The sequence below is a fragment of the Vipera berus genome, assembly GCF_964194415.1.
Source record: "Vipera berus genome assembly, chromosome: 2".
NCBI classification, from domain to species: Eukaryota; Metazoa; Chordata; class Lepidosauria; order Squamata; family Viperidae; genus Vipera; species Vipera berus.
Genome location: NC_138203.1, coordinates 29,308,741 through 29,369,688, shown reverse-complemented (window position 1 = coordinate 29,369,688; position 60,948 = coordinate 29,308,741). Strand labels below are relative to the sequence as shown.

Below are 60,948 nucleotides of genomic sequence, written 5' to 3'. Positions count from 1 at the left end.
GCAGGGGTCAGGAGAAACCATCACAAAAATCCTCCAAGTTTGTCTTTGTTCCATCTTTTATCAAACAAATCAAGACAGGATTATTTTGAATTTCTTTCTCATGCAACTCCTCATTCTTAGGACTATATAAACATTTCTGAAACTCCTATTTGTGGATCTTTCATCCCTTTCCCTCTTAACAGCTTGTTTATAGTTTCCCTATACCCAAGGTCAGCTCTAAATTTCTTTACATAGAGTTGATGTAAGTTATAGCATTCTCAAAGATATTGATAAAAGTCTACAAATATTAAGAGTTGTAGCAAGATTACTACTGTTCAAGGGACTTGAAACAATCACTTGAATATTTCTTTTGTCTCCCTGAATATTATCTTCTTAAGACTTACTTGCTTTGCCCTACTTTTTACCTTGAAAATTTATGCACTCCAAACTAATATAAAAGGTACACAATGTGATACAATTGTTTTCTTGTTGAATTGACTGTCAGCTAACATTGGGCTGAGCAAATGTTTTATAGAAGTTCTTCATCATTACCACACTAATAAATTATGGACTACTAATTCTCTGATTACTATGTTTTCTGATACTGTGGTTTATAAATGTATATTTATATTTTGATTATTGCCAATGGGCTCTTTTTCATCAAAGATTAAATCTCCTTTGAAAAATTAACACATTCAAAAGTATCCATTGCATATTATATGTATGGTTACAATTTCCAGTCTGCAAAAATCTAGATGAAGGAGCAGAGAGATACAAAAGCTCTAGATTTTTTCTGTCATCTGGGACAGAAATCATGCGAGATAGGAACACCTATATAATTTGGCTATATTAAACTAGGTTAATCTGGTTAAACTAAACACAGTATTATTGAAAATCAATTCATACCAATCTTGCTGTGCTCAGCTGAGTATCAATTCAACTATACATCATACATTGTCAGCAATACTATTTTTGTTTCTAATAAAACTTTTAATTTTGTTTCTAATAAAGCCAGGTTGGTGAAATGGTTAAGGCACCAGATTAGAAACCAAGAAATCAGGAGTTTTAATCCCATTTTAGGCATGAAGTCATCTGGGTGTCATTGGATCAGCTACTGTCTGTCTACCCTAGAAAGAAGGCAATGGCAAACCTCTTCAAAAAAACTGCATAAAAGTGCTGTATTTTCAATCCTTTCTGATAATGATCAGATTATTGTGCAGAAACTAACTTGTTGGTTTTCTCAGGATAACAATTATCTTAATTATGCTTGCAAGCTTTATATATTTGATATATTTGACTTTATAATGTAGTTACCCCCTCCCCAAAATCTTCTAACGAGAGCACAATCTGATCATACAACTCTTTATGACTGCTTTTGAACAAGCCAGATACGATTCTTCTACATTTGTTCTTCTTTCATCTAGTTTATCTGTATTCTCTGATTTGACCAGTTCTGCCATTTTGCTACATTTCCACAAGCATTCAGGTGTTTCCTGGCCTACTTTTCAAATCTGATGTTTTTGTGGTAACATGTTCCACATCATATTTGGATATTTAGGTAATTTCTCCTTTTTATAAATATTTTTAGGTTAGCATATTGAAAACTAGTGAGTTAGTTTTCACATGCTAGAGGGCAAGTATCCCAACAAGCTATTTTCTCTTCATAAAATGAATAATCGCCTTTCTGTTTTAGCTTGAATTAATAATTTCTCAGTGTTTGCCACTGTGAGGCTTGCCAAGCTAATGATGTTCTATTGTTTGTAAATCTGAATACAAGATCTGAGATGATAAACCCCACTTGGGAATCAAAGATTGTCATTTCCTAAATTGCGAAAAAACAACAGTGTATATTGTGTTACTTCATACATGCCATTTTATTATTTTTTATTATATGAACTGTTCAACTGTTTCACTATTAGCCATACATTTATGCACATGTAAGTTTGTATATATGTGATGAGAACTTGTTTAAAAATTATGTTTGTTCAATAATTATAATCTAATAATGGAAGATCAACATTGGATGCAGCTCAAAGTTGTAGCCAACCATCACCAGGACACAGTATGAACTGTAACTCTCAAATACAGTCTTAATGAAAGCATAGACATACACACAAACATACACACATCCCTACACACTTATAGATGCATTGGCAGTCTCTTGAGAATCAGACATGGTTGAACAGAAAAAAATGTTAAAGAGTATTGGACTATAATCATTGCTATGTATTGATGTTATTGGATTAGTGCTGCAAAGCAGATATGGAATGGGAAATTTACAATTACATTTGTTGAACTCCTTAATTTTTCACGTAGAGCTTGCATATCAGTAAAAGCTTTTTACTTTATATGAACAGCACCTCTTTCTTAGTTCTCTATGCATAAAAATGAAAGTTAAAACTATGTTTACAAAAAAATCTTAGTTTAATTGCTCCAAACATACAATAACACTCTTAATGAGGATTAAAATTTAAAAGTTACTATGAGCACCATAACATTATAGATAAAAATATACAACCAAGATAAAAATTATTCAAAAAATTAAAGTCTCAGAAGGCTCACTAGTATATCAAACGGCATATTCATGATAGTTTACTTAACAGACTTAAGCCTCAATATTTCAGAATTGTATTTACAAAAAAAATCACAGTTTTAAAAATATATCAATACTATATCCATTTCTACTGCTAAAATTTCTGGCTCTCCTCAAATTGAAAGTAACATTCCCAATTGTTCAGTAACATACATCTGAATCCAAAAGTCAATTCTTGCCATTATAATTTAAGAACCTTTTATACTGATTATGATTACAGTATATATCCAACTCTCAGGATTCAGACATTTGAGAAAGTCACTGTATTTATTGGAGTCTAGAAACAAGTATTTTAGAGATGGGAATTTATAGATAAAACTTCATTTACTTAAAATCATGACTATTCAGATGGAAAGGTTACACTGTATCTTTGAAAATAAATTAGGCCAGGAATTTTAGAGAATTGTTACTTATATATGAAGAACAGCAATCAAGAACGTGATCCCAACATCTACATATAATCAACTGCAGGTACAATGTTCAATTATTAATACTTTCAAGGCTAACACTTGTCATCTCCAACTCCTAGAGCCAATTCAGGATATTCAGAACTATTAAGAGTATGTCCACAATTTGCTTTAATCTTCTAAAGATTTTTTAAAAATGAAATACACTGCATAATTATACATTAATTAATTAAACTTCATATTTTACTCAAGGCAAGGAAATGGTACCACTCTGTAGCATTTTGGGGGGATGGAAACTGTTCCAGAAGTGAAAGAAATTGATGACTATTAGAAAATGTGTTCCATAACCCTAAACTCAGGTTTTCCCCAGAATTGCAGTCCGAGTATACCAGGCAAAGCAGACACCCACTGATTTTCACTAACTTCTGGTTTCAACTTTTGAATCAGACTGTAATCTTGCACCTTGCTTTACATTTCAAACATGCACACACACACTTAAACGTCATTGCTATGGAGATTAGCAATTTTACTTCGAGAGACAAACATCAAACAAAGAATGTAACAAAACAGAAGCTTACTTGAAGAGTTAGTTTTCAATAGGAGCACGCAGAATAGTCCAAATCCAAGGCAGAGTTCCAACAGCCAGGTCAAGGTTGCTAGTTAACATGTCAGATGTTCAAGGTTTCTTACAAACAGAATTTATAGGACAATCATGTAAGAGTCAGGAATCAGACGTTTTCAACATGGATCAGAGGAGCTTCTGACTTTCTCTTTCTGACCATCTCTTTTCTCTCTTCTCTTTTCCCTTCATCTTCCCACATTTGGGGAAAATGGGTTGGTGATCACAAAACATTAGAAACAGCAAAATATACAGACCTAAAGGTCTTCATCTCTGCACTAGATAAAATTAGAATAAAGTGCTGCTTCCTTCCTTCCCCTTTGTACAAGAATCAATTATTCTTGATTCTATATACATAGGTAGAAAATTTAAAATCTGATTTTTGTTTATTTAATATCTTAGCATAGACACTGTTGATCAGTAAGGCAAACCAATGAGTCTTTTGAGTAATTTCACAGACATCCACAAATAAAAAGACATCTCAATTGTCCCTGCTGAAATACTAACCACCATAGGTACTGTACACATTTCTCTAACAAATTTCTCCCAAGTCATATCCCATATATCTTAAAGTACATAATACATTTTACTACAAAAAAAATCTCTCATGAAAGTCATGAATTGATTTCAAGAGGTGGAAAACTGAGACTCAACATGACCATTATATACAATAAGTACTGGATATAAAGAAAAAATATCACACTGAATTCCAAAGCTGAAGAGAAAAATATTTCAAATGAACGTAAGCATTTAATATGTGAAACAGAAACCATTAAGTGTGAGGTGATAGTTTGTATATGTATTTTATACATATCAGGTAGAAGTTGAAGGTAGTCAGTGAGGATTCACTGCTATATGAATACTCATTCATGAAGCTACCCACGTTTACGTACAGATTGCAAATACAGACTCAAAGCACCAGGCCATCTTAACAGGTATTAGGAAAAGCAATCTAACATGTTTAATATGCAAATGTTTTTTTCATTTCAAAATATAATAAAAATTAGAAAACCAAAAAAACAAAGTGAATTATTGTTGTGCAGCTTTATCACTGTTATACAGGAGACCTAAGATTGTACATCATCTTCATTCTTTAATCCAGAATTGTCTATATTTTGTTTCACCACTCACATACAAAATAGGGAACAGAAATCCTTAAAAAGGAAAGAAAAAATAGCAAAGAAAACAAAACACGATAAATCCCAAAACCCAGTTGATGGCATAAATGTAGATTATCACCATGTCCATGTCAAATCGCCAACCTCGGCTATCGTCCTCAAAGTCCATATAATCCATTCTGTGGGCAGCATGTGGAAAATGCCTTCGTGTAAAGGAGTCTGTACTCTGAAAACCTGCTGGATGAATATAAAACAATTTAATGAAACAGCTTTTGGAAAATAATTTGGTTTTATAACCTTTACAACTATTTTGTATATATGCACAATACATAGAAATGAAAATGCACAAAGAAGGAAAGGACATTTTATTGCTTATTTTGTGTTTGTTCTAGTTCAGGGGTAGGCAACCTTGGCTCTTTTATGACTCATGGACTTAAATTCCCAGAATTCCTGAGCCAGCACAGCCGACTCAGGAATTCTGGGAGTTGAAGTTCACGAGTCATAAAAGAGCCAAGGTTGCCTACCCCTGTTCTAGTTGTCATAACTAGTTGTCAGTTATGATACATAAGATGGGTGACTATATATGTCTCATTAACAAAGAAACAGGTTCAGACTCAACCATACAAGACAGAATGACCTTTTCTTTAGAAGACTGTTGACTCTGGGGTTGTACCACCTTAATGTAATAATGGAGAACAGGCTGGCAATTTGGAAGTACTTCTGAATTCTCCTGCTAAAAACGAAGATGGAGACCATGATCAAGAGTGACTTCATCTGGCTCCACTAGTGCAAAATGAGGCACTGGGTATGGTCACTCACAGGCTTGTTCCCTCCAGCTGGATTACAGTAATTTGCTTTATGTGGAGCTGCCTATGCAGAGCACTTGGAAACTCAGTTGATGCAAAATGCAGCAGCCCGTATGCTTGCTGAGAAGCCTCATTATGTAATGTAATATTTCTGCTGAAGGCACTGAATTGGCTTCCATGTATAATTCAAGATTTAAAATTCACATCCCAACCAAATTCCACTATCCTGCTCAGTCTACATTCCAAGAAATAAAATAGGAGGGTGCTCAAAAGAAGGCATTCTCTGTAGTAGCTTGCCACAGCAAGTATGTCCTATGTTCTCCTAGTTTTTCAGAAGCTTGAAAAAAATTGACTGTTCAGAAAAGCTTTTGAGATTGGATGATCTGGCACCAGTGTGAATATTATTATTGCTATTATTATATAAGGGCATGTTTAATTTAGTTGCATTTATTAAATTGCCATTTTTCCATTTCTTACATAAATAAAAATATCATTATGCAGTGCCATTTCTTTGTCACCTTCTTAATTCAACGTGGAAAGTGGTCTTTCCACCTCTACACAAAAAAAAGGAAAACAGGTCATTCCATTTGCTTGGCTGAGAAACTTCATTTGGTCCTCTAAAATGTTTTCATTCAAGATGGTTTGAATTTACTAACAAATGAACTCTTAAGATAGAAACACAGAAAACCGATGGCAGAAAAAGATATAAATGCCTAACCCAATTTTTTTCACCTGAGAACATGCAGCGTTCCTCAAATGAAGAAAACAAACACAATCACAAATCTGAAGTATAAATTATAGGCTCACATTTTTAAAAGCTTCAAAATTCTAACACACGCTCTGGCTTTAAATCTGTGTCATGTAAGCACATTAAGGATATTCTGGATTCTCCAGAGGATTTACATTTAAATGGGCAAACGATAGACCTGAATATTGGTGAGTGGTTAGATCCACCTATGCCAAATAGTTTGTGGTTCAAACAATCACGATGTGGTCTTGAATAAGCAGAACTTTTTTCGGATGGCAGATTTTTCTTATGTTTATTTTTCATAATGATTTTAATATATTTTTTTCTAAATTGGTTTCTTTTACCCTGAACCTTAAAGTTAGGTAATATAATGATTCAATTCAAATTAAGACTATTATGTTTTCAGATTCTAAAATCTACTTGCTTATGTGTAATGTTGGAATAAAGAATTCCAAAGTGAGCTGCTTTTACTGAACTGGAAAGAGTTGGGCTTTTCTCCAAGGTTGGAACTGAGATTCAATTAACAGTCTGCTTACATCTTCTTTCCTTCAGCTCCTTTCATTTCCTTGCATTGATTTTTGTAGCATTTAAGAAAGAACAATTCTACTCTATGCACTCCCAGTAAAGAAAATGATAGTCAAAAATCCATGGCATTAAAGAAGATGACACAAAATGATGACAATAACAACATACCATTCTCATTTTATTAAGAACTGAAGAATAGCACACAGTGAAGTGATGGAAAATATAGTGGATATTATTTATTCTAAGTTGCTTGTCAAAATGAGCCAACATTTTAGAACATTCTCAGCAACATCTGCATTTTTCAGTTAAAAAGGATTTTTATAAAGTGAGATTTATCGTATGGTAATTGGGCAAAGGAATTTATATTTAGATGAGAGTATGGTGTGATGTTGAGAAAATCACGTGGAAGACAGTCACTCAAATTCCTTTTAGGTTTCACATAGCCACAGTTGTTAATGAACATAACTAATATGAGTGAAGCTTTATAGAAGAAGACAAAAGAAAAAAATAGATACCACCTGAAAGTTCTATAGAGATGAAAATATTAATCAAGCAATTGATCAATTTTTAAAAGATGAGTACCATAAGTATGAAATGCAATATTAGCATTAAGAATAGAGGAAGCAGCCATATAATTGTGCATCTGCTCCACTGTTCTCTATTATTATTGGTAACTCTCTAGATTCCCAACATAGGACTTTTCCATTATTTACTATCTAATCATTTTTTCTTTAGTTGCCAGAGATTAAAATTAATAGTATCTACGTGTAAATCATCCTGAATTGCTTTTACTGACCAAGCATTGGTCATACTGCATCTTGGGAAAAGCAGTCTTCTTTTGAGAAGGAGAATCATTCCACTTGGACGAATGAATGAACCTTTATTGTCAAGTACAACCTTGGAGCCAAGATAGTCAAGAGACAGGATCCACATTAAGGCTATCCCTCTATGTTTGTGTGTGTGTGTGAGAGAGAGAGAGATTTTTTTTTTCATTTTAGGAATTGCTACCTGGATGGAAGCTGTTTAGACTTGCTTAAGAGCAGATCAGACTATACCAAGGAGCAGCATACCAGAGGACAGCAGCATTTGTGGTTTTGTTCTATTTGTTTTTCTGGCCTTGTTTGACTTGTTGCATTTGTAATTTCCCAACATCTTGTTAGCTGTGCCTGCAGAGCCAGTTTTGGTTGGTTGCATTGTGCCATGCTGTTGCGGCTGGACAATGGCTTTTTGGTTTAGGAGGCTAATTTTGAGGACTTGTTTTGGGGAAGATGACTATTGCTGTTGCTGAGGACTGGATTGCTGCTGGATGCTAAGGAAGGGCTGATATGGATTGCTGTGGAATGTTTCTGCCAGACACTCTTGGGCTTCTGTTGGCATTTTTGCTGGGGACTCTGCTGGTGGATGCCGTTGACACTGCCTGGTTTCTTCTAAATTTCTGACTTTCTTCCTTTGAAAAATGGTGAGATGGCCCCATGAAGGCAGGAAGTAAGAAGAAATTCCATCTAGCTTCATCTGTTTTTAAGCTCCTTGTCTTTAAGTATTTTGCGAATGGACAGTTGCCTCCACTGGGTAAGAGCCAGGAAGGAATTGGTGGTGAATGAAGGTGGGAAGGGAGCCTTGCGTGTTGGAATGTAATGAACATGCTGTAATGTGTGTATATATTTTGTAGTGGATGGGGAGGTAAGGCTGAGTATTCTGTTGATGCTGAGAGCTGGTGATGCTACAGTGTCTTGGGGCTCTGGCTTCTCTGGATGGTGGAGGATGACATTGAGAAGTTCCTGATCCTGGGTCTTAGAGAGCCTGGTGTGGGGGAATGGGCTTCCATGGATAGGAAAGGGAGACAGGCCACAACATCATACTGGTGTCAGGCATGGGAAGGTATGGCAGGAGATTGGAAATTATAATAGACTTTAAGAACTTCAGTTTAGGAATGTAATGGATCTCAAAAAGGGAAATTCTTTGACTATTGCCAATAGTAGCTATTAGGGTAAATATTACAAATACTAGATGAATAAGTGTATCTTTCAGTGCTTTGGTCAATATGTATAGTATCCATATATCCATTTCCCAAGTATTTACATTTAGATTACAAATGACATTAAAACAGAAATGTGATGTGTAATCAACATGGAGATATAGTATGTTTCTTTGTTCCCTACATTTAACTATAGGTAGTCCTTGACTTATTACCATAATGGAACCTGCTCATCATGGCTGTAAATTGAAAACAGTCATAAATTGGGTCAGAAAAAGGTACTACGTCACAAATTTTGCTGTCAATTTATATTGAGACATCAATTTATATTGGAAAATAATGCTAATTTTGTACCACAGATGATTTTTTTTTCAACACTGATTTTAAGAAATAGCTACTACCTAGAAAGGAAATTTAATAATGAGAATATAGGTTATTAGGAAAAAAAATCACAATGTGTAGCAATAAAACGTATGTACTCTGAATGTTTTGAAAGTCTAGAAAGATGAGAAAAGAATTATAATCCATTATGTTTAAAATATAATCTACAGAGCCTCTGGGAGGAATGACCTAAAAGACTTTAGAGACACTATAAATATTTTATCAGTTGTAAGAGATACAATTTAGAAAGAATAGATGCCAAGTAATTTCCCAATAAGTATACAGCATTAGAGATACTCTTTGAAGATTTTGCTTTTTGATGAACACTAATTTTCATTAATCCTGCAGATTCGTATTGGCGCTGCTAAAATGTGTAATATTGTTCAGAAAGAATTGGCAGTAGTTTGAAGGATGGATTTAAATTCAAATACATATAATTTATATTTAAGAAATGTTTAATAAGGAGGAAAATAAGTGTTGAACACAGAAGGGGATCACAGGGAGCAAGTTGAATGTATTAAAGAAAACATAGTACGTATCACTTTCAATTGGCTACGAAAAAAGGTAGCCAAAGACCTCTAAACTGTATTTGGCACAAGTTCAACTTTATTTAATTTTTCTTCCAATTTTCATAAAGGTGTTTAGAAGCTGGAAAGATTCCCCAAACAAACAATTAAAAATATTGAATCTGAATGAGGAAAGTGTAAAAAGTTAGGATTATTATTATAATATTTGTTGAAGTAGACATTCTAGAATAGTGGGCCGTAGGCTGTTGACCACTAGGCTGTCTGAGTGGCTGGCTAGGGCACGCGCATGTGCGTGTTCACCCCTCACACTAGCATTGTGGCGTTGCCCGGACGCTAGCAATGCTGTGAGCGTAGTACAGGCGTTAGCATCGCCACAAGTGCATCCCCCCACTCGCTCTAGAATGCTGGTGCTAGCGTTGCTGCTAGCACAACATCCCCACTAATGCTAGCATCGCGACATCGTAAGGGCGCTAACTTCACCCAAGCATCGTGCAGGTGCTTGTGGCCCTGTTTGCGTCACATGCTCAATCACAGCCCTGTTCATGTGCACGTGGCCTTGTTTGTGCATGCGCATGCTTGCACGCATAAAGGCGCCTTGGACCGCCAACCCAGAAAGGTTGGTGACCCCTGTTCTAATGCTTATCTTGGTCTTATTAATAAACAGCTACCAGCACATTGGTTGGTATATAATATTTTTTTTACTTTTGATTGGAGCTTCAAAAATGATCATTCATTCATAAGGATTTCTAAAAGGATGAGATCTTTTTATTACAAAGATTTTCTAAAATCTGAGTACCTCAGTTAAGTTAGGTTTGGGTTAGTTTTCCCTGAAGATAAAGTAATAAATGTACCATAGAACACAGAAAGTGCTTCCTACTTTCGGTCTCAAAACACCAGTCATGACTGCCCTAGTTAATGTTCTGTTCTGGGGAACAATTTTATATACAGTGGCTGGATTTGAATGTTTTAGCAAAAAGTTTGGATGTTTTAGAATGGAGTGTCAAATAATGCTAAACCAGTACCTGACTTAGATTTGAATATTCAGTTACAAATTCACATTGTGACAGTACCAACAAAAAATCTGGAAGGTTCTTGTTAGGCATATGGTGTTAGCCTACAATGTTGGGTTGAAAATATATTAACCATGATGTTATGTCTTTAAGATGTTAATTGGCCAATGGGTGTGTAAGTGTTCTCATGGCCATAAGAGGGAGCTAGTAACGTAGCTTCTTTCTCTCTCTGAATTCACTGATCTCTACTATTACTGTTTTTGCTCTGCTGTTGGTTTACTACTGTTGTAAACCTGAACTGTGTTTTGACCTCTGGACCGGTAAGAAGACTTTGTATTTTGGATTGCTACTTGGGCTGTTTATTTTTGAATGTGCATTTTTTTTGTTCTTACACCACCTCAAAAGTAAACTACTTTTTGCTTTTACAACTCAGTGTACTCTTGTGGTATCTGTGAGACTCTTGCTGCTCTCAGTACCCTTCCTTGTCTGTGCAACTCTTTGGTAGCACAAGGAGACCTCTGCACAACAAAGTACTTAACACTGATTATGGGCCCAGGCCTGTACTGAGAGTTAGTACACACAGTATTCCTAGCTGAGTTTGTGTTAGCTATTTGGTGTAAAATAGCACAAGACCTGTTGTCAGGCATCTCCTGGATAACCCGGTTGGATGGGACAAACTATGTTTCCTGGTACACAAAATGTTGCTTGCTTTTACACAAGGAAGGACTATGGACTGTTGTAAATAACCCACCAGATACTACTGCTTGGGATGCAAATGACGAAGAGGATGCAAAGAAGATAGACGACTTTAAACGAAACAATGAGAAAGCTCTTTGCATTATTGGACTAACACTGAATGACCAGCAGCTTGTCCATATTCGTGGTGAGGAGTCTGCTGCTAGGTGTTGGGGCATTTTGCGAAGGCTTTATGTTCGAGACAGTGTGGGTGCACATATACACCTTACACGTAAGCTGTTTAGGGCTCGTCTGCAGAAGAATGGAGATATGCTGACCCATTTAAACTACATGAAGACAACTTTTCAAGAGCTTCATGAAAAGGAGCTGATTTTTTCAGAGTTGCATCAGGTCTACATTAGTCTGTCATCTTTGGATGAGAGTTATGATGGGTATATTTCTTCTTTGGAAGTCCTGACCAGAGAGGAACTGACATTGACTAACATTACTGGGAGACTGCTGGAAGAGTCCAGAAGGAGGCGTGACAGAGACCAGCTGAGAGAGACACAGCCACGAGAGGAGCAGCAATTTACCACTGCTTACACTGTCAAGAAATGCTATTCTTGTGGGGCTAGAGGGCATATAGCCAAATTCTATAGAAAGGGTAGTAAACAGAATGTAAATAGCAGTGGGAAGGCTAAGAAGGGCATTGGTTTGGCTGTTTCTGGTGAACCAACATCCAGAAATAATGAATTGTGGGTTGTTGATAGTGGGGCTTCACAATGCATTACTAAAGAGAAAAAGAGGTTTATTAATATGAAATACAGCAACCAATATGTTTCACTGGCAAACGGTTGGAGGATGAAGGCCTCTGGTGAAGGTAATTCCTATTGTTCATGCATTAATGAACAGTTACCTATGTTATATATACCTAAACTAAGATTCAACCTGTTATCTGTAAGGGAATTGGTTAAAGTTGGGTTTGTGGTAACATTCAGAGGGGAGCAATGCACTATTGAAAGGAATGGAACCTGTGTAACTGCTAATTTGAATAATGGTTTATTCGTTCTCACAAGTAACCAGGTTAGTACAGTAAAAGCCAATTCGATATGTGAGAACAAGAAGCCACATGATGAATGTATACATTTATTGCATAGGCGGTTAGGGCATATAAACTTTAACTCACTACGTAAAACAGTTGAGTTAGTAGACGGAATTAAACTGAAGCCATGTAGTAAGTATTTGAATTGCAATGCCTGTAATCAGGAAAAGAGTAAGGCAATTCCTGCAAACAGGTTAAATGGCTTCAAAACAACTGTTCCTTTGGAAGTTGTGTTTGCAGATTTAATTGGACCCATGAAACCAAGTTTAGGAGGGTCGTGTTATATTTTAAGTATCCCTGACCACTACTCTCGTTATGGTTTTTGTTATCTGCTTAAGTCAAAGGCAGACACTTGCCAACAGTTTGCAAACTGGCTCAAATTCGTGGAGAGGAAAACAAAAGAGAAAGGTTCAGTGCATAATTACTGATAATGGCACTGAATTTACAAACAAACGCTTTGTTGATATGCTAGAATCAGCTGGCATTGAGCATAAACGTTCAGCCCCTTATAGGCCTCAACATAATGCATTTGTTGAGAGATGTGGGCAAACATTACAAGCCATGATAAGAACCATGTTAAAAGATTCTGGTTTAACAGATAGACTGTGGGGGGAGGCAGCAAAATGTGCAAACCATGTTTTGAATATAGTTGTAAATACTTCTACTGGTAAAATACCATATACAATATGGCATGGTAGAAAACCAAATCTTGATTATCTGCACACGTTTGGCACCCTAGCTTGGGTCCACATTCCTGCACAACTCAGGAGTAAAGGCCAACATAGGGCTAGGCAATTATACTTCGTAGGTTACGAAGCTAATCACAGATCCTATCGTTTCTGGGAACGAGGCACAACTAATGTATATAATAGTGCAAGTGCCAAATTCCTTGAGCACGTTGGTTGGGATAGGTTAGAGCAAGAAACTGTTAATACTGATCCTCTAGTGTTTGAGGACTCCTCTGATAACATAACTAGTAATGATAATACATCTCCTGTAAATATAAAAGATGAAGAGGAGATAGGGGAGATAAAAGATGAATCAGAGGAAGGAGAGGAGTCAGAAATTCAAAGCCCTGTAATTCCTTGGCACGCATCAGACGTCCACCTGATCGCTATGAAGCCAGTGTAATATGTCAAGTTAGTTTAGAGCCTTCTAACTATGATGAGATCAGGATGTATCCTGAAAAGGAACAGGCATCATGGAAAGCTGCAATGAACAGGGAGTTGAAGTCTTTGCAGGATCTTAAGGTCTATGAGAAAGCAAAACTGCCACCTGGTGAGCAAGCTATAGGTTGCAAGTGGATATATAAGATTAAAAAGGGTGTAGATGGGACCGTAACCCATAAGGCACGTTTGGTTGCACAAGGTTTTGCCCAAACTACTGAGGATTATGATGAGGTGTTTGCACCCAGTCTGAGGGCAACTACTTTAAGAGCAGCTTTAGTATGGGCAGCTAAAAACCAATATATGGTTAACCATGTAGATGTTGAAACTGCATACCTACATGCTCCATTGCAACATACTATTTATTTAAGAATACCACCAGGATTGACCACTGATAGAGACCATGATTGTTGGGAATTAAGGAAAAGCCTCTATGGATTGAAACAATCAGGCTATGAGTGGAATACATGTTTAGTTAATGAGTTGAGTGCATTAGGTTTTATAGCCAGTAATGCTGATCCTTGTTTGTTTAGAAGAGAACACAATGGAGCATTATCTTTTCTTTTATTATTCACAGATGATATTGCAATAATAACAAAAACTGAGTTAGAAGCACGAACTATCATTTCAAGATTGCAAAATAAATTCACAATTAGGAATCTTGGGAAAATTAGCCACTATTTGGGGTTAGATATTGTGAAAACGAATAGGGGTTTTAAGGTGTCGCAAGCCAGTAAAATATCTCATTTATTAAAGAGATACAATATGGAAAATGTGTAAACCAGCAAAAACTCCGATGGCTATGGATTTTAAGGACCCTAATGTTGAGAGTCCTGTATTTGATAAGACTATGTACCAATCTTTGATAGGAAGTCTTATGTATCTGAGTAATTGGACTAGACCTGATATTTCTTACTGTGTAAACCAATTAGCTATGTACAACAATAATCCAACTGTTAGACACTGGCAATCAGCTAAACGAGTATTAAGGTATTTGAAACAGACTATTCACTACTCGTTATATTTAGAGCCAAATAGTGAGTTAATCCTCACTGCATATGCAGATGCTAGTTTTGCCTCTGTTACAAGCACTCGTAAATCTACTTCAGGGTTGGCTGTTATGTTGGGTGATTCTTTGATTGGATGGAAGTCCATTAGACAAAAACACATAAGCTTATCTACAATGGAGGCTGAATTTTCATGTCTATCAGTGTTATGTACAGAACTGCTAATGTACAAACAATTATTGTTGTATATGGGTTTAAATGTAAATGATCCATTCATTGTATATGAGGACAATCAAGCTGCGATAAAGATGGCAAATAATGCTGCAGTAAGAACAAGATCCAAACATACTGATCTTCGTTATTTGAATGTCAGACAATGTGTCAAAGATAAATTAATACAACTAGAGTATTGTTCATCTGATGTAAATGTTGCAGATCATTTTACGAAGGTACAAAGTGCTGTAAAACACAATACTAATTGTGAAAGAATGTGCATAAGATTATAGGGGTTATATATTATTCTACCCAAAGGGGAGAATGTTAGGCATATAGTGTTAGCCTACAATGTTGGGTTGAAAATATATTAACCATGATGTTATGTCTTTAAGATGTTAATTGGCCAATGGGTGTGTAAGTGTTCTCATGGCCATAAGAGGGAGCTAGTAACGTAGCTTCTTTCTCTCTCTGAATTCACTGATCTCTACTATTACTGTTTTTGCTCTGCTGTTGGTTTACTACTGTTGTAAACCTGAACTGTGTTTTGACCTCTGGACCGGTAAGAAGACTTTGTATTTTGGATTGCTACTTCGGCTGTTTATTTTTGAATGTGCATTTTTTTTGTTCTTACACCACCTCAAAAGTAAACTACTTTTTGCTTTTACAACTCAGTGTACTCTTGTGGTTTCTGTGAGACTCTTGCTGCTCTCAGTACCCTTCCTTGTCTGTGCAACTCTTTGGTAGCACAAGGAGACCTCTGCACAACAAATTACTTAACAGTTCTAAACCATGGTTAGCACTTGCTTTTATATGTCATCAGTCAAGAAATAATATATTTTAAGCTAATAAACCCAAGATATCTGATAACCGCAAAGATGTACAGATCAAACAGATTAGGAATATGGCTACAGTTAAAATTGTAGCTTTTATATTACACTCTTTAGTACTATAAAGTTATGTTAATTATGTTATTAACTGTGGTGCTGGAAGCAACTATTACACATCCAATGAACTGCAAAAATAACAAACAAAGAAGATCTAGGCCGAAACTCGCTTTGCTAAACAAAGGCTGTCATATTTTGGTCATCATGAAAGCTGATTCACTCAAAAAGTCAATCATGCTGGGAGCGATCAGTGGAAAAATGAGAAGGGAACCCCACTAGTACCAGCTGGCTGGACATTATAAAGGATGACGGGATGACCATGGTGGAGCTGAAGAAGGCAGTACGAGACAGAGGGGCGTGAGAATGCTGATCCATAGAGTGGCCAAGGGTCAGACATAACTGGATGGCTGACAATGGCAACAATAAAGTTAGACAACTCTTTATAGAAGGCAGTAGGAGGGGAAAAAATTAATGTGATTCCCAGAGATAGACTATAGAGGTAACTGACAGCTCTACCCACAGATCATTGCCTACTTCTACAACTGTAATAGGAGAAGTGAGCGGACAAATGTTTTTTTTTTAATTGTATTTGTATACCGCCCTTCTCCCGAAGGACTCAGGGCGGTGAACAGGGCACATATAAAAATACAGAGTACAAAAATTAAAAAAAGAATTAAATAGGAGCCCGAGCTAAAACAATAGAATAATATAAAAATCCACAATAAAACCCCAACACATCCCCCATCAGGCCAGGCCGGCTTGTTCAAATAGATAGGTCTTCAGACCACGTCGGAAGGAGCGAAGGTCAGGTGCCATACGGAGCTCAACCGGCAGCTGATTCCATAAAGCCGGGGCACCCACAGAAAAGGCCCTCCCCCTGGGGGCCAACAGTCAACATTCTCTGACCGGTGGCACCCTAAGGAGGCCCTCTCTGTGGGAACGCACAGGGCGGAGGGAAGTTGATGCCGGCAGCAGGTGATCCCCGAGGTACTCCGGACCCATGCCATGTAGGGCCTTGAAAACCATTACCAAAACCTTGAATCTCACCCGGAAGACAACTGGTAGCCAATGCAGCTCGCGGAGCAAAGGTGTAACATGGGAGTACCGGGAAACTCCCAAGACAACTCTCGCGGCTGCATTCTGTACCAGCTGGAGCCTCTGAGTGGTCTTCAAGGGAAGCCCCATGTAGAGAGCGTTGCAGTAGTCCAGACGAGAGGTCACGAGCGCATGAGTGACCGTACACAGGGCATCCCGGTCTAGATAGGGCCGCAACTGGCGCACCAGGCGAACCTGGGCGAAAGCCCCCCTAGTCACAGCCACTATATGATTTTCCAAAGTAAGCCGCAAATCTAGGAGGACTCCCAAGTTGCGAGCCCTATCTACGGGGGGTAAAAGCTCACCCCCCATGGAAAGAGGTGGAATATTCTGAATATCCCGGTATGCCGGTATGCACAGCCACTCAGTCTTGTCGGGGTTGAGTTGAAGTCTGTTCCTCCCCATCCAGACCCGAACCGCCTCCAGGCAACGGGACATCACGTCGAGGGCATCACTGGGGTGGTTTGGGGTCAAAATGAAAAGCTGGGTATCATCAGCATACTGATGATACCCAACTCCAAAACCACGAATGATCTCACCCAGCGGTTTCATGTAGATGTTGAACAGGAGAGGCGAGAGGACCGACCCCTGAGGAACTCCACAAACGAGAGACCTCGGGGTCGACCTCTGCCCCCCTGCAGAGGTCCATTTCTTAAAAACTTCTAATATTGGAGCATACACAGCTTCTGGAGGCAAGTTGTTCCACTGATTAATTTTTCTAATTGTGAGGAAATTTCTCCTTAGTTCTAGGTTGCTTCTCTGATTAGTTTCCATCTGTTGCTTCTTGTCCTGCCTTCAGGTGCTTTGGAGAATACCTTGACTCCGTCTTCTTTGCGGCAACTCCTGAGATATTGGAATATGCTATCATGTCACCCCTAGTCCTTCTCTTCATTAAACTAGACATACCCAATTCCAGCAACCGTTCTTTATGTTTTAGCCTCCAGTCCCCTAATCATCTTTGTTGCTCTTCTCTGTACTCTTTCTAGAGTAGCAACATCTTTTTGTCATCGTTGTGACCAAAACTGGATGCATTATTCCAAGTGTGGCCTTACCAAGGCATTATAATGTAGAAGGCTATTCATTTTTTTGCATTATGAATAATTACTCTTTACTCTATTAACTTATTGTGCTTATTATTTAGCATTTCATGATCTGGTTTGGAATTTTCTTCTATTTTTGTAGCCTGTTGTGCAACCTGCATATTCTTGTTTAAAGTGATGCTTCACTACTATGTCATTCAGAGCATTGTTTTACCTATATTTGTTTGTTTCTACATTGTTAGAAGTTTCCTTTCATCTCCTCGATGTTCATGGAGCCTTATTTTTACCTGTACTTATTTTTCTGTATTGTATCTCAGCTCTCGATCTGTCTCTTATCCCTTATCCCAATTTCATCACAATATCTTGCTGGCTGGGGAACAACTATTATATACCTGGTGTACTAGCTAGCAGTAAGCTTACCTCTCTTTTTAGTGGAGCTACCATGCTTTTTACTGCCTTCTTTTAATAAATTTAGCTATCAGATATTTCTTGATCTATACTCTGTTTGCAATTCTTAATTTTTACTCAATTTTATACACAAGATTTAATGCAGGTCAGTAATACTATCTTCTAACTTCCTATTGAGATCCTGTAAGCATACCTTGTTACTCACTGCCTTTATGATGCAGTGTTGCATATTTGCAACTGTTGGCCTTTGAATAGTTATCCATTCAACAATTTACCATTCTTACTACATAGGCAATAACTGTCTTAAGGTTTTGCATCAATTCAAGGAAATAAGAAAATTCATGAGTTTCCCTTTTCGATATTGGCACATGTGTTGAAATGGGATATCTTCCTGCCTAAACAACTCAGCTAGAATTTTCTGAGAGTGCCTACTCAAGCATGCAAATGTATAGTGTAAATTCAAACAAAAACTCAACTTGTATTGTCTCTGTTGCAATTCTATATAGGTTATGGTATTACCTTCAGAATAGGCATAGATGAAAATTCATTAAAAAACAAATCCTCATAGAGAATAAAGTCTAATTAGGTCATGCATGTCCTTGAACATTTAACTTTTAAATTAATAAATTTCTAACGTAAAATATCATTAACAATTCACTTACCATCAATAACTCTGAATACTTTCTTGCAACTAGGGAGAGGCCAATTTGCTAAATTTGATTTTTGAAAATTTTCCTTTAATTTTGAATATTCCATTGGAAAGAAAGTTTCTGTGGAGTTGTTCAGTTCTACAATATATAGGAAGAAAAAAAATATAGAACATGTTAGCTATCTTTATTTAGTAATAAAAATATTGGTATCAATTTTCCATTGTTTTTCACATTATGAAAACAAGAGAGTGTTCTTGAAGATAAGTCTGTTACTTTCCAGAAGCATTTACTATATCCATCAAGATGAATGAGACAATCTAGAGATCCATGCAGTGAACTCTTAAGATATCCTTTTTTATCTTTTTGAATAGCTGCCAAATGTGCTACCTGGCAAATGAGATTTAAAACAATTTTCTGTTTCAAAAGCATTTTTAAAGCAATTATAAGAGAAGTTGTGGGTTTCTCACCAAATTCAGAGTATACGAAGACTATACAGAGCAGAAATGATATTGGTTGGACATAAAAGCAATAGATGTTTTTTAAATTACACAGATCAAAAAGAAGAGCCAGTTGGACAGAATAAGGACTTCTGGTCTGGGTCTAAAGTCCAGTAGGTCTCCATCTTTGCCCTATGGAATACTAACAAGACACCCATTTCTTCTACTGAATATAGTTTGAAGAAAGATACAGAATATAATTTGTTCTAGGACCTTCTATTATGCAAAGTCATCCAAAATGTAAAAACACATAAATAATATCACTTCTCATTTTCATTAACTTTGCAATAAATGAGAAATCTTTTATCTCTACCACAATCATAATGTAATTATCGATTCAGTCAGTTTTATTAAAACTTGTTATTAATGTGTTTTTCCTCTTATCCAGAAAAAAATTATTATGAATAAGAAAAAATTCTTGTTGCTTGATAAAAGTTCCCAAAAGATAATCTATGATTTTTGTGTATAGTGGACAATGCAATAAATAATTAGCTAGATGTTCAGTTGCTATTTATTGCCATGTACCCTTTCCTCTGTTACTGCCTTAGAGGCTTATAGTTCGATTTGAAATACTGCATTTTAAGATTATATTCTACTTCTATACAATTTAATGCTACTAAAGGGGAATACTTTGGTGGCAACTTCATTAGCTCTTGGAGAAAGGTAGATTATTATGTACTGAAGACATAATATGAATGTCTGGATTTGTTCAAACTGAAAGAGTTGAAGACTCCATATTGCTATGTCTTTAATGATTATGAGGCTATTGCACTTGAGAATCTGTGGTTAATTTTAATTTACCACAAACTGTATGCATGTCAAGGAGGTAACGAAGAAAAGCAGTAAATATTAAAACTAAGCTAATTTGGTTGGAAATGGATTCACATACTAAAACTTACTTCAACCCAGTTATATAAATGGTAGGGGGTCCCTGAGAAATGCTTGCCTCATCATAGTTTAACTGCACAAATGTTTTCTTTTCATTTCTCACTACTCAGAAATCCTCACATATAAGCCTAGTTAAAAATTAAGCTGACTACAGACACTTGATAGTGAGATGGGCAGCATGTACATTTAATAAATAAAATAAAAATATTTAAAAGGGCAGACTATGCATACAAATGATAAATGGGGAGAATGTAATACACCTGCTACATGCATTCTGGATTTTGTCATAAAGATGTGCTAGTAGTTGAACAATTTTGACTGAAATACATTCAGATCTTTACATATTAACTCTATATGACATTGCCACTGACGCCACTGAGACAGATACACTTAGAAACACTTATCAGCTTGCATCACATCTAACTTAGTCCTATTTTTGTTGGCTGTATGTTATTAGTATACATTCTGTTATTTGGAATACAATTAATACTGGACATTTTCTTGAGAAGGATAGATAGTTGGAATATTAGTACTAATTGGAAATATAGGCAATAGTTACTGAAATGTATTTTAACAAAGCTTTTCACCTGATTGAAAAAAAACGTGGGTAATTGCAGTACGGCAGAGAGGGCATGGAGTGCTAGTTGGATTATCCTTGGCAAGCATACGTAGGCAAGGTTCGCAGAAAATATGATGGCATGGGTAGCACTTGTAAGGATTGAAGTAGATATCCAAGCAAACTGCACATAAGTAACTTTCCTTATCTTTTATGTGTTCATATTCTTCTTTTGTATTCATTGTCTACAATGGAACAAAACATGAGGCAATGTCACAAACTATTTTAATCATTCAAATTAAAGATGCAATATATGCTATAATATCATTTATGAGAATGGAATACCTATTCTATGTTTATTTTGCAATATATTCTTTGGTTTAAAATAATATTACTAAAATAATATGAAAAAGTATAGTGTGGCTCAAATAACCAAAATGAACCCATCTAATAACAACTGAAACAATAACAAAATCAACCTACTTGATAAATCACTGTTAACTCTCATGGTGGAGACACTTTATGATTATTAGATTATATATAAATTATATACTTTGATATGGGTATATCAACAGGACTAGAAATCACTAGAGCTTTGTCAATATGAGTGGATCACTCATTAAATTAAGTAGTTGGTCACTGATGGAGACAAAAAGCTGGAATAAGACTGAACATATCCTGATTCACCATATCTATTCTTATGTTCTTAAGGTTTATGATTCTGTAAACTATTTCTAATACTTCCAGAATGCTCCTCTGCCAGATTTATTTATTTATTTATTAAAATGAATATTGGCTTATTTGCTACATGATAATAATGAATAGAAGATCAGATTTTGAGAAGCTTTAGCTTGTTAAAAGTGGACCCAGAACTTATTATGTTTAGTTCTGGTCTACAATTTATATGACACAGTGTTATTAGTGATATACATACATACATATACGTACACACACATTCACACACACACACACAAACACAAACATTTTTGAAAATGCAAAGTTAAAACATAAAGAGAAAAAAGATCTGGAAAAAAGCTCAGGAAAGAAAAAAGTGAACACGGAAGAAAGAAAGATAAAAAAAAATAGTGAGTGACTTTTGATTTCCCTTGGTACAAATATAAGTAAAAAAAACAACTGAACACTTACTCTAAGTTTAACATTTGTATTATTTCCATAATTCGATATAATTATAATCATCAAATCCTAAAATCAACATTTCATTTCTTTTAGTTTCTCATAAAAAGTCCAAAAATGGTTTCCAAATAGAAATAAAATTTGTCAAAGTCTTTTTTCCCCTCATAAAGGTTTTCAATTTCATCATCCTGAGTTGCAAGAGCTAAGTCTTCTTCTCCTGACTCTGTTTCAGTGTGGGAAAGATAATAGCTCATTGGGGAAAAAGAATGAAGACATGTTGCTTTTACTTATAACATCAAGAAACAATGATTCATGTACCGCAGATAAAAGGATGGAATATTCCAGCAGCATTCATTGAACACTGATGGACTCTGGACAATAAAGAAGATCAAACTGAAGAAGTTCTGAGTTAAAATGTATCTCTATTTGAATTGAAAATATGGTCTTTAGGAAGTTCTTTTGGTTTCCTGTTTCGCCTATATGACCTAGCAGATAATGGCTTAACTTAAATGGCTGTTATAAAGTATGCCAAGGAATTGTATATAAATCATTATACAGAATAAATTCCCTAAAGCACTAAAGCTATAAGCATTAAACTTGCACATGACCGAGTATTCCCGTAGGTTCCTTGTTAATAGCTAATAGGACTGCTTCAGTCAATCCACACATAATGCATTGACTGGAAGCATGTCAAGTGGATATGCACTTCATCAAATAATTGTGATAGTAGTTGAAGGAGCAAGAACTTGATAGAAATAGAGCCAAAGAATATCTATTGATCTTGAATGAATCTACATCTCCAGAGCCAGATGAAATGCACTCTATTCCATTCCAAACCGGTATCCATTATTACTGAGAAGTTCAGGAAAATAAACTTTACAAAGCATCCAATGATTGGAAGGAGGCAAAGATTTTCCTTAGCTTCAAAATGGAAAAAAAAGTTGTTTTTCAAGGAATTAGAAACCAGTACTTTAAAAACAGACAATTGACCAAACTTTGTTATAAATTATTTACTTGTAATACCTTAGAAGCATGCACAAGGTATTAGTCAGTAGAGTTTTGATAAAAACTTGTGTCAGATGATTTTTCCCCCCAAACAGGTGACTTTCTTAGTAGACTGTAAAAATACTAAAGCATTTTACAAAATATCCCATGACATTCAACATTGATTCTTAGTGACCAGATAGATAAACTTTCTCCAGAATGAGACATTCAGATAACATGAACTAATAAACATAAGATTCCAATGGTATAGTTATTAGGATGATTTGCAGATATAAAAAATGATAGTGTTCATCAACATTCCTCAAGAAACGGTAATAAGATTATCATGTCAGATGTCATAATATTCAGTCAAGGGCTAAGTACTTCTCAACATTTACATTAAATGTTGGATAAAGAGGTAAACAGAATATTTTCAAACTTGCAGACAACGTAACATTCTGCAGGATAGCTAATATTCTAAAAACAAAAACAACATTCAAAATGATTGGTTACTGGAATGGTTGAAAATACCAGAATGAAATTTAAATCATGATAAATGGAATTTTTTCACAAAACCAAAAGAATTCAAATGACACTGGTTTGATAAGAGCATATATGAAAAAGATCTTAAAATTGCGATTTATCACAACCTAACAAAGAGTTAGCAATGCAACAATTGCTAAAAAGCAAATGCAATTTTATGTTGGATCAATAAAGAGAAATTAAATGTTTTACTTCATTCTGCTTCGATAAGAACCCACCTTTAGTTCTAGATACATTTTAAAAAATGAGACAAACTGGAACAGAGCAGAAATGCTTAAAGATGACTAGAAGATTGGAAAGAAATGCTATGGAGAAAGACTGAAATAATTGGGAATGTTTAGCCTCACAAAAAGAAGAAAAAATCAAGTTCCTTGTAACCTGTCATATAAAAAATGCTTTTTATCATTCCAGAGTGCCCGATTCAGTATAAATATCTTAAGTTACAGGAATACAATTTCTGGTTGAATGTGATGAAGAATCCGCTAGTAAGAGCAGTTTAATAGTAGTACAAATTACCAAAGGAGATGATGCTCTCTTTTGACGTGCTAAAGCAGTGTAGAAAGTGATCTTTTGAGGATGCTTTAATTAATGTCTTGGAGGGAAGGTATGTTGGACTAAATAACCTAAATGTCCTCTTTAAAATAGGTGATTTATTTAGTTTTAAAAAAAATTCTAAAATTTTTTCACTGAGATTTCAGAATCAAGTCATTCTAAGCTAGTCGTATGATAGGAGAATTTTTAATGGGATTGTGACCTAGGAAGGGAAGGTTAATTTCTCTGTTTACTGCATGTATCAGTATTGAATTATTTCACCTCCAGGGTTCCAATGAAATTGCAAACATCAAGTAATACTTCATTGTCATATGTACTTTCTTCAAAGGGATTCCACAAATCATCTTTATTCAGAGTTCTATATAGAACATATGCAAAACCAATAAACAATAGAAAGGACAGCAGAAAGACTAAATTTATTTTGCAACCATTATGAATGTAAATAGCAAACGTTATTTCTTTACTATGAATTTATCAACAAACTTTATAAAGGCAACTGGAATTTAACTTTTACAGTCAATTTTTAAATAATAGATTTAAATGTAATTAACATTTCCATATATTTCATGTATAAGTAGCATCAGCAATAAGAACACTTTCACGGTACCAACCAAAAACATAAGAATGAAATGTTCAACTCTGCTTTATCTGAACAGAGTTATCTATCTATTCAACCTAATGCCTAAATTATTACTGACTTAACTTACAGACCACAGATTCCATGTCCTTCAATATTAATTATTTCATTTGCAACTGCTATTGTTCAATTATTCCTGTACATATTAATTCAATTATCTTAGCTTAACATTTAGAAGGCTTTAGCTTTGGCTCACAGAAAACAAATCCTAAATTATTAGTTGAGGAAGAAATGTGCCTATCAATGTGGAGCTGTGTAGAAATGTCTAAACATAATAGGTTTCATTTTATTAATTAACTACTTAATTAAATTTTATGCCACCTATCTCTCCACCAAGTGATTCATGTATAAGATGAGATAGATAAAACACCTTGGCACCTTTTCACAAATACAGACTGGGATCAATCTTAACTAGCTTGATGTGTGATGTAATTTTTGGTCTAAATTGTTCAATGTATGTATGTATGTATGTATGTATGTTTATGGCTATCCATCTCATAAATATAACTCTGGACTGCTAACAATTAAAAGAGAATAGAAAATTAAAAATGACAGAAACGCATACAATAGCAGCTGAGACACTCAAAACACTCAAATGGCTACTTGTCAAAGTGAGTAATCCAAAAATCAACAAGAAGGCTCAAGCCATCATCAATTCCTGAAATAAAGGCCCAAGCAATCATTACATAAATAATAAATTCTAAGATATCTTTTCCTTGAAGGCTGTGAATCCCAGCAAAGCTGCAGGCCCAGATGGGGTGCTGGGGATAAGTGGTTAAGAATTGTGCCGATCAATTAGCCGGGGTCCTGACAAGGATCTTCAACATCTCCTTGCAAATGGCCTGTGTACCATCATGCTTGAAAGCAGCCACCATTGTCCCAGTCCCGAAGAAAACAGCAATCGAGTGCTTAAATGACTACAGACCTATTGCATTAACGTCTGTAGTGATGAAATGCTTCGAAAGACTGGTTCTCCAAGATCTTAGGACATGCCTTGCAATGGATTTCGACAAACATCAGTTTGCTTACGGGGGAATAGCTCGACGATGCCATAGCTACTGCCTTAAACGTTGAAGCAAGCCATCTGGAGAAACCTGGAAGTTATGTCAGGATGCTTTTCATAGACTATAGCTCGGCTTTCAACACTATTCTGCCAAGCATCCTTATCGAAAAGCTGACCGACTTGAATTTTCCCCCTTCCATCTGTGATTGGATTAAAGACTTTCTGAGGGACCGGCTACAAACAGTGAGGGTCGGATTTGTTTCATCCACCACCCTGAAGTTTTGCATGGGCTCGCCACAGGGCTGCGTGCTTAGCCCCTACCTGTACTCACTGTACACATACGATTGCGTATCGTCCGACCCATCCACCGTGATCATTAAGTTCGCAGATGATACCACCGTAGTGGGTCTTATTACAAGTGGAGATAAAACAGTGTACAGGGGAGAGGTACAAAAACTATCCTTTTGGTGTTTAGAGAACAACTTGCACCTGAACATCGGCAAGACAAAGGAGATGGTGCTAGACTTCAAGAGGAAAAGAGAGGAACCTGTCCCACTTTACATCGGGTGTGTGTGTGTGTGGAGAGAGTCTCCTCCTTTAAATTCCTGGGAGTCTACCTCTGTGAAGATCTTACCTGGAAAGTTAATACAACCCAGGTGGCCAGAAAGGTCCAACAGAGGCTTCACTTTCTCAGGGTCTTGCAGAAGAACAATTTAATTTAATTTAATTTAATAATATTTCTATACCGCCCTTCTCCCTGAGGACTCAGGGCGGTGTACAGGGCAAGAATAAAACACAGAAATTTACAAAAACTAAAAGATAATTAAATGCATGCCCGATTAAAATACAATTGATACATAGTAAAAAGCCCCAATAAAAATAATAAAAAACCCCACCAATCCCCCCTCAGGCCAGGCCGGCTTGCTCGAACAAGTATGTTTTCAGATCGCGGCGAAAGGAGCGCAGATCGGGCGCCGTCCGGAGCTCAACCGGTAACTGGTTCCATAGCTCCGGGGCGCCCACAGAGAAGGATCTCCCCCTGGGGGCCACCAGTCGGCATTCTCTGACCGGTGGCACCCTGAGGAGGCCCTCTCTGTGGGAACGCACAGGGCGCAGGGAGCTTGATGCCGGCAGCAGATGTTCCCTGAGGTACTCCGGCCCCATGCCATGGAGGGCTTTAAACACCATTACTAGCACCTTGAATCTCACCCGGAAGACAACTGGTAACCAATGCAGCTCACGGAGCAGAGGTGTGACATGGGAGTATCGGGAGACTCCCAACACAACTCTCGCGGCTGCATTCTGTACCAGCTGGAGCCTCCGGGTGGTCCTCAAGGGAAGCCCCATGTAGAGCGCGTTGCAGTAGTCTAGACGAGAGGTCACGAGCGCGTGAGTGACCGTGCATAAATCATCCCGGCTTAGATAGGGCCGCAACTGGCGCACCAGGCGAACCTGGGCGAAAGCCCCCCTAGTCACAGCCACCATGTGATCTTCCAAGGTGAGCCGCGAATCTAGGAGGACTCCCAAGTTGCGAGCCCTATCTACGGGGGGTAATAATTCACCCCCCATAGAAAGAGATGGAATATCCGAATAGCCCCGGGATGAAGGTATGCAAAGCCACTCGGTCTTGTCGGGGTTGAGTTGAAGTCTGTTCCTCCCCATCCAGACCCAAACCGCCTCCAGGCAACGGGACATCACGTTGAGGGCATCACTGGGGTGGTTTGGGGTAGAAAGAAAAAGCTGGGTATCATCAGCGTACTGATGATACCCAACTCCAAAGCCACGAATGATCTCACCCAGCGGTTTCATATAGATGTTGAACAGGAGAGGCGAGAGGACCGACCCCTGAGGAACTCCACAAACGAGAGACCTCGCGGTCGACCTCTGCCCTCCTGTCAACACCGACTGCGAGCGTCCCTGGAGATAGGAGGAGAACCACTGTAAAACCGTGCCTCCCACTCCCAATCCCCTGAGACGCCGCAGCAGGATACCATGGTCGATGGTATCGAAAGCCGCTGAGAGGTCTAATAGGACTAGAACAGAGGAACGACCCCTGTCCCGAGCCCTCCAGAGATCATTCACCAGCACGACCAATGCCGTCTCCGTGCTGTGCCCGGGCCTGAAACCCGATTGGTACGGGTCTAGATAATCCGCTTCATCCGCTACAAGGTAGAACAACGGCTAATGACCCTTTTTTTACCAGTCTACTATAGAGTGTCCTCTCGTACTGTATTGTGGTTTGGTATGCTGGTCTGACAGCCACAGATAGGAAAGCATTACAGAGGGTGGTGAGCACAGCACAAGACATTGTGGGCTGTCTGCTGACACCACTGGATGACATCGCCAGGGCTCGTTGCCTTGGAAGAGTGAGGAAAATTCTCAGGGATGACTCACACCCTGGCAGTATCTCTACCATCGGGTAGGAGATACAGAAATATAGCCAGCCGTACCAACAGGCTGAAGAACAGCTTCTATCCATGGGCTGTCAGGCTCCTGAACGGGAAATAACTCTATGTATGATTGACTTGCGAGGCCGGTGTGTTGTGCAATTAGCTCACATGGTATAACAAGATGGTGGGTTTGTCATCACTGTGCGTTGGGGGGGCACAAAGGGAGGCTCAGCTAATCTCACTGTACACATGTTGTACTTTGATAATAAAGGTTCATTTGTTCCTTTCCATTATTTTGGAAGTTCAAAGATGCAATAAGAAATCAATTTCATATCTTAAGAGCAAATAACTGTATAAAGAAAATATGTTTCTGAAAGGTTGATTAGAATGTATGAATTCCTTTTGCAGTTGTCATATACAAAACATATTAATGATTTGAAGTAGGCTGGATCAGGAAACAGACCAATGTAACCTTATTTTATTGTTCACAGTACAACAATAGGTTCTTAAAAGCCTGACAATTTTTCTCCTCTTCCCTATCTTATATCTGACAATCAAGGTAGACCATTCTTTAGATTCTCTTTCGTTCTTTTCTTCATGATCAAGCTGATATTTACATAATCATGCAATTCTTTTTCAAGATTACCTTTATATTCCTCTACATATGTTGTGAACAAAGCACCCAAACTTCTAATTATATATTCAGATAGTTACATATGCTCTGGTCACCTCATGCTTCGATTATAGCAATGTACTGTACATGGAGCCGCCCCTGAAGACCACTCTAAAGCTGCAGTTGGGTCAGAATGCAGTGGTGCAAGAAATAACAGGCACCTCTTGATGTTCCCTCATGTCACCACTGCTACACCAGCTGCATTGGTACCAAATTAAATTCAAAGTGCTTCAAAGTTATTATGTATAAAGCCCTGTATAGCATATGATGTAGATACCTGAGTCAACACTTATCTCCAATTATTTCTGCATAGGCAGGGTGTTCTAGCAAAGGGCTTTTCAACCTTTTCACCCATTATACCACTTTTAGGATATGGCAACATCCGAGTACTACCAGTCGCGTAGCAAGGTGTCAAAAACTTGACCCCCCCAAAAAAGGAAAAAAGTGATGAACTACAGGTAGTCCTTGACTTACAACAGTTCACTTAGTGACTGTTCGAAGTTACAATGGCACTGAAAAAAGTGCCCCCCAAGCCACAGCCAAGCAAGACACCTGCCTGCCCACCTGGTGGCGCTCTTCTTCCTGTCCAAGGTTTTCATTTTTGTGAGCATTTCTGTTGAGGATTGGCAGCGGGGGTGGTGTGTGTGTGTGTTTGGTTTTGTTCCCACCCCCACCCCCCGTCTGCTGGGTGGTTGCAGCAGGTTTTGGTCACATGACCCTGGGACACTTTGACCGTCATAAATATGAATCAGTTGCCAAGCATCTGAATGTAAATCACAAGACCCTGGAGATGCTGCAACATTCCAGCTGATTGGTGCTCCGGATTTGCTTGTTGGGCTTGGGTACTAGAGTATTTTAGTTTGAGCTAACTCAATATGAGGTAGGCTTTAGAATTATTTTGATAAATCTACATATATTGTTAGGCTCATATATAGCACAAGCTCATTTGCTTGTGAAGGCTGATGCTTCATCAGTAATTTTATGCAACAAAACTTCACATAACAAATTTTCTTTTATTTTTCTTCTAATTCTCTGTAAGAGAACTTCTGTTTATTATTGTGAGGGTCACTTTACAAATGTATAATGTAAATTCAATATATACATTTATTATTGAGTATGTCATTCATTCCAAAGCAGTTATATGAATTTCCCATTTTAATATTCCATTTAGCATACATACTACTCAAGAATATTGGCAGATGGTTCTTTCTTTTGCTCTGATACTAATAGTTTCTTTGCATTTCTTGCCATCTCCTTAATTTACTATACTTTATCGTCCTGTAACAGATGATTTGCAAATGATTCTTAAATAACCTAAACAAGATATATTTCTTGTGTTTTCATAGTTTCAGATGTTTTCACAAATCTATTCATGACAATTTTACTGGAATTACACTATTCTTTCCTATATAAATTTACTGTCCAGCACGCAAGAAAAGGTAGCTATAGTGTATTTTCAAATCCTACATCCATCAAAAACTAGGTTAGCATAGAATATCTGATCCAAACAGACTAGTCTTAATAATAGATGACAGCTGTATTTTAAAAATGTGAAGCTATTAACTGAATACATCGAGGGGCAGCCATATGCTAAATAAATAAAATCGAAGTGCAAACATAACAAAAAACTAATACTATTGGAATATGTATATATTCTCTCTCTCTCTCTCTCTCTCTCTCTCTCTCTCTCTCTCACACACACACACACACACACACACACACACACACAAACACACACACACACAGAATTTTTCTACTCTTTCCCCCCACATTTTTGCTTCATAATTACCTTTTTGAGCTAGGATAATCAGAACACTATGTTACAACCATGATTGTATCTTGCATTTCATTACAATGACCCTTTTACTTGCAATCCCTTTCGTATTTTTTTTAAATCCAAGAAGTTAAATGTCATGGAAATGAATTTCAAAACAGCATGGCAGGAATGAAGACTGCTTTCCTATCATTTATCTTACCAACAATTGCATTAACTCTTGAAACTGCAATTATAGCACTGCTGTAATTATCTGTACAGCAGAACCCATTATCACCATTTGGTGGAGAAATGTACTTACTAATTGTGTATCCCTTGTCGTTTTAATAAGCGATACTGTCATGGGTCACATATTTTTGTAAGTCACCATTTCAAAGAAAGCAAACATTAAACACACAGAATCTACACCTGTGAACTGAATAATATAGTTCATTCTATTGTGACAATACTTTTGAAAAATCACCAACATTTTATTTCAAATGAAAGTAGGCCTCTGCCATACTGATTTAGTTATTTGTGCTACTATATATGCGTTCCTTTTAGATAAAACTCATGCAGAAATCAGCATGTTCTTTCTTATATATGCATTTCTGTAACTATGAGTAAAATGTTGTGCAATGTACAATAATGTACAATAATGCCCAAACAGAGACTTTTTGGCCTTGTTTATACATAGCCACAGACAAGTTTACAGTCATATTGAAACTACATTTAATAATTATTTAAATAGTGTTCACCATTGTAACACCAAAGAATTTTATTAATGACATTCATGTTTTTATTCTCTTATCAAACTATTAACAACTGAACTTATTTTTGGTTTAAATTCATTATTAAATTCTATATAGAAGAAAACAAAACTAGATTAGAATTAAAGTGGTGTAGCAAAAATAAAAGCCGCAATTAATAGCAAAGGGCTCACTTAGTCAGTAAATGTCTAGCCCTAGGCTATAGGCAACCATTAATATTGTTGCAAAAAAAACCCTCTACTAACATGTCCACATGGTCAGAATATGTTGAGCATGACTTAAAGGAGATTTTACTTTTAGCCTGTACAGATAAACATTTTTAATAAGGACCTGGTTTAAGTTCTATCAGTATCACTTTTGGGTCAGTGTTGATTTAAGTCCCTGAGGTTTTCTTAGCAAGATTTTGGAAGTGATTTGCCATTGGTTCCTTTCTAGGGCTGAGAGAGCCCAAGATCACACAGCTTCCTTTGTATCTAAGGTGGAACTAGAAATCAGACTCTCCCAGTTTCTAGTTTAATTACTGCTCTCTTTCTAATAATAATAATAATAATAATAATAATAATAATAATAATAATAATAATAATAATAATAATAATAATAATAATAATAATAATAATAATAATAAAAATTGGAAAGGATCTTGGAGGTCACCTAGTCCAACTCCCTGCTCAGGCAGGAAACCCTATACCATTTCAGGCAAATGGCTGTCCATTTCCACTTTTTATATTTGTCCTTTTTGTCTTTCAATTTATCAGAGAGTTCTTTATGCAGCCATGCTGGTTTCTTTTGAGAGCTGTTATTTTTCTTCTTCATTGGTATTGTGCTAGACTGGGCTTTTATAATCTTACTTTTCAAAGTTTCCTAAGCTTCTTGAGTTGTTTTCCCCTTGAGGATTCTCATCCATCGAATCCTTCCCAAGCTTTCTCTACGTTTGTTGAAATTAGCTCTCTTCAAGTCCAAGATTCTAGTTTGACTGTGTTCTATTGCTTGTGCTTGCATAATGTTGAATTCCAATATTGCATGGTCACTCCCCCCCCCAAGGTTTCTGTGGTTTCAACACCTTCTATCATTTCATCTGTTAGTGAGAATTAAGTCCAATATGGCTGATCCCCTAGTTCCCTAGTTGTCTGCTAGGTTTGTTTGGTCTTCCACTTGGTGTAGTTTGTCTCCCAGTTGATGTCAGGGTAATTAAAGTCCCCCATTACTATTGTGATGTGCTTCCTACATACCTTAGTTAACTGACTAGCAAAAAGTTCATCTATTACAGGCATGTCAAACTGCTGGCCCGCGGGCCGGATGCATCACGATGAAACCGCGCCCTCTCCATTGCCAACAATGGGGAAAAACGTTGCGCGACATCACGTGATGTTGCAAGTTTGACATGCCTGATCTATTATTTCTGTTTGGTTGGGTGGCCTAACCCTGTGTTTACTTATTACACAACCTGTGTGGTGCCTGAGTTCCCCTATTTTCTTACCACCTGTTTGATTAATGTACTTTGTGTGGCACTCGCTATTAAAAGCTTGATTTTGCTTGACAGCAAGATTGATGTTCTTGTCCACACTCACATCTATGTTACATGCACTGATAAGCCTATAAATTTTAGATTGCCGGGGACAGGAATGTTCTGTCTCAATTAACCCACTGTCCCCGTTTAGTTTAAATATTTCTCCAGAAAAATCTGTTAATTTATTGTCAAGTAACTCAGTCCCTTTCTTTGATGGATGCAAACCATCTCTTTTGTACATTTTTTCATTGGACCAGCTACAGACATTGTGACTAATATATCCAAAGCCTTCCCCTTTACACCACTCCTTTAGCCACATATTGAATTCTGCTATGCACTGGCCTTTTCCATTTTGCTCCTTATACACTGGTAAAACCTCTGAAAAAGCAAGCCTACAGCCTGTCCTGCTAAGTTCCTGCCTCAAGATCTGGAAATCATTCTTCACAGAGAGTACATCTTTTTGGGACAGATCATCCACATCACACTCCTTGCTGGCATTCTTGACTATTTTAAAAATATGCTTCTTGTCCCTACTGGCAGTAGCACCTGGAAGACACCTGACATCTTTCGAAACCTCTGTATCCTTTCCTAAATTTACATCCCTTATAACTGAATCAACAACCAGGAGGTGGCTTCTCTTTTTGGATGTCTTGCTTTTCTTGCTTGACTGGTGTGTAATACCTGATTCACACTTTCCCCTGTCCAAAACAAGTTCTTCATCTTGGACCACGATCCCCTGCTTATTTGAATTATCATCATTCCAACTACCTTGACCTGTCTCAAATGTCCCTAATTAGATCAGCAAGGGCACTGTGTCTGTTATGCAGGGACACAACGAAAGCTTTGTGTTTGTGGTTCACAGCTCTCACCTTGCCAGATCCCACAGTTGTCCATACTACTCTTCTCCTGCAGGATCTTTGTTGTAGAGGGGGCAGATAACACGGCAGCTCAATAGAGCAGAAAAGCTGAACTGGACACCTAATTTCTGCCTGAAAAGCACAGATTACAGACCTTACATATGTAATCTGTCCTTGTAGACTAGTGATTTGTTTACAGGTAGGACAGTATCCAAGTATGAAAAGAGTACTGCGAAAGACAGCAGCAAAACAAGTGTTGCACTGAACTAAGCAAAACATTCTGAATTAAAATGAAATCACAATTTCAGATGCACTTGCCCTGAGTCTACTACTGCTATTTTAGATTTTTAGTTATGATTCATCGCGCGGGATGCTACCTTTCTGCTCTGCACTCCCTCTTAACTCACAGTTTGCAGCACTTCCCAGCAACCTCTACGCAATTCAGATGCAATGGAGAACCAACCAGAAACTCAGCTACCTTTCTGCTCTTTCTACCTCTTAACCCACAGCTTGCAGCACTTCCCAGCAACCTCTACGCATTCAGATGCAATGCAGAACCAACCAGAAACTCAGCTACCTTTCTGCTCTGCACTCCCTCTTAACTCACAGCTTGCAGCACTTCCCAGCAACCTCTAAGCAGTTCAGATGCAATGGAGAACCAACCAGAAACTCAAGAAACTAATAAACTTCAGATTTATACTCCCTTACCTAAACTTACTGAAAACTAGACAAGTTTATACATGTGGAATTTTAAAGGAGTCTGATAGAAAATAGTTTTTACTCTCTAATATCTGACCTAAGCTACTGCTGCAAGAAACACTTCACTGCATTCTAAAATAATACACTGAATGCTTCCTAGGTTCCATGGAACAAACAATATCTGTAAGAATGTAACAAATATTTATTTTTCTTTTAATAGCTTGGAGTTGAATCCCTGAAAGCCAACAAACTGCAGCTGTTACAGTATTCTTGGTGACTTGTACTGGAGCCAAAACTGGCTGCTTCTCCTCATACTTTGTGCATTTGAGTTCACCTTGAGGCAAACTTTTAAGATCAGTTGATTTTCTTGGATATCACTTTACTTTCTTAATATCTCAATTCTGTTTCTCCATTCAAGGGAATGCCTTTCCAGAGAAGGTACGGGTCAGCATCTAACCTAATCATGTTAACTAACAAATGCCATTTCCTCTGCTTTCTTCTCTCTTAACAATGACAGTGGTTTTTGAATTGAATCTTTATGTTCTGAGTTGCTTCTTTAAATTACTTTAAGTAATAGATTGTTTTTGCAATATTGTGCAAATTCTGGAGCATTTAATCTAATAAAAATAACTACTTTTTAACTTTCTAGAAAAAAACACCTTCCTATTTAGTCTTTCCAGGATGCAGTCTGAGAAATCTTTATTGCCTATCAAGTTTGATACAGTTGAGGATCTGGAACATGGAATATTTTCATAGCTCCCAAAGTACAAGTTTTCATTAAAAAATTAACTCATTGATAATGATATAAAGCACCTATTAAGATCTTAGGAACATAAAAATGTTTTATATCTTCTGTAAAGACCAGCCAATGATTAAATGGTATTGAGATTATTTGACATTGACTTTTAGGAAACAGAAATGCTACCCATATTTATCATCAGCATTTTGAAAATGCAATAAAACCATTCACAAGAGATTAACAGATGCTGCATTTCAACACCAGATATAAGCATTATTATGTTTAAACTCTGCAGCCAACAAATGAAATAATGTTAAATTTTACTTTAAAAAACATTTTCAGCATAATATAGCATGTGGCATTTTATTTATTAGAATTTACAATGTTTCTTGGCAGCTTGAGGAAATTTGGTGCCCCCTGCTGTTAGAAAAAAGCCCTAAACTTCTGTTAGTATGTTACTTAAGAATTTTATACAAAAAAAATTAGTAACCAAAGAGAAAAAAAATGTAACTCAAGAAATATAATTAACTTATAGCATGCAGGTATGCTACATAATAAATGGCAGCATTACTGGGATTTTTTAAAAAATATAGTTCTTATATTCAAGAAATAGAAATAATTACAATTATGTGTTAACATGCTAAAAGAGATTTTTAGAATGGGAATTTCAGTTTGCACTATTAACATGAAAACTGACAGGAATGCTGATACAAATGTACAGATCTTTATATTTTAAAAATGTATAAGTTTTTAATGTATAGGGTGAGTTATACTGATGGTTTAACTAAAAGGATAGAAAAAAGGTGAATGGAAGAAGTTGAATGTCCAGCATACTACACAGGAGTTAATTTCAACACAACAGAAACTAGAGTTGCAATAAAAACAACATTCTACAGATGATGTGCTTCTTTAATTCTCACAGTGTTTTATCATAAACAAATGTAACATCTTTTTCATTCATTCCTTTCCATTTGTACCTACAAACAGACTTAAAGCCTGCATTTGAAACAGACCGGTTTTTAAGCAGATATTCAGCAAACAATCATGATTTTCATTCATTCTTGGGTCTCCAATATTTTTTTCTGTAGTCTCATATACCCACCACACATTAACTTTACTAACCTTTCCCTCAGATTGCATAAACCTGTACAATTTTCCTCAAACCATGTTTTATTTATTTAAACCATTTATATAGCCCCCCATCTTAAAACAAACTCTGGGCAGCTCGCAATCAAGTTTCTTTCATACTTGCACTCTGATGTTGGACATTAATTTGTATCACAATGTTTTGATGCATATTTTGTCACTTGCCAACCGTGTGTTTGTAAGAGTCCAATACAAATGGCTGATCAGGCGAGTATTCATCTAAAAATTAGAAAGTTAATAACTGTTCTATTATCACTAATATATCACTTTAGATAGCTGTATTGTTTTCTAATATTGTCTTTTCAACATCTATTTTATTTTCCTGGACATTTTAATTTTATTTGTAGTGAACATGTTAATATTTTCCTACACTGGAATTTATTTATTTTTATTTCTGCTTTTGTTGTCACTGTATCAAGTTTAATTCCTAATGTCTGTATGGACAAATGCTTGCTGTGCTCCAAGGACAGTCCTGTAATCCCTTTGATACTATTCATCCATATTACTCATTGTTGCCATTGTCTTCTCAAATTTACAGTTGCTGTTGTATATTTTAACCTACTTTTATATTTTAGTCACAATTTCAAAATGTCTAAAAAAATACTAAGAAAACTGTCTGAAAGAAAGCGCTTACACATTTCAGAATAGATACTCAAATATAAATATGATATTGAATGTATATTGCATGAGGATTGTAGAATAGTTCTACAAAACAAAATGCTGGAAATATTGAAAATAAAATTGAGATAAATAATTGCTAGGTATAATAGGTTATTTTTATGTTTAGAAGTTCCAAGGAAAACTTTCAGAAATAATTTTAAAATACACCAAAGCTCCACTTAGTACTCATAGAAACATTCTTCATCTAATATAATCTATAAATCATTATTATACATACCTGGTCTTGCCACCTATGTTTTCTCCCCAAATTGTTCAACTGGTTTCTTTTTTTCTTGTACAACTCTTGATCAATAGTTGTGAAGGGCTGAAGAAGATAAAAAGGTATGATATGCAGCTGGAGAGTATTTTCTTTTGCAATAGTCTCTGATGAAGGTAAAAACAGCTGTTGATCAGTAACAGCACTCTCAAGATAACTTTTTGAAGCTTTCCAAACAGGATTAAACCCAGTTTCTTCTTGTGCTAATATTCTGTAAGAAGTAACTGAAAAATTCTTTGAAAGCTTGGTAGTATCTGATTCAAGTTGGAACTGAAAATAATTATGTGCTTTGTTGGATTTCAGTGGTAAACAATCTTTTGAATTAAAACGCTGTGTTTCATGTTGCCTAGAGAAAACAGGTCTCTCAATTGTGGATATTCCATATAAAGTAGGTAGCAAGACAAGCCTCTTTCTCAAACTCTGTGGTATTCTATGAAAAGCTTTTACAGTGTATCCGTCATTCTGAGCCAGTGAAGCTGAAATACTTGCTTTTAGATTAGACACTTTGAAGCATAGTTTTTTATTATTCATCTCAAAGTTAGCTGATCTCAATTCTAGGCAAAGTGCCTCCATTAATCTTCCAGTACTGTCATTACTTTTAGCCAGATATGGAACTCTTTGATTTTCAGCTCTCAGAACTTCTAGCACTTTGGTGTATTTCTTTACTAGAATCAAAATGGCATTTACAAAGTGACAAGTGCTTTAGTTGTGATTTTGGTAACCTAGCAGCTATCTGGCAGTCAGTTTGTCTTTTACAAAGATGTATATCTGTAAACTGTCCAAATAAACATGCTGTATTACTGATAAAGTTATATTCTTCAAGACAAGCCTCACAGAATGGGAAGTTCAATTTTCCAGTTGTCCATCTGCCTATGGGAGAAAATAAGTCATTAATTCGTCATAATTCATGAGATAAGAAATGGTCATGAAGTCAATTTTCTTCCACAAAATAGGAAAGACTATATACATATCATGTTATAACTAAAAAAGAGCAAATAATCAAATAACAAAGGACAAAATTTAATACTTTTGAAAAAGTTCCTTGAGATAAATACATCTGGAAAATGTTCACGTTAATGATATATTGTAAACATTTAAAAATATTCTCCGATATTACTAAATACATTCATTGTATATTTATACTTACTACTGAGTATTTTTGAACATTAAGCAGAATTAAAAACATCTGAGAAATTATAATACCATGTGCAATTAATATTACCTGATAAATAAGTTTCCCGAAGTTGGGGGTCTAGTTCTACATCAAAGCTAAATAGCTTATCAATGCTTTTACTGTTGTTGTTTTTTCTGAACTACTACAGGAACAGAACCATCTACTGTTGGTAATAAAGAGGGCATTGTAAAGAGACAATTAAGAAAAATGCTTAATCAAGTCAAAATACCCAGTACAACAATAAGAAGCAGTATAACAGTTTCAATGCAAGATAACTGATTTAATATATAATCTTCATAATATATCAAGATTTGGGCCTATTGCAAGTCCCTCTCCTTTTGAGCTAGATAGATCATGGACAAGGCAACAGTGTTTCTCAGCTTTGGCAACTTTAAGAAGTTGGAAGTCCACACATCTTAAAGTTGCTAAGGTTGAGAAACACTTCTGTAAAGGTACAGATGGCCACATTCCTGTTAACATTTTACAAACAAGCTAGAGTTCTTTCAGCCTCTGGTAAACCCTTGAAATAAATTAGTTTAATGTTAAGAATGCCTATTTTTTATTAATGGCTTTAAATTATATTAACTAACTAAATTGAGCTTTTATTTTTGTTCTGATTTTTGCATTTGATTTTCTTGCATTCTACCCAGTCCATTAGGATCGTGTGACTTATAGGTATTGCTAAATAAATACATAAGTAGCAAGATAAAGACATCTGCATGATAGGTTTTCCCATTTTCAAGTAGCTTTTTCCTATGTCTTCTACAATATAAAGTATAGTCTGTTCCTTGTGAATTATACGTTTGAATTCCCACTCACTTTGGAGTTCTTGTAACATTAACAGACACACATGGAAGTTTGTACATGATGAGAATGAGAACATGTGGCAATGGATTATGATCAAATACAATTCCATGATCTGTAGAAAATATATTATCTTAAGCAGAGCGCATACATTTGGCTTTGAATCAATCATTTAAAAGTCTTTTTAAAAATAAAATAGAGCTACTTCTTAACTAGAGCTACCAGAAAAAGTAATGTTTATAAGACTATATGGGACAATATAAGGAATACAAGAAGTGCAAGTTTAGACTTAACTGAAGCATAAAAACCAGATTTTAAGATAAAGGTGTATAATATATGGCTGGCTGTAGGTCACATTTAACGTTTGGAAGGGGTCCAGGCCAAAATCATATTAAAAATCTGTAGGATCTGAATCTTAAATTTTGTTTTCCTGGATTTAAAGGTAAAGTTTTAAGGTATAGACCTCAAAACTTTGCCTCTAAATCCAGGATATCAGGGGTTTTCAACTATTTAATTATGGATTAAGTTTCATGTTTTTCTGAATTTCTCTTCAAAATGACAGCAAACTACATCATCAGATTTTAATAGGAGGGAGCTCTGTATACCACAAAAAAGGATGACCACATCCAGCCCTAACTCCTCCAATTTCTGTAACTCTACACACTAACTAGATACAAATTGGTTACTTAAAAAGCAAAAGCACCTTAAGTCTCACCAAGTTGTCTTACTGTTGCTGTACTGAAGCATTGTTTGGACGGATAACCAAAGGACGCTGTGAATATATGCTAAAAGGATTTAACCCCACCAAGGTCACCCAAAGTATGGCGATCATCTCAACATACATCATGGGACTAACCAAGGAGTGAATAAATGGATGGGAGTCAAAAATGGACCAATAAATATCTGGGGGTCAACTGATAGTTGATAAATGATAGAAGGTTTATTGATATCGGTCTGTTGGGATCTCTGGAGAGCTCCATGCCAGTCCCTAGCCTCGAAGGACAGGTGGCTAGAAAGCAAGAAAGTGTTACTGCGGGTTGGGTGATCAACCATCAGCAAAAGCAGTGTTTTGTCTTTTATCAACTATGTGTTGTTACTAGCTTCATTTATTACTATTATTATGATTGGTCACACAGTCAATCAGATATTTAGACTAGATTTGGCATTGTTACCCACCTATCAAGTCTTTCCTAAGGATCTGAGTTAGGCAAATGTTGTTTGATGGTGTTAAAGATATTATTGCTGAATGTAAGTTGTTTAACGTAAAACTTGGAAAAATTGAATAAAGGTGATTTTGTCAATGCTAATGGTGTTCAGGTGATGCTCCAGATGTTTTGGGATTATACCCAAAGCACCTATTACTATTGGTATTATCTTTGCTTTCTTTTGCCACAGTTGTTCTATTTATATTTGCAGATTTTTGTATTTTGTGATCTTTCTCCAGTTCTTTTCTTTTCTATTCTGCTATCTTTAGTTCCTGCAACACCTACTATCCAGACTTCTTTGTCTTTCTTATTGACAATTATTAAATTTGATGTGTTATGTGGCAGGAGCTTGTCTGATTGGATACTTTAGCTTCTTCATTTTTCTATTGCTTTATTTTCTGGTCCCAATAGTTCTTGCTTGCAGGCCAATAGTATTATTGCAGATTATTGCAGATCTTCCAGATTATTATTTAATGAGACATGAAGCAGTTTTATAACCTCTGTAATGAACCTGATACTAGAAACAGGCATGGAAAAAAGGAAACTATCTCTGAATTCAGAAGAATTCAACCTAAAGGATTTGAAGGGACAGATATTTGAATATAAAAGAAGACCAGTAACAAGGTGAATAGACCCGATTAAAGTGGCAATGAATAAATCATTGGAAGACCTGAAGCAGGAAGCTGGGGACAGATTATCCTAGAGGAAAACTATTAGTGTGGTCACTAAGAGCTGACACCAATTTGATAGATGATGATGATAATAATAATAATAATAATAATAATAATAATAATAATAATAATAATAATAATAATAATAATAATAATAATAATTCCACAGTGAGGCACAACTTTGACATGGTTGTGGGGCTTGTGTGCTCTGAGGAAGATGAGCGATATGCCAGAGGTTCAACCATACTGGAGAGGTCTCATCAGAGAAGTCAAACAAAGAGTGTCTCTCCCATAAAAAATATGGTGAGACATAAGTTTCAGAAAGCCATAACAAGGCCCGCGCTAGATGTTGGAGTTCCTGGATATCCAATGAAAAATGGGCTACAGGACTCAGTCCATATATACAGCCAAGACATTGCAATGGAATTTGGCTTGAACAAATGTGCCACACTCCCTATCAAACAAGGAAAAATATTGAAAACTGAAGGAATCAAGATGCCCCACGAAAATAACATTAAGAGTCTGGATGAGGATGATTACTACAAATACCTGGGTATACTCCAACCTGACAATATCAAGCACAATGAAGTCAAGAAAAAAAATAAAAGTGAATACATCAAGAGAGTGAAAAAGATCTTAAAGTCCAAACTCAATGGAAGAAATACCATCCAGGCAATCAACACCTGGGCAATTCCAATCATTAGATGCACAGCTGGAATAGTGGAGTGGACTCAAGCAGAACTAAAAGCAATGGATAGGAAGACCAGAAAAATAATGACAATGAATCATGTCCTTCATACATGCAGTGAGAGTGACAGACTGTATCTACCAAGGCAAATAGGTGCGTGGAATGTTGCAAGTACATCAGATGGTTGAAGAAGAAAAAATGGCTTTGGAAGAATATCTGAAGGACACTGATGAAGATGCACTGAAGTTAGTACATCAGGAAGGCTTACTGACTACTGGAGAGGTCAAACTGGCCTACAAGAAAGACCAAATGAAGAACAGAATGGAGGCACGGGAAGATAAAGCACTACATGGCCTGTACATTAAAAAAATAGTTGGGAAAGCAGATAATAACAAGACCTGGCAATTGCTAAGAGCAAGAAAATTGAAGAAAGACACTGATGGACTAACTCTGGCTGCACAAGACCAAGCCTTAAGGACAAATACATAGAAAGCTAGAATTGAGAAGGCAGCAACAGACAGTAAGTGCTGCCTCTGCAAAGAAGCTGAAAAAACAGTGGACCACCTGGTATGCTGCTGCAAGAATATTGCACAGACTGACTACAAGCAGCAGCATGACAAAGTAGCAACAATGGTGCATTGGAAGATCTGCAAGAAATATCATTTGCCTGCAAGCAAGAACTGGGGGGACCATAAAATAGAGAAAGTCACAGAAAATCAAAAAGTTAAATTGCACTGGGCCTTTAGAATTCAAACAGACAGGCACCTTTCACATAACACCTGACTTAACAATTGTTGATAAGAAAGACAAATGTTTGGATAATGGACGGGGCAGTGCCTGGAGACAGCAGAATAGACTGGAGAAAGATAACAAAAGAGAAGATAACAAAATACAAAGACCTACAAATAGAAATAGAATGACTGTGGCAAAGGCAAGCAAGGGTAGTACCAATAGTATTAGATACTTTGGGTGCAATCCCCAAACAACTGGAGCACCATTTGAACACCACTGGCATTGACAAATTTGCCATCAGGCAATTGCAAAAGATGGCCTTACTGGGAACAGCTTCCATCCCGCGATGATATCTGTAACACTGTCAAACATCCACATCTGCCTATCTCAGGTCCTTGGTAAGGACTCAATAGGTTGACAAAAATGTCAAATCCAGTCTGAACATCTGGCTGACTGCGATAATCAATAAAGTAGTAGTAGTAGTAGTAATAACAACAGCAGCACAGCAGGAATTAGTCATTTCAATCTGTATGGCAATACTACGTAATAATGGACCTAATAGTTTAATTCATAATTAAATTGGGGCTCTTACCTTTTTTATTATACAAGTCACCCAATCTGGAAAAGGTTGTATGTTCACGTGCCATACGTTAGATTTATCCAGGGAGGTAATGGACAATCAAGGTCGCTATAAAATAAAATTAAATGTATTATTAGCATTGTATATATTTTCAATTTGTAAAGTTTTTTTTTACTTCCAAAATTTTATTATATGTGTTCATTGTAAGAATTTTTCTTTCCCCTTTTCACTTTTTCCATTCTCAATATTTCTATTCTGAAGCTAGTTTATTCTTAATAAAGTTCTACTTTTATCCTTCTTTCATACCCTTTCAACAAGCTTCAACATACTTAATGGCTGGAATTAAGTATGCCTGTTTTTGCAGTATCACCCTCATACTTCAGACTGCTTTATTTCTTGCCTTTCAGGTCTAGTAGGAAATGTAAGTTTCCCATATGTTCCCTGTCAACATTCTGACCAAGCCCAAGGCTGATTAGTTTCAGCAAGTGCTGAAAATACTTCACGTTCAGTTCTTAATATCATAATCCAAAACACACTGTTTTACAATTAGATCCCAAATTATAAGGATGTTTTTTATGTTTTGGTATAAGCTGTCCTGAAGGGATTACTCTAAAATTTAATTATGATTACTTTTTAATTTATAAGAAATTAATTTTTCAGATAGGAAATATACCTGATGCCTTAACTAGGTATAATTGAATCTGCAATATCTCCCAAATAAAGTGAAAATATAAAGCATATAATGTCCACTGAAGATATACTATAACAATTATACTACAGTATGTCTTAGAATGATTTATTGGGAGCTGTAATATTCCAATTTACCGCCAACTAATAGAATATTAGGGACGCGGTGGCTCAGTGGGTTAGGATGCTGAGCTTGTCGATCAGAAGGTCGGCAGTTTGGCGGGTCGAATCCTGAGTGCCGCGTAACAGAGTGAGCGCCTGTTACTCATCCCAGCTTCTGCCAATCTAGCAGTTTGAAAGCATGTAGAAATGCAAGTAGAAAAATAGGGACCACTACAGTGGGAAGGTAACAGCACTTAGTGCGCCTTTGGCGTCTAGTCATGCTGGCCACATGACCACGGAGACGTCCTCGGACAAGCGCTGGCTCTTCGGCTTTGAAACGGAGATGAGCACCGGTCCCTAGAGTTGGAAACGACTAGCACGCATGTGCGGGGGAACCTTTACCTTTACCTAATGGAATATTATTCTTCATTTACATAAATGAATCTTATGAAAGAATTTGAAAACAGTATATTATTAGATATGTTTTTAAAGTGCATAGATTTTAAACCATAAAAGAAAAGCATAAAATTGTTTAAATGTGAAAATACTTCATGTCAACAGGGCTCTTCATATACGATGATTGCTAGCAATTTGTTATCCCAAACCAAAATGCAGCTCAGCCAAAATGCTATAATTTCTGTAGTCTCCCCTATACTAGTATAACATGAAAGTTCATCCTATTATTTTAAATTCATTTAACTGGCTTGTTGATCATGTCAGTTTCTACACTGCAAAAGTACTGTAATAATAAAGAGACATATCTATAATTAGCACATATTTATGGAACTATAATTTTAATTTTTTGAAATGAAATACCTGTGTACTTTTTATTCCTTTTTTAGTTAATTAATAACCTCTTGCGTGGATATTTGGAGTGCATTTGAAAAATGTATTAAAGACCAGGAAGTCCAACAGGATCTGTATGCTCTATGCAAGAATATGCCTCCCTTTACAAACCAGAGAGATACTTATATAGCTGTTTCTAAATTTCAGAGAGCACCAACTGTAGCACGTGTTAACACTCTCCCCATAGCAGTTCTGGAAGGCCAATGTAATAAAGTTCCATAGAAGCTGTTATTGTGTCCTTATTGACAGGGGACCATTGAAGTCACAGCTCATGTCCTATAAAGACTCATGGATTCATTTTATAACTCCTTCCCTGACAAAATATTTGGGAAATATTGAACTTTTATGTAGCGCTATTACTATCAGTTCAGTATGATACAGTGTCTTTGAACGTAGAAAATGCAGAACATTTTCTGCATGTGATAGAATAGAAAATGCAGAACTCCCATCTTATCTGTGGTGTCCCATTTCTCAGCAAACCATTGTTGTATAGGTAGTACTCTATTTACAATTTGTCATTTAAGGACCCTTTAAAGTTACAGCAGACTTTTAAAAAGCTACTTATGACCTGTCCTTGAAGTTACAATTGCTGCTCTATCCCCTGCAGTCATGTAATCACATCTCAGGCACTTGGCAATCTGTTTGCATTTATGACTGGTTGCCAAGTGCCCCACGATCATGTAATTACCATTTGCATTTTTTTCTGCTGGCTTCCCCAGAAAGTCAATGGAAAAACCAGCAGGAAAGTTTGCAAGCTGTTGCTGCCTGCCAAAGAATTCTCCCTCCCTTCTGTTCAATTGGGGGGGGGGAACTCCTATGGGAAGAGGAGAAAGGAAGCTTGGAACATGAAGACCCAAGCTGCTTTTCTCCAGCCCAGCACTAGATTTTTTTTCTGTGCATGGAGAGGAGAGGGACTCCTGCTAGAAAAAGGAAGGTTGGAATACAAAAATCAGTCAGTGTCAACTTTAAGAAAAATATAAATGGTCTGGGTGATAAGACAGCTGAAAGACAGCTTGGAAAACCAGGTAGTAATCCTCAAAACTTGAATCACAGTAATTAGAAAACATAACCATCACCTGGAATTTCACAAATTAGAATGATTCTATATTGTAATTGGGACAACAAAAAGTCAACAAAATTCAAAATGATCTTCTGCCTTCCTAGAGTGTTGTTCTCTGTAGTTGGTTGAAATTTTAATATAGCAGTTACAGTGTTGGAAAAAGAGTATAGTAACACAACTATTTTCAAAATTAGATAATTTAACATTAATAACTGCCTTAAACTGAATCTATATATTATTAAAATGCTCATGTCTATAACCTTTAACTGGGTGAAATGGTGCATCATAGGTCAAAACCTTTTAAACCAAGGTACCTGCATCTCAAATAGGCTAACATCCAGAATATATACAAAAATCCAGAACTCATAAATCCCATTGAATTTAAATTTGGCAAATTCTACGAAATAATTTATACATAAAAATTATCATGAAGCATTTTATTACATTATACAAAATGTAACAATTTCCTGCTGGTCTTTGACTATACTATACAATTCGACATAGAATACTTTCAAGGTTGATACATCTCTGAATATCTCCCTGAATTTTTTTTTTAATTGAAAAGTTTTTCAATACATTTTATCTTTAACAATCCCTCCCCCCCACCTCCCACCCAACCCTTCCTAGCCCTCCCTAACCCTCCCCCCTCCCCTTCCCCCCTCCCCAGAGCTAAATACAAGGTATAAAGGTAAAAACAATCATAAACAACCATATGTTAACAACAATAAACTATTAAGTCTATCGCACTCTAGCTCATGTAAAATGACTACAAGCAATACTAATATCACTGTTGTGATTCAGGGTCAGCCTGTGGGTTCGGCAGTTGGGTCGGATGACTCAGACGAGGGGGAGGAGGGGGGTGTTGAAGAAGAACTTGCTGATGATGGCTTGGAGGCTCCGCAGAGCCCCCAGCCAGGCCCCTCTTACTTGGTGGAGACCCAGCTGTGTGAGCCCGACAGTGTGGATGAAGATGACCCACAGCTGGCCCTGTTCAAGGACGCCCGACGCAGGAGGCAGTCAAGTAGGAGCAAGCAGAGAAAGGCTGTGGGACTTCTCGGAAGGAGGCAAAGAGAGGCCACACCCTGAACTCTTATAAAGGGAGTGTTTGGGGGAGGGCTGGTTTGCTGAAAGCAACCGCTCCGATAGAGGATCAAAGCTCCGGTATCTTGTTTCATGTTTTGTTTGTTTGTGTAATAAATTTGGCAGACGTATTCCAGCCTCTGCCGTTTGTACAGGGGTTGCCTTTCTGCAAGGCCGGTAGCAGGCTGGTACAGAACAATCACATCAAAACTTATGCAAATGCTAAATGAAACTTTTTAGTCCCATATTTGTTCTGGATGTAATCAATCCACTTTTTTCCACTCCATAATATAACGTTGTTGCGAATGGTCTTTCAAATAAGCCGAAATCTTTGCCATTTCCGCCAGGTCAGAAACTTTTAGAGTCCATTCTTCTATAGTCGGCAGTTCCTCCTTCTTCCAATATTGACCTACTAAAAGTCTTGCTGCCGTAATCAAATTCAACATCAACTTAGTGTCCACAACAGTAGTATCCGTGATTATGCCCAATAAAAACAATTGCGGACAAAACTTTATCCTTTGCTTAAATATCTTCTGCATATTCCACCAGATTCTAATCCAAAAAGCTTTAACCTTTTTACAGGTCCACCATATATGAAAATACGTTGCATCTTCGCCACCACACCTCCAACATTTAGGTTGATAATTCGGATACATACTTGTGAGCTTTTTAGGATCTAAATGCCACCTATAAAACATTTTATAAAAGTTCTCTCTTAAATTTTGGGCTTGCGTAAATTTTACGTTCCTCACCCAGATCTTTTCCCAAGTGTCCATTGTAATAACTTCTTGAATATTCTGAGCCCACTTTATCATACAATCTTTAACAAGTTCTGTTTCTGAGTCAATTTCTATCAATGCAAGATATATCCGTTTGATATGTGCTGGACCCTGATTTCTAATTTGCTTTACCAGATTTTCATCAGTCATTGAGAAGCCAATTTTCTGATCTTCTTTCCACCTGGCCCGTAATTGACCATATTGAAACCAGGTTTGGACAATCTTCTCTTCTCGTAGAAAATTATACGACTTCAAACACCAGACGTTCCTCTCCAAACTTAGGATTTCCTTGTATGTAGTCACATCATGTTTGAACCCAACATTTATATTTTCTATTGCGTGTTTCGGTATTGCCCATAAAGGTATCTTGTAATTTAACTTATGTCTATACTTTTTCCAAACTCTCAACAAAGCATGTCTAAAAATATGCACCTTAAACACATTATCTACCTTCTTATCATACAATAAATATGCATGCCAGCCAAATAACAAGTCGTGGCCTTCAAGATTTAATAATCTCCCTTGTGTTAAATTAATCCAATCACTTATCGCTGACAAAGCAGCAGCTTCATAGTATAATTTAAAATTGGGCATTTTAAGACCACCTCTTTCACACGTGTCCTGCATAATCTTAAATTTAACTCGTGGCCTTTTCCCTGCCCATACAAATTTATTGATACCCTTTTGCCATTCCTCCAAATTTGAGTCCTTTTTAAGAATAGGTATCATTTGAAATAAGAATAAAAATTTAGGCAAAACATTCATTTTCACTGCTGCAATATCTCCCTGAATTTTTAAAACTGTTCAAGAACGCTTTGTCAATTGTTGGGAAGGTTTTGAGGAATCTGGTAAGGAAATATCTCTGAAATGATGATCCAAGGGGTTGTGGATGTTTCATTTACCCTAAAGATCGATTCAGATTCCATACATCAGTAAACATTTAGATCATCTTGCCACATTAGGTGCTAAGTTTATCAAAGCTATGCAAATCTTCAGAGTTGGTGACCAAAATGATGTCTTTGACTCACTCTGAGACACCTGCTAAGGATCAATGATTGAATACAGATTTGTTCAGAATCTATTTATATGGAAGGCAATTATCACAAACAATGTCCAGGTCACCTGCTGGTATTTATTGATAAGCCTGACAAGTTTTTAGTTAAAAAAATATAGAATTAGCATATACCTCCAGTCTAACAAAGTCTTCTCTCAAGAACATTTTGCCCTTGCTTTAATTTGAAAGATTTGCTTCCTCATTTCTCAAGGATGTATACAGGTGATCCTCAACCTATGACCACAACTGCGCACAAAAATTCTGTTGCTAAGTGAGACAGTAGTTAAATGAGTTTTGCCTCATTTTTTTTTACCTTTCTTGCCATAGTTGTTAAGTGAATCACTGCTGCTGTTAAATTAGTAACACATTAAGTGAATCTGGCTTCCTCATTGATTTTGCTTGTCAGAAGGTCGCAAAAGGTGATCACATAACTCCAGGAAATAGCAACCATCACACATACTAGTCAGTTGCCAAGCGTATTAATTTTGATCAGTGATGATGGGGATGCTGCAAAGGTTGAAAGTGTAAAAAACAGTCATAGAATGAAGGCTATTGCTAAGCACATTGGTTTGTGCTTAAATTGTAAGCCGCCCTGAGTCTTCGGAGAAGGGCGGGATATAAATGGGATTAAATAAATAAATAATAATAAATATGTCACTTTTTTCAGTGCTGTTTTAACTTTGAGTGATCAATAAATGAATTGTTTGTAAACTGAGGACTACCTGTACTTCCAAATGACTGAAGGATGTGGATTGACCCTCCACATTTTGACTCAATAGTTCAATTCTGTCAGATATATATTTCTGACTGAAATAAAATTAAAGTGACTTAAATAGCAACAGCAATAGACTTATATACTGTACCACTTCATAGTGCTTTATTTTTTTATTTTATTTTTAATTCCATTTATATCCCGCCCTTCTCCGAAGACTCAGGGCGGCTTACAAGCTTTACAGCACCCTCTAAATGGTTTAGAGTCAGCATATTGCCCCATCAATCTGAGTCCTCATTTTACTAATGTCAGAAAGATAAAAGGCTGAAATAACCTTTTGTCAGTCAGGAACAAACTCCTGGCAGCTGGCACAGTTAGCTTGCAATACTGCATTCTAATCACTGTGCCACTATGGCTCCTTAAACCAACACTGAATTCCATAATAAGAACTTCATACTAACTATAAAGAATGAAGGTGGTAATGTTGTGGTGTGGGAATTCTTGACTGCCTCAAGACCTGGATGACTTGTTATCACTGAAGAAAGAATGCTCTGCTTTTTATCAGAGAATTCTACGGGAGACTCTCAGGCCATTTATGTATTAAGTGAAGCTGAAGTGCAAGTAGGTGATGTAGCAAGAGAATGATTCCAAACATACAGTCAAGTGCACATGATGACAAAGAACAAATTCGGTGTTTTGGATGGCTAAGTCCAAGTTCATGGAAAAGTAGTTTCATGACCCGAAACAGTTCATGCTAAAATATCGTTGAAAGTTACTGAAGAGAAGCAGCTCTGAATTCCTGTATGGCAATATAAGAGACTGATCACCAATTATAGGAAAGGTATGATTTCAGTTACTGCAGATAAATTTACTGAATCTAAGAGGATGATTCCTCTTTCACACTATAATCATGTGTTGGATGATTTTGTTTAAAAAATAAATTAAGCAGGCACCAATGTTTGATGCTATTTGTTTATATTCCCTTCCTGTACTAGTGCTTTGCTAATATTCAGCACAAAAATAAAACAGGCTATAAATTAACTTAAGTCATGGCTTTTTAGAACTTTCAACAAATTTGTTGTCTGCCTCTTAGGAAGAAAAGAAAGTTTTGAATAGTTAAGCAGCTTTTTCATACTAACAGCATTTAAGAGACTGGCTCAGGAATTCTGGGAGTTGAAGTCCCTGAGTCATAAAAGAGCCAAGATTGCCTACCCCTGGGTCAGGGCAAAACATGAAGAAGAAATATTGTAATTCCACCTAGATTCTGTTTGGTATAAGAGGGGTCAAAATGAAGCTAACAAGCTTTCAAGATTCTTTTATTATAACTTAGAGCAGGGGTGTCAAACTCAATTTCATTGAGGGCCGCATCAGCACTGCGGTTGCCCTCAGGGGGCTGGGTGGGTGTGGCCTACTGGGTGGGTGTGGCTAGAGTGCATATGGCCTACTGGGTGGGTGTGGCCAGCTCTACATTGTTCGCTTCAAGGGTGCCTATGGGGGCCTGGGTAGGAGTGGGACAGATCTGAGGGTCTCTGGCAGGAGGAGGGTCTCTGGGCCAGGGCCAAGGCAGTGGGGGCCGTTCCCACACTGTTTCCAGGATGGCTTCTCAGGCCACATGAAACCACTTCACGGGCCGGATCTGGCCCCCGGGCCTTGTGTTTGACATGTCTGACTTAGAGCAACACTGAAGCATTCCTGTAATCTTTGCAATCTCAGTTTCCTGACCTGGCCTATCTCAAAAAGCTGATAGTTTGAAACTAATCTGCTGCTGAAGATGAATTCAACTCCATTTTCTCCCAGATACTTTGATTCAGCATTGCAACCATAAGCAGAAACTCTTGGTTAAAGCGGCAGTAACGGTTAAACACAATTCTCAACAAATTTACTAAATTAAATGGTGGAGGGGGCATTATCAAAAGGTAATTATTTCAGGATTACTTTTTATCCTGATGGAAATAGTTGCATCTTTTTTATTCCTGATGGAAATAGTTACACCTTTTAATTATTTTTTTAGATTACTTCACTTGAAAATAACATAACTTTTCGGTATTGTGCCTCTTGACAGTGAAGGGAATATAGTGGCTGTTTCAAAGACAGCTGTCTTCCTTGTAACTGTTGTGACTTTAATCATGTAGTGGAGGTCAACAGGCAGTGAGGTATCACTCAAACATGATTTATGGATCTATTTTTTGCCTACCATTGGATCAGAGCAAGGATGCTTCCCCCACTACTCCAAATATAGGAACTCATCAAACTAGTTCCTTAATGCTGCCAAGGTTACCACATTAATGAAGGTCATTCCACAAAGGTGACTTACAGCATCTCCTCCAGACATCCTTGAAATAATGTAAACCTGCCCAACTTACTGTTGTTTTGGGACAATGCTGATTAAACTTACAGAAAACTATTAGTTACTTTATTAGTTGGTAGCCTCTCTTACAGCCAGAGATGGAAAGATGCTGCAGCCAATTGACACTGAATAACTTTTAACTGCTACCTCAGAGATTGACTTAAATATTATTTTTTTAAACACAAACCCTTGGTCACTTGAAAGTTTTTTTCCGTACAGTTTACAATAGAAATATTCCCCCTTCAAACAATACACCTAAGGAAAGCTGAGACCTCTTGCAAAATTCAGAAGACACCCCTTTCAAAATAAAGAATGGTCCGGAGGGATTTATTTTTCAGGAGCCCAACCTTAAAAAGGTCCCCATCCCCATCTGCGCGGCGCCTTTCCGTGCCCTGATGTACCAAGCGGCGTAAAACCGAGCGCGGCTCTTCCTCGCAACAGCACCGGGACGCCCCAACTCCAAGGCGGCCTTTGCTCTAGCCCAGGGGTAGGCAACCTTGGCTCTTTTATGACTCATGGACTTCAACTCCCAGAATTCCTGAGGCTCAGGAATTCTGGGAGTTGAAGTCCATGAGTCATAAAAGAGCCGAGGTTGCCTACCTCTGCTCTAGCCGAAGAGAAGCAGCACCTTGCCTGACAGCATCTTACTTTCACGCACTCGTCCTAAAGCCGCCGCCGCCGCCGCCGCCACGAGTAGGCCTCCGCCTCGACATAACGGCGGGCCGAGCCACCGATGCCGCCCGACGAAAGGCCCGCGCCCATTTACCTGTTTCGCCTCCCGCCGTCGCCGCGGCGCGCGGTCCATGCCGGAGACGCTTCGAGGGTCCGCCGGCAGGTGGGAGGGCCGCGGTTGGGGAGGAAAGCCAGGAAGGCCGTCTCAGCGGTGTCAATCCGCCGGGCTCGGAGAGGGGTACGGTATTGGCGACGGTAGCGGGAAACGGGAAGAGACTGGAGACAAAACGGCACGAAAAGCGCTCAGCTCCAGGCCAAGCGAAAGGCTGGTTTTGCCTTTGCCACCTTTCCTTCGTCACCGCCCCCTCCCCGACTGGGTGCGAAGCAGGAGGCGAACAGCTTTTCATTTATTGGGCTGCTTGCGGGGCGGGGGAGGAAGGGGGTGTCGCAGCAGAAGGAGGTCAGCTAGAGGTTTGGCACGTGCACTTTTAGAGGGGAGGGCAAAGTCAGTTCAGGCATTTGGAGGCCAAGGAAGGCGCTCGAACCCGGGAACTGGCCGTAGGATGTCAAAATCTGCAGGGAGAGGAATCAGGAAAGGCAAAAGGGCGGCGAGAAGCACGCGATGGAATCCCCGCCTTTTTGTAACCGAGGCACGTAAAAGATAGAGAGCGTCTTGAGGGGGGGGGGAGAAATATCTCCACGTGATCGCTGGAAGTCACACACGATTGGTTGGCACATAATCACATTAAAAAGGGGCGGGGACGGATGTAGAATAAGGAGGGGCTTCCTTCGCATGGTTTCCCCTGCCATTTTGATTTTGGGGGGCCGGCCCCTTTCTTCAGGCACACCTGCAAAACTGATTAGCCCTTGGAAGGGAAACTCTCAGGAAATACCATTTTAGGTTAGACTCCTGGGAAATTGGGAAAACATCCTTAAGAGGCAAATCATGCTGATATCGCTGCCCAAAAAATTATAGTGTGTAGCTGTGTTCCTGAAGTCACCAAGAACTGAATGCATGAATTGGCTAGAAAAGATGCTGGGGAAACATGTAGATTTTAAACCTGAATTTTTTTTATTAGGTATAATGCCAGAAAAGCTTGATAAACAGAGTATATATTTTATTCTGCATGTGACAACAGCAGCAACACTTATATTTGCACAATATTGGAAAAATGAAGAAACACCATCGGAGAAAGAAATAATTAAAAAAATATTAATGGACAGTCTTTCAATATTCAAATAGAATATTTTCAAATTTGGGGCTTATTTTACCAATGGTTGGAGAAACGATCTAGGGATTAGGAATTTAATTTGTATTAGTGAATGATGAACTCAGACAACACATTTCTTGAATAAGCACTGTGCAATTATATTAAAAAACAGTAAAAACTTAAATAAATAATAATAAAAAGAAATCACCCAGAGACTGATCAATAGAGCTGTTTCTGTTTGTTGCCTATGGTTTGGGTGCTTTTTTTCTTTTTCATAACATGGGGACTTACAATATGCTATTTTTACTATTCAGGAGAAGATGCTACAAGGGTCATTTGTCCTCTTATCTCCTAATCCAGGGGTGTCAAACTGCCAGCCAGGGGCCAGGCGCATAACAATGAAACCACGCCCACCCCATTGCCGGCAATGGGGAAAAAGCTACAATACGTTGTGCGACGTCACGTGACGTCGCGAGTTTGACATGCCTGTCCTAATCTAATCAAAGTTGCTTAAGATTATTGCATGCATGCTTGCAGGTAGAAGTTGACACTATAAATTAGCACTGAACAGAAGTGGATCACAGCCAGGAAGACCTTGGGTCAACATCTGCTTTTCATGGCATCCCTCTGAGATGATAGGCAGATTGGAATGGAAAAGTAAGAGAACAGAATGTCTGAGATTTTCAGTCATCCAGATCATAAATATGAATCAGTTGCCAAGCATCTGAATGTAAATCACAAGACCTTGGAGATGCTACCACATTCCGACTGATCGGCGCTTCTTCTGGGCTCACGAGAAGCACCAGGATCAACGCCGAGCTCCTGCTGGAGACTGGCGCTGATCCTGGCGCTTCTGCTGAGCCCTGACAACCTTGCAGCTCCAGCCGTCTCTCGTTCAGGCTTGTGCAGTGCTGCCACCGGTTCAGCTCATTCCCCTCCCCCGCTACCACTTTTCTAGGATGGTTGCGTACCACCTGCCAGGTGCCAATGTACCACAGGTGGTACCTGTACCACTGGTTGAAAAGCCCTGGCCTAATTCCTAGACATCTGGACTGCTCTCTCCTTATAACATGTTTCAGAGCTGTGAAAACATAGCTTTTCAGAAAAGCACATGAGAAACATTAAAAATGTTGCCTCTTGTTGCTTGTTATGGTATTGATTTCTTATAGATCTGACTGCTGGCCCAGTGATGGATTCTACTGCAAATCAGGGCTGTTTCCAGAGGAGGCAGAGCAGGAGAGGACCTGGAGCTTATGGGGCGAAGGAACTGGATGAGGCTGTCGGCAGGCCCAGAGGAAGAGAGAGAGGCTTTTGGAGGAGTTGGTGGTGGCGGCAGCAGCAGCGTGCTCCAGGGGCGAAAAGAAGCAAGGCCTCTTTAAGGAAAGGGTGGAAGAGTCAGGATCAGAAAAAGGAAAGAAGGCGAGGTTGTCAGAATACAAGCTAACTTGAGGGCTAATCCACATGGAGCCCCATTTCCATCTGTCCTGTTTGCCATCGTTCACTCCCTAGAGACTAAAATGGACAATGTGAAATTTGAGCAGGCCCCGAACAAGGAGTATATATCGGAGGTGGTGACCCTTTGAGAGCTGTATGCAACGAAATTTCATTTTGATGTATGCCGATTGGTGTACATTCAAAGTGACAATAAAGTTATCATCATCATATTTAAATTTTACATTGATACGGAATATAATATAACTGACCCCTGTGGGTTTCTGTTGTGGAATCATACAGTATAAGATGTGAATCTTAAGATTCTTTAGAAATGGAGCTGGAGATGGGGCAGAGAAGAGAAATTTAATTTGTTTTAGTCTCACTTCTCAAAGAAAAATTATGTACATGTTAGAGGTAATTAAAGTACCAATTTTCCTATGATCTTCTTGGCTGTCCTTAACATTCAGCTGTTCTTACTAAAAAAAACTGATGGAGAAATATAAGGGCAGAAAGTTGTGTTTCTAGTTTATTATTTTTAGTAATTTATAGCTTGGTCTGCTTTGCAGTGGGTGGCTAAAACTTTCCAATTTTTATGACTCCTGATTGGTCAGCAATTCTTAAGTGACTTACAAAAAAACTATTCTTTGACTAAAGAGAGAGTTAAGAAGATGGGAGAGCAAATTATTAGATATGTATTTGAAAAATCTTTAAATAAAATCCACCAATTCATAGATCAGGATGCCAAGAAAATTACTCAAACTGCTTCAGAGATGCAAATATGTGTAGTAAGTTATCAAACCACTGAGGCAATTTGACAAGTTGCTGACTGCAGAGGAGTCAATTGTAATTTTGGAATATAAACCCAACATCAGTTTTTATTATGATGGTTTAAATATAAACTTCCCTACACAATTGAAAGAAGAGTGCCAAGAAAATCTGCAACTTTTAAAAGGACAAGTTTGGGACTTTTTCCTCATGGACATTAACAAGGTTGAGAAATCCTTGAGAAAAAGAGAAGCTTATAACTACTTGACAAACATTCCAGAGAAGAAAGGGATTTTATTCCATGAAAACAAGTTGGAAGGAATGATTTAAACTTAATGAGTCAATTGGAATTAGGATGGATTTTTATTGGTCTGATATTTGTAATTGAAAGAAAGTCTTAATCTAAAGTTTGAACATATATTTTTTCCCTTTATATATAATGCTTAAGTAATCCCTAAAATTTGTAAAATATTATTGAAAGTATATTTGAAAATATCTATGTTAAGAGAAAGTTAAAGAAAAAGATGTATTAGTGTAAAGAAAAAAATTAAAGTTTTAAAAAGGATGTATACAAGAAGAAACAAATATTCTATGAGAGTAATTTGGAGTGATCTAAATTTAATGTGTTAATTGGAGTTAGTTGGAATTTTATATATGTTAAGAGGAAGTTAAAAAAGATGTATTAGAATATTTTGATTTTAGAAACATGTTAAAATAAAAGCTTAGTATTTTAAAGTGGATGGAAAAAAGTTTTTTTCACTTTAAGGTTAAAGAATCTGAAAGAACAGAGTGAATTTTGTTGATATAAATGGTGACAGTTTATAAAGATTATTAAGTGCAAACAAATACATATTATTTTAACAGCAAGAAAGATGAAGCAGAGATGGTTAAATTGATTGTTCTATTCAAAGAGAATGTGTGTGTGTGTGTGTGTGTGTGTGTGTTTTATTTGGATATCTGCCTGTGACTTTGGTTATGCTAATTAGATTTGTTGTTATAGAAATGGCTGGTTATGATGTCGTGAGTTTGACATGTCTGTACTAATGTGTAAAAGTTGAGGCTGTAATGTTGTTATCTTGTACTGTGCTAAAAAAAGTTGGAAGTCAAATGCCTTTTTCTTTCTTCCTCATATATTTCCCCCCTTTTTTTCTTCCCTTAATTTTCTGGGTATTTTCTTTATATTTTACACACTGATAAAGCAATAAAAGTCAAAATACTCAAAAATTAACTGTCTGAACTGCTCTCAGTGTAAGTGGGAAATTTATGTTCCCCTCATTAAGGAGCTCGCGGTTAGAATGATAAAATTGATGTGCATGTATTGCTTTTCATTACCAATGCTCATGATAAATCATATTACAGACTTTAAAATTATATAAGAAGATAAACATTTTCATTATGCATTATGCATTGTTTCATTATTTCATTATTATTTCATTATTTTTTCATATGGATATAAGATATAAGCCCTTCTGTGTCAGTGATGAGTTGTATTTTATTTGCAGAGCAATCCTTTGTGTATTTACCTTGAATTCCCTTTATATTCTATGGCAGGGCTTTTTCACTGTTCCACAGTTCATGGGATTCTCTGAAAGATTGAGGAGAAGAAACCCGATTGCCTTTCATTAGAGTTTTGTATGGTTTTTTTTACTAACTTGGAGGGCAGAAGAGAAATACTGGTCAACATAGGCAAGGAAGTAATGAGAGAACACTTAGCTACTTTTAATTCAAGTTGTCAGGGGCAGGGCCAAAGGTGCTAAAGAAAACCAGCAGATGTGTGTCAGAACCACTAAGTATAAAAAAGAAAAAAGTAGACAAAAGAAACTACAGACAAATCAGCTTGAAATCAATATGTAGAATATTCTAAAAAGATTATCTAATATTCCATTGGCAAGCAGATAGAAAGAAACAAGGTGGTTACTAGAAGCCAGTATGGGTTTATTAAAAATAGGTTGTGCCAGACTAATAATATTGCTTTTTTAAACTAAGTGACTGGATCAAAGAATGCTGGAAATATTGTATACCTAGAATTCAGTAAGCTATTTGAGAGAGGTAACCATAGCCCCCTTTTTATAAAATGGAGCAATATGGCATGGATGATCACACCCAAGAGAATTCAGTTGATTGAACAGCGGTACATGGTCTTTGATGGATTTATTTATAAATGAAGTGAGGTATGCAGCGGGGTACCTCAATATTCTGTTCTGAGCCCAGAGTTCATCATTTTTATAAATGATTTAGACAAAGGGATGTAAGAGATACTCAGTGAACTTGAAAATGACCAAAGCTTTTGGAGCGATTGTTAACACCTTCTGAGACTGACTTAAGGTTCAAAAGGATTTTGATCAATGTGCATATTCGGCTTTTCCAACAAAATGTGGTTCAGTGTCAAGAAATGTAGGGATCTGCCATTTGGTAGAAAAACTATGCACAAGTACAAAAGGCTCAGCACTAGTCCCTGTAAGGAAGATTTGGGTGTCCTGATAAATCACAGCTGCAAAAAGAACTAATGCAATCTTGGTTTGCATCAACAATGTTATAATGTCAAGAACACAGGAAGTTATAGCTCCACTCTATGTTACCCTGGTCAGACCACATCTGGAATACCTCATCTAGTTTTGGTCACTATTATACAAAAATGATGCTGAAGGAAGAGCGCAAAGAAGAGCAATGAAGATGCTGAAGGACCAGGAAATTAAATCTTATGGAGAACAATGGAAAAAAATCTCTAAAGAAGTGAAGAATAAATAAGGTATGATAAAAGTTTTCTAGTACATTAAAGAATGTTACAGGGAAGAGGATGTGGATTTCCTCTCCATTGTGCCCCAGGATAGGGCAAGATCCAAGGAGTAGAAGAGAGAGATCTAAACCTAAGATAATGTTCTGACCATCAGAGCTATTACTTGTTGAAATGGCTGACTTCCTAAGATGCAGGTATTCAACCATTGGAGGTTTTAAAGCAAAGATTGGTCAGTCTGTCTGATATAGTCTGATGATTCCTGCCCAAGGCAGGAATTGTACATAAAGACCTCCAAAACCTCTTCCAACCCTGTGGTTCTATGATTCTAGGTCTGTAGCCCTGTTCAATGGGCTTTACTGTCAAGGACCAGACAAATAGTACCTACTCAAAAGTCCCATTGGGTTTAGAAGGATATATTCCCAAGTAAATATATATACTGTAGAAGCAACTAACTGTTATAAGAGATTAGCAATCAATGAAAATACTGGTCCAACAAATCTTGTTGAATTGCCAAGTTCAGTGACAACTGATCATCTTTGAAGCCTTTGCACAGTCAGGTTGTTCAGACATTCAGTTGCTTCCCACTCTTATAACCTGCCATTTCATCAGGATTGTCCATCAGTAATTGATTATTTTTATATCCTTGTAAGCTTAGACTTGTATCTTTAGTGATAATATCTATTTTTCTTGTCTATTGTCAATCTTTTTTATTGCCTTCCATTTTATTTCAGCATCAGGGTCTCTTCAATTAACTGTTACCTTTGTATTGGGTTCAACATATCTAAACTGTAGCTTAGTTGTTAATGTTCTAATAGTAAGCACCTAGACTTTACTCCATCTAGTACTGAATAGTTTGTTTTTATGAAGTCCAAGGCATCCTCAACTATTTAAAGGCTTTTCCTTTTATTTGTTCAGCCTTTTTGATGTTCCATCTTTCACAAATATATATTGCAATTGAGAACTTCATATCCTTGGCATTAAGTATCTGTTATGAATGTGATATCTCTTCGTGTCAATATTTTATTCTAAATGTGTCATAGTCTTTCTCCCAAGTAGCAAGAGGTCTGTTTATGTTATGACTACACTCTCAGTCCCTGTGAATTTTTGAGCTTAGAAGGATAAACTTTTCTTCTATACATAGCTAGCAGTGCCTTTTTTATTTAATTACAAAGCATTACACCAGAATTTAGCAACAAGAGATTCAATAAGCAGTGACATTGGGTGGTGGACATGTCAAGGGGGATGGGCAAAATGGCAAAAATAGTGTCATGTCATTGTGGTGCAAGCTTCATTCCTGTTTTACATACATACATGACCCAAATACAGGGACGCGGTGGCTCAGTGGGTTAGGACGCTGAGCTTGTCGATCAGAAGGTCGGCAGTTTGGCGGGTCGAATCCCGAGTGCCGCGTAACAGAGTGAGCGCCTGTTACTCGTCCCAGCTTCTGCCAATCTAGCAGTTCGAAAGCACGTAAAAATGCAAGTAGAAAAATAGGGAGCACTACGGTGGGAAGGTAACAGCGTTCCGTGCGCCTTTGGCGTCTAGTCATGCCGGCCACATGACCACGGAGACGTCCTCGGACAAGCGCTGGCTCTTCGGCTTTGAAACGGAGATGAGCACCGGCCCCTAGAGTTGGAAACGACTAGCACACATGTGCGGGGGAACCTTTACCTTTACCTTTATGACCCAAATGGATTCAACTGGCAGTAAATAAAGCAAAAATAAATTGCCTTCTCAATTGTCAATCTTAGGTGCCTTTGCCTCTTTTTAATCTGGCTTGTACAGAGTTCTCATTCCATCTGTTGCTGAAGTCTGCATTGTAGAATTTTGACTACTCTTAATAGCATATAAAATAGCTGTGTGATTGTTTTACTTGAGCATTCCTTAGCACTGCTTTGGAATATTCAAATAAAAAAGGTACCTATTCCAGGCCTTTGGCCACTGCTGTATCTTCCATACTTTATTTACAAACACATGCAGCGCTTTAATAGCTTAATCTTGTGAAATTTTAATCAGTTATGTTGATATTTCATCAAATCCTACAGCTTTGTTATCAGCAATATTTTCTAAGGCCATTTAATTTCCCTTTTCAGAATATCAGGCTCAAGTATATCATTGATTTTATGATCTTTTGGGGGGACGTAATAGCTCTCTGAATGACTTGGCAGGAAAGACTGAAATATGTCAAAATTTGCTGACCTTTAAATATAGCCATGTAAAATTGCTGTATGAAGAGAAGGAAGAAAGAAAAGACCAAGCAGCAGAAGGTCTAAACTGCGGATGCTTTTATATTTCAAAATTCCTTGTTTTCTTGCAGATATTTCATTACCCAAATGACATAACATAATCAGCTAACCTCTCATGTTCTATGCTTTTCTATCTTTGCAAACTACCCTTGGTTCTATATATTAA

General features: G+C 37.3%; 1 protein-coding gene across 1 annotated transcript; it reads right to left on the bottom strand.

The window, feature by feature from the left end:
• Positions 1-1,878: 1,878 nt before the first annotated feature.
• RNF180 (ring finger protein 180) lies at positions 1,879-52,734 on the bottom strand. Its single transcript, XM_081315721.1, is given in 7 exon segments — positions 1,879-4,953; positions 18,944-19,069; positions 20,904-21,117; positions 37,158-37,839; positions 37,841-38,066; positions 43,063-43,158; positions 52,484-52,734. Coding segments are annotated over 6 exon segments (1,503 nt in total). The 5' UTR covers positions 43,118-43,158; positions 52,484-52,734; the 3' UTR covers positions 1,879-4,753.
• Positions 52,735-60,948: the final 8,214 nt, after the last annotated feature.